This window comes from Quercus lobata, chromosome 1 (genome assembly GCF_001633185.2).
Source record: "Quercus lobata isolate SW786 chromosome 1, ValleyOak3.0 Primary Assembly, whole genome shotgun sequence".
NCBI classification, from domain to species: domain Eukaryota; kingdom Viridiplantae; phylum Streptophyta; class Magnoliopsida; order Fagales; family Fagaceae; genus Quercus; species Quercus lobata.
In genome coordinates, this window is record NC_044904.1 from 46271012 (window position 1) to 46341989 (window position 70978).

Consider the following 70978-nt stretch of genomic DNA (forward strand, 5'->3'; position numbering starts at 1 on the left):
ATTCAATTGTGGATTAGTGAAACTAAATAATATGATTCTTATTCTGTTAAGTGGACATTTTCATGTGGTGATCTTTGTTATTGTCAAGGAAGTTAATAAGTTATTTTCTTTTTCAAGGCATATAAGTTGCACTTTTGGGAGATCTAGTGTACCATGGAAAAGAAAGAACACTACCAGGGGCTTGAAAACAACATTATGTTGCTCTTTGGGACCATGATTTAACTTTGCCTTGAGGTTAAAAATGAGATTACATCATACAAAGATACAATTGTATACAATAATGGAGATTTCCAACCATGAGAAGTAGAAGCATATAAGCATAAACAAATTATTTTTGTATTTATTTGTATGTAAGTTTTTGATGTTATATTATTGCAATTTTAATGTGGAAATTGTTACTATAAACCTTGATTTATTTGTTCAAATAGACAGATTTTATTTATTAGTGCTTAATAATGAAAAAAAAAATATATAAAATATTAAAATAAATTTCCTGAACTTTCCCATGTATAGCACGAGTTAGCGACTAGTATTTAATACTATATATAATAGCAGAAGCCTTTAAGGAGGTGCTGCCACGTTAGGAAAAAAAGGCCCCTTAAATTGCTAACACATATAAGTAAATTCTTTAAAAAACCGTACGGTGTTTGAAAGACTCACTTTCAGACACCAACCCACTTATTCAAAAAAAAGAAAAGAAAAAGAAAAATGCAAACCCTTATAAAAACACCAAGCCGCTTATCCACCAAAAAAAAATCACAAACCCTAAAACCCAAACCATATTTCCCGATCAAAATTCAGACTCAAACTTGCAATTCTTCGCTGCACCTCCATATACACACAGATCGGACTAGCATGTTCCAACCCATCAAACAGATGAAAAAAAAAAAAAAAAAACCTCTGCAACAGTGAAAACCTCTCTTTATTCTTTGCAATAGTGAAAACTAAAAATCTTTGTTTGTCCTCTGCAACAACAATCGATTTAGAAGTTATCCCGTCTCTGCTCTTCAACAATAGACAATTCAAAAGGTAGGCAATTTTCTCCCTTTTTTGGTTTTTTATTCAATTACCGTTTCTAGGGTTTTCAAAAATATATGGGTTTAGTAGAAGGTAGCCATTTTTTTTTCCCATTCAATTAGCATTTCAAACAAATAGATAGATAACAAATATTTTGTTAAATACTGTTTATCGCATTACTCAATTAAGGTTTAAGGTTTGCCTACCTTTTTCCCTAATTTCCCATTTATTTTTTACAATTTCTTAGGTCCTGTTTTGTTCGATTGTAGTATTGATTAAATTTAGTTTTTGTTTGGCAGATTTTGGTTTAGTTTGTATTTTTTTTAAATCTGAATGCTTGGAGAATACAATCACCTTTGTTGTTTTCCTTTTTTGATATTTAATTTTATTATTATTTCTCTATTGATATATGTCTCTACTGATATTTATTTTCATTTTTTTTATTTAATAGAAAGTAGGAATTGCTTTAATTTTTTTTAACCCTATTTCCAGTAGCCTTATAGAAGGTTGGAAATCTCCTCAAATTTTTGTTCACTATGCTTTCTAATCAATTTCACCTATTTGTGTTTGTGTTGGTTTATTTTTGAGACATTTTACTTTGTAATTGTGAGGGTTGTATAATTGCTAATTACACTTTCAAGCCAGTTTTGTATATTTAGTTTGTGGTCCCTAGCATAATGTGTTTCATGTACAGTAGCTGTTGATTTTTATAATTCACAAAATTTATCATATGTGCGTGCACCCACCATTTGGTGTTAGTTTTCGAGTTTTTATTGAAAATTTAGCTTTGCAACTCAATGAATTGCTCAAATGTTTTTTTTTAATTGAGATCCATGGAGGAGTGTACCAACTGTAGGTTTCACAATAGTAACCTTTTGTAATACAATTTCTAGAATTTCGAAACCTACCTAAATTTTAATGGTTGGTTATCTTTTAAACTTAATAATTAAATTATAATTTTTGGGTTTTTTGTTTTCTCTCTTACTTGTTCTGTTATTTGTAAGGGGGAGCAAGATTGTGGAATTTTGAATATTTGCTCAAGGTTATTTTTTGTTTTCCATGAAGAGTTTGTTAATGACCATATTTATGAGACAGATTCTTTAAGTGGCATGCATGGTTTATGTGAAGGGAGTATTAACCTGCAATTGCATTCTTCATATCTATTTGGTTCTTTAATCTGTTTCTTCAACTATGTTTTTAAAATTATTATTATATTTAGGGATTCTAATCGTAGTATACTTTTGACAAAAGATTTTTGTTATAAATTTCATTTCTTAAAACCTTTTTGTATAATTGATACTTGCATTTGTAATTAGTGTTTTGCAAAAAACAGTCTTACACTTCTTTTGTAATAAAGGCATTCTCTTTGTTGGTGTAAAAGCGAAGCCTTTTTAATTTATGTGCTAATCTAAAAGTACGCATTTATAGGCTTTCAATTACTATTATAAGTGTGACTAAAAATTCCTTTGATTTGGTTATGAACTAAGAAATATGAGTTAACAGGATGATCAAATGAATAAAATACATACATTTTCCCCTTTTGTTCTTGTAAAGTTGTAATTTACAACTATATATTTTGTTGGCTTTAATTCCGTGTCAAATTTGATTGTAATTTTATTCAATCTTTTGTATCCTGTATTTATTGTGAAATTTATTTGTAAGGATTGTGTGATAGAGAGAGAAAGTGTGAAAACTCAAGCAATTGAAGATAGAAGAGTTTTTGCAGGTAGCTCGTGACTAAGCATCCCGCGAAATGATGCATGTGCCCTACACATGACTAGAATGCAAAGAGTCAGGACAGATAGAGACAGTTGTGTTTCACGAGTAGCTCGCGGGTAAGGCCTTTCCGCGAGACACTCGTGAAACATTCTGTTTTGCCAGACTGTGCTATCTGATGCATACTTTCTGTACCCACACTATATATACTCACATTACCCATAAATTTTGAAAAGTGCTTCTGAGAGAAAACCCTAGCCACAAACCTTGAGAGTTAGAAATTGTTATACCCACAATCCTCTACACAATTGCTTATGGATTTTTCTCAACTCCTACCTCTCCATTTTCATATCCTTGAGAGGTTGATAGCCCACACACTTACCATACCCTTTCAGAGTGTTCAGTGAGGTTTTGGTGCTGCTAGAAAGTATTGGAAGAAGCCAAGGATGGCAGATGCAACATGGAGCTTGTTGCGGGATCTAGAGAGCTAGACAAGACATGGTTTTGAGTAGCCTTGTTGGAGTAGGAGCTTGGAGGGCTTAGGTACATCAGGTAGATTAGGCTTGGAGGGTCTCTTGCTAACTCATGTATCCCAACTGATTGTCTAGTATATTGATTACCACTTAGAGGGTGGCAAAGAGGTTTTACACCTAGGACTTTGGTTTCCTCTTCGATAACACATCGCTGTGTTGTCTTTGTGTTTGCATCCTTCTTCCCTACTCTTTTACCTTTCATTTTACTGTCGTGTTATTATGAATATGGTTTAGAGTAGCTTATTTGTTTATACGCTCACATTTACTCTTTTCGCACTTAGTAAAAGTTAGAGTAAAATCTATCGAGCCGTAATTTTAATTGGGGGGTCTAAATAGCTCTTGTGTTTTCACACATTTTAGAGATTTCAATTGGTATCAAAGCAAGTGCACTAGCTGTGGTTTAAATTACCTTAGTGTGATCCTAGACCCCTTAGCTATGGATGAAGCTATGAAAAAGGCTATGTTGAATTATGGCTTAAATTTTTGTGATAATGACTCTATGAGTATGTTTGAAGGGTGTCCTAACAATGAACTTCTAGAGTTGTTAAAAACAAAGAAACATGCTAGGATGTTTGTTCACATGTTGAAATATTTTGAAAGTGAGAATCACATCTTATACAATAGTCTATGTGAGTCTAATTCTTTGATTAAGCAGTATAAAAGAAGAAATAGAATATTGTGTGATAAGGTTGAGAATTTGAAAAAGAAAATTCATTCTAACAAGAGCATGGAAAATGAAGAGAAGTTTCTGTTTGAGGGTCAAGAGTGCTTGTCTCATGCTTGCTTATTTGTGCACACTTCTTTGAAGGTTTTCAATTCATGTTTATGGTATCTTGATAGCGACTGTTCTCGTTACATGACAGGGGATAAATCACTGTTTAAGTCTCTCAAAGAGAAAGTTGGTGACTATGTGACATTTGGCAATGGAAGTCATGCTCAAGTTCTTGGCAAAGGGACTGTTGAGATACCGGGATGACTGTTGAGATACCGGGATTACCTCTGTTGAAAGATGTCTTATACATCAAAGGGATGAAGGCGAATCTCTTAAGCATTACTCAAATATGTGATGAGGACTTCCTTGTTCAATTTTCAAAGAAGGGGTGCATAATCATTGATGAAGAAGGGATTCAAGTCTTGGAAGGAAATAGGACTACAGACAATTGCTACGGAGTAGTTCCTACGACACCCATTTCATGTAGAAGTGCTCGTGTTGACATGTTGGAACTTTGGCATCACAGATTTGGGCATGCAAATTTCAAACAAATAGCTAAAGTATCTAAACTTGAAGCGATTGAGGAGCTTCCAAAGTTTGGAAAGGTGGAGAAGACTATTTGTGGTGCATGCCAAATGGGAAAGCAAACAAAGGCAAGTCATCACAAGGTGAATGTGATTGCTACCTCATGTTATTTAGAGCTTCTTCTCGTTGATCTGATAGGGCCTACAGGAACTGAAAGTCTAGGAGGAAAGAGGTACATTATGGTCATTGTTGATGATTTCTCACGATACACTTGGGTTGAATTTCTTAGAGAAAAATCAGAGGCATGTGAGAAATTGAAAATTCTTTGTAAGAGACTACAAAACGAGAAAGGGGTTCCTGTTGTCAAGATAAGGAGTGATCATGGCAAGGAGTTTGAGAATGCAAGATTTGAATCGTTTTGTGAGAAGAATGGAATCAAAAAGGAATTTTCAACCCCCAAAACTCCTCAACAAAATGGGGTGGTTGAGATGAAGAATCGAGTGATTTAAGAAATGGCAAGAGTTATGCTACTCAACAAGCAAATTCCTCAAAAGTTTTGCGGAAAAGTCGTGAACACCTCATGTCACATTGGTAATAGAATATTCTTCCAAGCAGGAACAAAGAAGATCGCTTATGAGATTTGGAATGGAAAGAAGCCTAGGGTGAAGGACTTCCGAGTGTTTGGAAGCAAATGTTACATTCTAAATGATCGGGAGAACCTTGGAAAATTTGATACAAAAAGTGATGAAGGCATTTTTCTTGGATATTCTACTACTAGCCGGGCATATAGAGTTTTCAACAAGAGAACAAAAACGGTAATGGAATCCATCAATGTGGAAATTGATAATGCCATAACAAAGGTAGAGATGGTTGATGATGGAAAAGGACCAAGCACCAAAGAACCCACAGTTGAGGTCGAAGCCCTTGATTTAGAAGTTGAAAGACCTACACCGGAAAAGGAATCCACTCCCGTAAACTCAAGAATGGAAACAAGATCCATGTCTAAAACAGCAAGTCCTCTCACTCCTCCAGAAGTTCATCCTCTTATCTCCCAGAATGATGAAGTGTCCACATCAAAGAAGCCATCATCAAGAGTGATTAAAAACCATCCGGACAGTAACATCATTAGGTCTTTAGATGAAGGTCTTCGACTTAGAAAAGGAAACATTCTTCTAGCCAATCATGTAACATACCATTGCTACCTTGCTCAATTTGAGCCGAAAATAGTAGATGAAGCTTTTCAAGATGAAAATTAGGTTGAGTCAATGCATGAAGAGCTGAATCAATTTGTGAGAAATGATGTATGGGAACTTGCTCCTAGGCCTGAAAATGTTCATGTCATCGGCACAAAATGAATCTTCAAAAACAAGACCGATGAAGATGGAGAGATTATCCGGAATAAATCTCGGCTAGTGGCTCAAGGATACACTTAAGTAGAAGAAGTAGATTTTGATGAATCCTTCGCTCTTGTGGCAAGACTTGAGTTTATTCAAATTCTTATGTCAATTGCATGTACTATGAACTTCAAACTCTACCAAATGGATATGAAATGTGCATTTCTAAATGGATACCTGAATGAAGCAGTGTTTATTAAACAACCCAAAGGCTTTGAAAATCCTCACTTCCCAGACCATGTGCTGAGATTGAAGAAAGCCCTTTATGGCTTGAAACAAGCTCCTAGAGTTTGGTATGATCAGCTTACCCATTACCTCCTGGATAGAGGATTCAAAAGGGGGTATGCCGACCGAACTTTATTTGTCAAGAATGATGAAGATTATCTTCTCGTGGCTCAAGTATATGTTGATGACATAGTATTTGGAGCTACCATTGATGCTCGGGCTATAGAGTTCTCTGAGGAGATGAAGAAAGAATTTGAGATGAATATGGTGAGGGAGCTTACATTTTTCTTGGGCCTTCAAGTTAATCAAAAGAAAGAAGGCATATTCATTTCACAAGAAAAATATGCTAGAGATATTGTCAAGAGTTCGTCTATAAAGCTGAATGTTGATTCTTACGGGGTAGAAGTGAGTCCAACCTTGTAAAAGAGTATCATTGGGAGTTTACTCTATCTTATAGCTAGTAGACTGGATATTTTATTTAGCGCGGGTGTTTGTGCTAGATATCAAGCTGCTCCAAAGGAATCCCACCTGACTGCAGTGAAGCGAATCATACGATATATCAATGGAACTCCAAATTATGGGTTGTGGTATTCAAAGGACTCAAATGCCTGCCTTGCCGGTTATTCAGATGCATACTGGGCTGGAAGTGTGGACGATCGAAAAAGTACTTCAGCTAGCTGCTTCTACCTTGGTAACAATCTTGTCTCTTGGATGAGCAAGAAACAAAACTTCGTGTCTCCCTCTACGGCAAAAGCTGAGTACATAGCCGCTGGAAGTTGCTGCACACAACTCCTTTGGAAGAAGAAGCTACTCCATGACTACGAGATTCCTCAAGATACAATGTGTGTTTTCTGTGATAACACCAGTGCTATAAATCTCTCTAAGAACCCAGTTTAGCATTCAAAGTCAAAACACATAGAGATACGTTACCACTTCATCCGGGATTTGGTGGAAGGTAAAGTTGTATGTCTTGAATTCATACACACAGACAATCAAAAGACAGACATCTTCACCAAGCCTCTAGATGGTCCACGGTTTGAATCACTCCGTAAGACCATTGGTGTTGGTACAATTCCTTGAATCTCATGTGTGATGTGTGATGTGTGCTCTACCTCTTTATCTTGCTTTAATTATCTTTTGTAGGCACACACTACCTTGTTGGCTATTTGTATAGTGTGTTCTGTTTGTTTGGTATTAGCTTCAAATGTTTTTACATTTTGTTGATCTTATTTTACTTGTTCTGTTTTTTAGTGTGTTCAAAAATTCAAAAACCCATAAAAATTGAAAAATCTTTAAAAAGTTTGATCGCTTGTGTTGTATTTATCACATGTGAGTTTGGCCTAGTACCTTCATACTAATGGTATAATGCATTTACGAGCTTAGCTTGTTATGTATGCACATTTATCTTTGTGGGAGAAATCTTAAAAACTATGTGTGATTGTTGTAAATAGATCTTCAAGCTTGTCATGAATGATTGGTCAATAGTCTTGATGGTCTTGATACTTGCATAGACTTGTGCCTATATATCTTCCCACCTTTATTTTTATGTTTTTGCAATAGAGCTCACCAAATGTAAATCTCAAAATGAAAAAGAGATTATGAACTGCAAAAGCTTATCGCACATACTAGTATTTGACTAGGAAAAAGGGAAAGCGACTTTTGTATTGATATATATGGTGCTCAAAAAGCCAAAGGCTAACTCTCAATGTTGAAATATCAAAAATTTCATGCACTAATCTCAAAAGGAGATGTATTATCCAAAAAAGATCAAATTTTATGATTTATGCAGAAACCAAATGAAAAACTTCTAAGTTTTATAATCATTCTCTTGTGGGAGGTCATATATGCTCATTTCTATAATTGAGATAGTCCACTAGACTAAGTACAAGTTGTAAATGACTTAATTGAATTGATCATTGAAGCTTCACTTTGGTTTAAGGACTTTTCCACATCCGATACTCACACACAACACACAAGACTTTGTTCAATTAATGCTTATCTCATTTGTGTGATTGTACATGTTCAAATGTGATGTGTATGCTTAATTACTTATCGATCAAACCCAAAAAGATTTTTGAGTGTTTTATATGTTTTTGAAAGTGATTTTATACTTTTGTGCTTTTACTTTTTGTTCAAAATGCATTTTTGTGTTTTTCTTCAAAAATTGGTTCATAGGCTGTTTTGCGAGAATCTCACGACTAAACCCTTCTCGCGAAATGGTTTTAGGCAAAAACTGGAAAATTTTCGATTTCATATAGAGGCTATCACGACTGTCTTGCGACTATTTTGCGACTAAAAGCTTCTCATGAAAGCTTTAGTGTGTCTCGCAACTAATCTCGCGACTGTATAACCTGCGAAAAATACGTGTTTCCAGTTTTTATGTAGCGAATGTGACATTTTTTTCAAAATCATTTCATTTCCCTCGTACTGCCTCTTTTGAACCCCTCTTAACCCAAAATCATTTTTCTCTCTAACCCCATCATTTTCAAGCAAAAATCTCTGCAAAATCACTTCAAGGTATGTTTTCCTAAACATTGTTTTCACTTTTTTCTTAAATTTTGCAGATTTTAGCTTAGGGTTTTAAAAGTTGGGGATTTTCAAAAACTGGGTTGGTTCTTATTTTTGTGAAATTTTTTTCAAAATTTTGATTGGGCTGAGTCTCATTTGCTGTGTTTGTATTTGTGTTGGCCCTATGAGGCATTCTAATCATGTATTGAGGCAGATTTCATCTTGTTCATGCATTATTCATAGGTGTTGCTCACTGTTGCATGTTAGGTGTTTAACAGAATGTCCTAGAGACATCCTTGTGTTGTATTAGACTCAAATGAGTTCCAATGTTTGGGTTTACCCTTGATTGAACATGCTTAACATGTTTTGATCATTGGGTGTGTGTTTTACACACTGTGCCCATTTTGTGCCTCACAATGCCGTGCCATGCATCACCTAAGCACACACTAGGCACCCTCTAGGCATACCCCATGCATCACCTGCTGCACACACATGCCTAGCACATGCACACACATGCACAGTTGCTATTTTCATTCATTCTGCTAATGTTTACACTGTTAAGTACTTTCAGCATGTTGTTTTACCTGTGTTTTTGTTCTGTTTTGAGTTTTTATACTTATGTTTGAACTAACTTGAATCTAATCAAGTTTTGTGTTTTGTTCTGTGTTTGTGCACCTGTTTCTTTTCTTGGTTGTTTGTGTACATTTGTAGATGTCTCCGTTTAAAAGCTTAACTGTGAAAGAAGGTAGCAGTAAAGGGAAAAAGTCGGTGATTGATGTTAATGACCCTTCACCGAGGTCAAAGAGGACTCGTTTTTCAACGGGAGTGTATGACCCTAACTTGTTCAGATCTTATGCTGCATTTCAAACCTATACGAACTACTTTCGAGATGCTCCATTGCTGGTTGAAAGGGCCATTGATCAGCCATCTCTCCTAGACACCAATATTCCCATATGGTTTGCCACCAAGGATTGGAACTTTCTTCTCTCAAATCTTGAGGATGCATACGAAAACTTGGTGAAAGAATTTTATGCCAATGCCATTGTTGAAGGAGAGGAAATCAAGTGCTGGGTGAAAGGAAAGCGGTTCTCAGTTACACCCGTCTACTTGGCCGATATTCTACACATCAACAGGCCAATATTACCTATCCCACCAGTATATGATGAACTGAATCCGGATAAGGAGATTCTTCAGGAAGCTTTAGGAGCTAATTTGGAATTCTCCTTCAATGGGAAGTCAATAAGTGTGGCCTCTCTTTTTCTCGAATTAAGGCTGCTCACAATGATCATGTTTAGCAACCTCTATCCTCTGTCTAGCACCAGTTACGTGAATCTCGGTAGAGCATTATTCTTGCATGATCTGATCACTGACATGGAGATTGATGTGTGTTCTCATATTTTCCACATTGTGGCAAAAATAGTTGAACGGACTGCTTCAAGGAATTGTATTCCTTTTTGTCACCTTGTCTCAAGGATTTTGAAGCTCAAAGGTGTACATCCCTCGGAAGATGAGTGCCAATATCCACGGCCAAGTCCAATTAATATCCGCACTCTCCATGCAAGCATGAGTCACATCTAGAAGAATACCAAGCAAGAAAGTTATGCTACTCAGGGAAGCTCAAGCTCTACCTCCCATGTTTATGATGAACAACTAGACAACATCATGGCTACTCTCCAAGAGATCACTACCAAAATATCCGAACTAGCTACCATCATGCACTCCCAACACATTCGTTTCAACACCAAGTTCACATCTCTCTAGACTCAAATGGACCAAATTCAGAGGAAGCTAGAGGAACATGAAGACTAGCTATTCCATGAGAAAAAGGGGGAGATGGTGTCGTTGATAGGGGGAGTGTAGTGAAAGGGGGAGGAGAAGCTAGTAGCTACTGTTTGGTTTATAGTTTTTATTGCTTTTGTTTAAAGCTTTAGTACATTGTTCTTAATTTCAGTCTTATATTCAGTAGTTGTGTTTATCTCAATGCTTTGTAGCATTTTTTTGTGCTTTTAAGATATTGCTAATATGTCTTAAGTACCTTACACTTGTACCCTAGTAGAATCTTGTATTCTAAATGCATATACTTCGTGTATTTTGCATTGGTTGTGTGTTGGATATGCAATTGATCATTGTGATTGGTCTTCATTGCATTGCATGTCCAGATGAGCATTTACTTGCTAAATGTTCATTGTAGTCATTCTTTAATGACTGAACTTGTTTGATCAAGATATGCTTACATGATATATATTGTTTACAAACTTGATCGCACTTTACTTGCTCATGTACATACCTTGTATTCAACTTGTCATAAGCTTAATGAAAGTTTTGTTTGTGTGCGAGTGTTTCAAGTTACAGGTATATACGTGCAAGTGCTTCACAGCTTCTAGATTAGGTGTGAGTGAGTTTTGCCATTGCTCCCAAACTCACGTTTAAGTCTAGAGTTTGTTTTAGGGGTTTTGTCATGGAATAGCCAACGGGGGAGATTGCAAAGTTATAATTTACAACTATATGTTTTGTTGGCTTTAATTCCGTGCCAAATTTGATTGTAATTTTATTCAATCTTTTGTACCTTGTATTTATTGTGGGATTTAATTGTAAGGGTTGTATGATAGAGAGAGAGTGTGAAGACTCAAGCAATTGAAGATAGAAGAGTTTTCGCGGGTAGCTCACGACTAAGCATCCTGCAAATGATGCATGTGCCCTACACATGATTGGAATACGAAGAGTCAGGACAGATGGAGACAGTTGTGTTTCGCGAGTAACTTGCGGGTAAGGCCTTCCCGCAAGACACTCGCGAAACATTCTATTTTGCTAGACTGTGCTATCTGATACACACTTTTTGTACCCACACTATATATACCCACATTACCCACAAATGTTGAGGAGTACTTCTGAGAAAAAACCCTAGCTACAAACCTTGAGAGTAGAGATTGTTATATCCACAATCCTCTACACAATTGCTTGTGGATTTTCCTCAACTCCTACCTCTCCATTTTCATATCCTTGAGAGGTTGATAGCCCATACACTTACCACATCTTTTCAAAGTGTTCAGTGAGGTTTTGGTGCTGCTGGGAAGCATTGGAAGAAGCCAAGGATGGCAGATGCAATATGGAGCTTGTTGCGGGATCCGGAGAGTTAGACAAGACATAGTTCCGAGTAGCCTTGTTGGAGTAGGAGCTTGGACGGCTAGGAACATTGGGTAGATTAGGCTTGGAGGGTCTTTTGCTAACTTATGTATCCCAACTGATTTTCTAGTGGATTGATTAGTGCTTGGAGGGCAGCGGAGAGGTTTTATGCCAAGGATTTCGGTTTCCTTTTCGATAACACATTGCTGTGTTGTCTTTGTGTTTACGTCCTTCTTCCCTACTCTTTTACCTTTCATTTTACTGCTGTGTTATTATGAATATGGTTTAGAGTTGCTTATTTGTTTATACGCTTGCATTTACTCTTTTCGCACTTAATAAAAGTTAGAGTAAAATCTATTGAGCCGTAATTTTAATTGGGGGGTCTAAATAGCTCTTGTGTTTTCACACATTTTAGAGCTTTCAGTTCTGTTGCTGAAAAGTGAGAAGTATGATGTGTTGAGGTTTGAGTACAAAGTAGATTTACCGTTCCTGCATTATTTGTTTTATTTTTTATTTATTTATATAAATATAAATATGCAATGTAGCCCCTCTCCAACTTATTTATATTTGTTTTCCTCTCACTGTCTATTTCAAAATTCTATAATCAAATATGTTTATTAAAATTTATTCATTGTTAAATGTTCTATGCTCTCATTCTTTTGTTCATTGTGGTTCATAGGAATGGTAGATGAGAATATCACATTTTTTAAGTAAGTTTTAGATTTGCTGTGATTCAAATTTATAATTTTTTTTTCCTGTGTACCAATTGCTAATTTGGAATTGTCAAGACTTGATTTATGCAAATTACTAAATTTTCCCTGTTGAGAGATTTCTTGAATATGAAAGTCCATAGACCCAAATTTAGAACAAGGCTGTCAATGATTGAATATAATATAGTATTCTCTTTTGCATTTTTAGTTGTTGATAGACCAGGTCAGGATCCATGGGCACAAATAGTATGTGTGTTCGGCTATCTGCATAAGCTCATTAGATTAGTGGATATGTAAATGATGCTGTATTGAGTCATTTTGGTGAATAAGTACAACTTTGGTTAAATTGAATGTTACAATTCTTTTTTTTTCCTTTGATTTGGTTATGAACTAAGAAATATGAGTTAGTTTTGAGTGTTTTGGTTGGGTTGGTTTTGATTTAAGTTTTTTAGTTGGGTTAGTTGTATAGTGAAAAGGCATGTTTGTTTATTTCAATGTAATTTGTCAGGATCCTTCGTAAATACCATCAAAGTTTGGGTTGTGATGACTAAGAGTCTTTAGAATGTATAGTAATAATAATTTCTTGGTAAATGGAATTATGGAATTTTTTGAGAGAAAATTTGTAGAAAGCAAGCAAAAGTTGACGTTGAGCTCTAGCTCAAATGGCATCTCCATGCCTTCTAGGAATGGGGTGGAGGGTGATATGTAGACATGGGAAAGAACGATTCAACATAAAGTAGAGAGCAAAACTCAGGAAGGCTTTTTACTGTAGATAGAATAACTCAATACATGATGAGTTTAAAATTTTCTAAATACATCAGATTTCTTTAGTCACAAAACATAAAGAACTACATTGACGTATGGAAATATGTCTCATCTGTCAAATAAGTGAAAGTCAAAGTTCAAAGACTCAACTTATATGTGAAGGAAAATAATCAAGAGTCTCTAATAAGTATATATAACATGATTAGGATCTTGACCAGATAAATTGACATCGTGAAATGAAAGCACTTTCCCCAATTTTTTAGGAGGTCAAACTACATTTGCAATACTCTAACGTTGAGGTTGGTTTATGAGCTCTAGCAATGTCAGAGGCTCGAATTTTCTTAACTTGGAACTTCAAAAACCAAATATTAGCAACCACAATGTTGGAGGTTTAAGAAAGTAGCCCCTCACCCCCACCCTTTAAAAATTATTATAGTTCAAGTACAATTAAATGTTTGTAAAAATTTCTTAAATTTGATTGTAAAAGGGGAGAGTTTTTGTTTTGTTTATAATATGATTTGTAGTGTAGTTTTTTGGCCTTTTAGAATCTGAAAGTTGCTGACTACTTAAAATGAGGGGTTTGTTTTTGTGATCAAATGATTATTACACTTCTTTTTTTTCTTTTGCATCCTATTGATCTTATTCTGAACTAAAATTTGTGGGATGTGTATGGTTGTGGTGTAGTGGGTAATCTTTGCTTAGAGATCCCTAGTACAACAAAGGACTTACCAATGCTTTGGTCATTCAGTTGACTCCTTGCTGCCAATCTGTACTTGCTTACTATTCAAAGGGGGGCGAAGCTCTAAGAAAGAGAAAGCGTTATCACTATTCGAAATGATGCAGCAGCTAGCACACTAAGATCAGAAGGGAAAATAGCAACTACAAAATTCAATTTAGTTTTCAGTTTCTATTTTCCATCCTACCTGATCTGGTGTTTTTGAAGAGTGATTGAAATTGTAGAACTTTGAAATCTGAAAGTGTAATGTTTTTTATACAAAGTTTATTATCCCTTAGATTTTAGTTAATATTCCACTCTATCTACATAATTATCAGTGTTAGCTAATTATGGTTAAAGAACTTTTTTAAAAACTGTCTGTCATTGATCATATGGAATTTTCAACTTACGCTCTGTTTGTTTCGACGTAAAATATTTGCAAAGGTAAAATATTTTACACGTAAAATATTTTACTGAAAATATTTTACTGAAAATATTTTCATTTTACTGCGTTTGGTTTGTATTCCTGAAAATGCAAAAAAAAAAATTGTATATTTTAAAAGAATTTTAACAATCTCACAAAACAATTTTAAGCAAGTCCAGGTCCACCCGAAGACAATCCTTGAGGGTGTCAGTGGTTTTTTTGAAGACGGTCCATGTAGTTTTTAGTTACTAGTTTTACATGTAATTTCTTCAATTAAATAAAGACTTCCTATCATTTTAGCTCAAAAACAAACAATCTCACAAAACCAAACCACCACCACCCAAATCACCACTAGATCAGCAAAACCCACCCACCACCACCCCGACACTCCACTGACCACTCAAATCCACAAATTGGAGAATGAAAAACAAAAAAAGAAAGGCCAAAGCAGGCCAACCACCCACCATAACCCACAAACCCAGTCCTCACCACGGCCTACAAACCATTCCAACCACCCAAAATCTCAACCACCCAAAAACGCAGCCACCCACTGCAATCGCCACCCACCACTGCCCATAAAACCAGCCAAAAGGCCCAAATCAATAAACCCATATAGTGGTAAAAAAAAAAAAAAAAAAAAAAAAAACTAGATCTAAGAACCGATGGGTGAGTTAATGAAGGTGGAGGTAGAGCCAGTGTGATGGTGGTAAGAGAATTGGTGGAGTAAGAGCTGGTTAATGGTCAGATCAAAAAAAGAATCGGTGGGTTTGAGTGGTTGAACCAAACTTGGTGGGTGAAGGTGTGGAGGCGAGTCAGGCGACGATGGTAGAGGTGGAGCCAGCGATGAGAGTTGCCGGAGATGGGTGGCGTCGACAAAGCTGAGAGTTGCTTGGTGGCTTTGGTTTGTGGGAGGGGGAACTTGAGAGTGGAGAGGGAGAACTTGAGAGTGAGAAGGGAGAGAGTGTGAGAAGGACTGAGGAGTGAGGTCTGATGGAGTATCGGGGTGAGAGCTTGAAAGAAAATGTAAAATGTTTTACCAAAATTTTAAGTGTAAAATATTTTACATAAATTTGTTCAGTTGATTTGGTTGATTGAAAATATTTTACTTTTGACTAAATATTTTACTGCAAAAAAAATACTGTAAAATAGGAAAATATTTTACATCAAAACAAACAGAGCGTTAGTGCTATTTTCATCATGTTTTTAACATGTGAAAGCAATCAGCTGAATACAGTTCAAAAGATTAAAATAATAGTGGGTTGAATGGATGGTCCAAATTGATAACTAACGTATCTTACTCTGAGAACTGTGCGGGTTATACGCACATTTTGCAGGTTATACGCTAGTATATATAAAACTGAAGCCTTTGAAACTCTCACAATTTTTCACTTTAGCACAATATTTTAAAAATAAAATATAAATCATTATAATTTTTTTAAATAAAATTATTTTTGTTTAGTCCAAATTTAATAAGGAGTGAAACTCTATCTCTTTAACAAATCCAACATAAACTCAAACTCTCTCCACCCTTTGACTTTTGGTTGACCTCTCCACAATTTTACACATCAGCAATTTTTATTTATAATTTCTAAATCTAATTTATTTTTTTCAATTAAAAAAAGACGCGGTACTAAAACTACACGCTATTATACTACTACTAAAACATAAAAACCCTAGAACTCTTCCCTTCCCTTAAGAACCTACGAAGGGATTCTTTGATTTCGTATACCCATCTGCAAATTTGTCCAACGTTTGTACTATATCCATAAAGAAGAAGACAATTGCTTAAACTAACTCTTGCATAAACTAACTCTTGCATGATACTTGTGTGTACACTAATGTTATTAATGCCTTAATGGACTTTCACGTATGTTTGAAGAACTCACCAACCATTCTAGCCATTAAACCTCATATAATCTAATCTAAAGAATAAAAAATCGATTGTTTGATTGCTTTTCATGTTTTTCTTTTTTATTTTCCTTTTGATTTTACAGGTTTCCTAAGAACACAGCCTAGCAAGTAAGAGAATTAGTAGTTGTTTTACAACTACAAACTTTTTTTTTTTTTTTTTAATAACATACAACTACAAACCTTGATCTTGGAATGTGATTTTTTTTTTTTCATATGAGCTTTTCTAATTCTTTGTAGTAATTGTTTTCATCTAATTGTTTTATGTAAGTATTGAATTTTAAATTTAAAAAAAAAAAATCTTTTAAACTAAAATTTTTACTTATCAATTTATGTTAGAATATATTCATGAACTTTATTGTTGAAGTTGGTGAAAGTATTTGGTTATGATTTTTTTATTATGCATCTCTGTAGATTTTAATTTTGATTCAAATTATGAAATATGTTATTAATAACTCCTCTTTTCATTTTTTTGACGGTTCTTCATGTTTTTCTTTTTTTGTTTTCCTTTTGATTTTGCAGGTTTCCTAGGAACACAACCTAGCAAGTAAGAGAATTAGTAACTGTTTTTATCTAATTTTTCTTTTAGGTACAACGATGTTTTACAATATTCCTCACTTATTGTCACATATAATATGGTATATAGATAGTAGATAATTGAAGGTGTTCTACAACCATCAAAATTTAAACCTTCCAAAGGTGGTGTTTTACAATTATTAGAATCTAAATCTATAGCTACAAAGAACTTGGTATGTGTGTGTGTGTGTATGTTTTCATATGAGTTTGTCTAATTCTATGTTTTCTAATTCTTTAGTTTGATTTCAAAAACATGTGCATGTTTATGATTCCTTTTTGTGGTAATAAGTTTCTATAGTTTAAAGGGTAGGTTTTTGTTTATGTCAGAACATCCTCCTTCCTCTGTTGTAAGTACTGAATTTAAAACAAAAAAAATCTTTTAAACTAAAATTTTTACTTATCAATTTTTATGTTAGAATATATTCATGAACTTTGAGATTTGTAAGATTTATTGTTGGAGTTTGTGCAAGTATTTGGTCAAGAATATAATTGTGTGCTCTTTACTGTGTGGGCTAATGATAAGTTTTGTAAGGGCGGTTTTTGGGGCCCAGGCCCAGCAAGCATGCAATTCTGGCCCAAAAGACCCTTAACAATGAATTTGTAGAGAGTGGGTCACAGAACTAGGTCTTGACAGAGTAAACGTAACTATTAATAAGCCATGCAACCACTAGAACGTGGGGATATTTCATTAAGTTTCCTGGGATAACAGTCCATAAGGATGTATCTTATGCTATGTTTACAGAACTCCTTTCTCTCTCTCTCTTTCCCTTACTCTTTTTTCTCTCCAGTTTCCGATCCCCTGGTAATGGGGATTTTTTTCTCTTATATAGCGTCCTTCAATTGGTAATGGCCCTACATTTGTTAACCATCTAGGCCTCTACTTGAGTGCCTGTCTCATAGGACATGCCCCTTCTTTTCTGTGAGTTGCACTGGCCAAGATAATACTATTCTCCTGTCTTTTCTTCATTAATGTGGCTGGAAAAGTAGCTTCCTTGCATTTAATGCGGCAGTTGTGGTTGCCCCCTAAACGTCTAGCATTTCCCTTCGATTTGGGACGATTTCTCACCATGTAAAGGGTGTGCGTTGGACTCCCATTTGGTGCGTCCGAGGAGACACTCCTCCTCGGACGCCCCTTAAACAAGCCCGGCCCAACAGGATTGGGCTGGAAGTCCTCTGGCCATGTCTTCACTTCCTATTATGGTTGGGCTCCGCACGGCTACTAAGGCCCACTGTTGACTGATGAATTTTACCCCCACAATAGCCCCTCAAAATTCCGACTCTTTCTTCTTAGTCCGAGGAGGAATCCCTGAACAGTTCGCTGTGGATCCCTACTTCACACGTGCAGGGGTGTGCCCTCACATGCCTCATTAATGCTGAAGGCATTTAATGACCCGGGGGGGAATTAATTGCAGCTTTTTGGAGTTTTACGCTCTTTCAATCCAACGGCTGGAGATCAGATCAACAGTGGACACTATTTTATTTGCTCTAGGCGGGAGCATGTCTGTCCAACTCCCTCTGAGTATATAAGGTTTTAAAGGCGTCCATTCCTCACTTTTGACGAACGCTCCAGTATTTAGAACGTCTCAGTGCCTTCTCCTTTAGCACGCTCTTACCTTCGCCGTCATTCTCTTGAAGATTCCGTCGAGTTTCTTACCCGTAAGTGCGCGCTTCTTCTTTGTTACTCTTCTTTAGGCAAACTCCCTTCGCGTTGTCTAGGATTAGGGGGAATGGGTAGGCTTGAAAAAATAGTAGACTCTTCGTCCGGTATGGCGAGCTTCAGGGCGAAGTATCGTATTCCACCGGAGGTAGGTTTAGAGTATTGCCACCAGGAGGAAATTTTGTTCAAGAGAAGGACAGGAGAGGTCGCAATTCCAATGATAGCCTTCGTGGAAGGAGGAATGAAGATTCCAATGGGGAGAATAACTAGGGATTACCTACGTGGTCATAAATTGGCCCCCCATCAGTGCACTGCGAACCTGTTCCGGATCCTGGGGTGCACCGACGCCTTAAACGACCAGATGAACCTCGGCCTTTCATGGCACAACGTGGTTCATCTCTATGAATGCCATAAGCTCAGTGACTCATACTACTTAAAGTTCAGGACCGACGAAGTGAGGTTGATATCCTGCCTTCCCAAGTCCAGTAAAGGCTTGATGGACGACCATTTGATCGTCTCCGGACCATGGCATGACGGCATTCACTATCCGACTAGGGCAGGAACGCCAGGTGGGGTGTCATAGAACTAGATTCCGTGGGGAGGACCTTAGTTTTGAGCTCTCCCCCCCTTTTCTTTCTTCTTTTTTTTTTTTTTTTTAAATTATTGGTTTGGTTGCATGCCTCCTCGGACTAACGTACCCCTTTTAACGGCCTTTGCAGACAAGGAGCGAACATCCCCTCGGCTGAGCTTGGTCAACGTCCTGGCTCTAAATTACCTCCTGAGATCTGAGATTTTCGTAAGCGAGGACGGACAATTACGGTCGGCTCCTTTGATTTTGGACTACGTTCCCTTCACTCGATCCTTGGTAGACGCTGGTCAAGCTATAAGGGCTGGCAGTCTAAGATTGGCACGTATTGACGTATCCATACCAGGGTTTCTAGCTTCAACAGACTTACCTCCTGTTCAGCTGCCTGCCCAACGCGCCTTTCCCGCAGTGATTATCCCGAAGGAGGAGGTTGGTTCTTCGCATTCATCCTTAGAGAAACAAATAGACCAGTTCCAATTTACCGAGGAGGGAGAGGTGTCAGCCAGGGTAGTAGAGCTCTCGGACTCCGACACCGATTTAGACCGTGCCTCAGCAGCTCCTGATCCTGGTTTAGTCATCGCACAAGTTGATACCAGCGAAGAGACTGAGGAAGAAGGAATGGATTTGAAGCCCAGGTCTGGCCTCAGGGACCTTCTATCTAACAGGAACAAGGGGAAATCCTCTAAGGACGTCTCGAAGGAACAAACTGCCCCTAAGGATCCTGCTCCTCCTCTCCCTCCCACGTCGGACGCGGCGCTACAGCCTATGCCCAAGTTAAGGCGAAAAAGGCCTGTAGAAGAGCCGGAGGAGGGAGAGATTGGCTGCGAAAAGGCCCGGCCTCAGAAGAAGGGCAAGGAGACGAAAGAGCCCCGAGAGAAGAGGACTAGGTCCGTTGATAGCCGAGATGAGGCGGCCATTCGTAGGGAACAACGAACATGGTCGCCGTGGATCGAATTAGACGGCGCCCCGATCCCCTGGGATGCGACCCTATGGGAATCCCAATAAGGGCAGGCATCATTCTTGGCTGAGGCCTTGCAGCAGCCTCTTCTCTTACCTCGTGATATGGAGGGTCTCAGAAAGACTTGGCAGCCAGACCTTTTTATGTCATTGAAGAGGGACATGACCATGGTAAGTGGAACCTTCTATCTCGTTCCCATATTATGTACCCTCTTATCGTCATGTTTTAATAGGGTCTTTATTTCCTTTCGAACGCAGGTCACTCAACAAATTTTTGTTGCTGAAGAATGGGCCAAGAAGGCTCGTGAGGACTTGCATAGGGAGGCCTAGTCCCACTCTGCCGCCGAGAAGACCGCTGGCGATCTCAAACAGGATTTTGATCGCCTGAATAATGAAATAAAGGAGGTGAAGAAGGCTCATGCAAGCGCGAAAGCCAGCCTGAAGAATGCCACAAAGCAAGCTGACGATCTGCGCATACAGCTCCGCCAATCTGAGGAGAAACTTACGACGGAGCAGCAGGCGGTTTCAACGCTCAAGGCTGAGCTTGCAAGAACCAAGGAAGAGGGCCGCTTGGCCAGAGAGGCTGCCGAGAAGGCTGTGGCGGCCTCATATGAACGTGGAGTCCATGATACTGAGGTCAGGCTGGCCGAGGAAGTGGCCACCGTTTGCAGGGAATACATCACCATGTCTTGGGGTGTAGCCCTGGATCGGGCAGCCGTCCTAGCAGACTCTGATCTTAGGAAGGCTGAGAACATCTTTTTCCCAGAGGACATACGTGAGATTCTTGACGAAGTTGCCTCCGAAGAGCCTCTTCCAACAGACTCCTCTATTCCCGAGGCTGGGGGTACGGAGCAGGCCGCGCAGGGCAAGTTACCCGAGGACAGCCTTCGTATTAGTGAGATCATTGCACAAGCCAAGGAGATTGCCCCGAGGACCCAAGCAGCAGATGATCAGCCCACTCCGACTCAGGGCTCTTAGGAAAGTAGTGTAGGATTTTATTTGTTTTACCTTTTGTGTTTTGTTCTGTTTTGCCTTGTTAATGCTTGTAAACAGAACCGCTTTTGGGTTTGAATGATAAAGGCTATTTCCTTTCAGATATCGTTGTTTTATTCTCTTCTGTTTTCATCATGAATGGATGTCTATTCTGTCATTTACTGTTGAAAGTTAAGTATAAATGAATGAATACATGAAAATAATAATAGTTCATAATTAGACAAAAATGGCTGCGAAGTTAATTTTCCCTAAGTCTGTGGCCGAGGAGCTATGCAGGACTTGGGTTCTGTTTAACACTTAGTGATAATCGCATCGCGGTTAATTTCCCCCAAGTCTGTGGCCGAGGAGCCATGCAGGACTTGGGTTCTGTTAAACACTTAGTGATAATCGTGTCGCGGTTAATTTCCCCCAAGTCTGTGGCCGAGGAGCCATGCAGGACTTGGGTTCTGTTTAACACTTAGTGAGAATCGTCTCGCGGTTAATTTCCCCCAAGTCTGTGGCCGAGGAGCCATGCAGGACTTGGGTTCTGTTTAACACTTAGTGATAATCGCATCACGGTTAATTTCCCCAAAGTCTGTGGTCGAGGAGCCATGCAGGACTTGGGTTCTGTTTAACACTTAGTGAGAATCATATCGCAGTTAATTTCCCCAAAGTCTGTGGCCGAGGAGCCATGCAGGACTTGGGTTCTGTTTAACACTTAGTGAGAATCGTATCGTGGTTAATTTCCCCCAAGTCTGTGGTCGAGGAGCCATGCAGGACTTGGGTTCTGTTTAACACTTAGTGAGAATCGTATCGCGGTTAATTTCCCCCAAGTTTGTGGCCGAGGAGCCATGTAGGACTTGGGTTTTGTTTAACACTTAGTGATAATTGTATCGCAGTTAATTTCCCCCAAGTCTGTGGTTGAGGAGCCATGCAGGACTTGGGTTCTGTTTAACACTTAGTGAGAATCGTATCGTGGTTAATTTCCCCCAAGTCTGTGGCCAAGGAGCCATGCAGGACTTGGGTTCTGTTTAACACTTAGTGATAATCGCATCGCGGTTAATTTCTCCCAAGTCTGTGGTCGAGGAGCCATGCAGGACTTGGGTTCTGTTTAACACTTAAATCAAGTAACTGCACAGTAATACGGCATCAAGGATTATATCTTTCATTAATAACAGTACCTTTTCAGGTTGTTTACATTCCAAGGGTGTGGCACTGCACGTTCATCCAAGTCTTCCAAAAAGTAGGCTCCTTTGCCGGCTACGGAAGTGATACGATATGGTCCCTCCCAGTTTGGTCCGAGCTTTCCCCATGCGGGGTTCCTCGCAGTGCCCAGGACCTTCCTTAGAACTAGATCCCTTGGCGCCAATGGTCTGAACTTCACCTTGGCGTCGTAGCCTTACTTGAGCTTCTGCTAATAGTTAGCTAGATGGACCATCGCGCCTTCCCTTCTTTCGTCAATAAGGTCCAAGCTTTTTTCCAGAAGTTTTTCATTGGTAGTGGGGCAGAAGGTGGTAGTCCTCTGCGTTGGGAAGTTCACTTCCAGTGGAATGACAGCCTCGGCTCCATAAGTCATTGAAAAAGGGGTTTCCCCTGTGGATCTTCGAGGCGTGGTACGGTATGTCCACAAGACATGGGCTAGCTCCTCAACCCATCTTCCTTTCGCGTTATCTAGTCTCTTTTTCAATCCATTCACTATGGTTTTATTGACCGCTTCAGCTTGTCCATTACCCTATGGGTAAGCTGGTGTGGAGTACCGGTTAACAATTCCCAACTCACTGCAGTATCTTCTGAAAGCTTTGCTGTCAAACTGTACCCCGTTGTCCGACACCAGGGTGTGTGGGGTGTCGAACCTGGTGACAAAATTTTTCCAAAGAAACTTCTTAACGTCGACGTCCCTAATGTTTGCCAGCGCCTCAGCTTCCACCCATTTGGTGAAGTAGTCGGTGCTGACAAGAAGAAATTTTCTGTTCCCTGTTGCCTTGGGGAATGGACCAAGTATATCTAGGCCCCATTGCGCAAATGGCCAGGGACTGGACAATGGGTTCAGCTCTCCACCAGGCCGGTGTATGTTCGGGGCGAATCTCTGGCATTGGTCGCACTTCTTCACATACTCCAGGGCTTCTTTATGCATGCTCGACCACCAATAACCCAGCGTTAAGGCCCTGTGAGACAAAGACCTACCTCCCGTGTGACTTCCGCAAATTCCTTCGTGTAACTCTTCTAGGATGAGTTCAGTAGCCTCTAGGTGCACACACAGCAAATACGGCCCTGAGAACGAGCGTCTGTAAAGCTTGGAGTCCTCCGACAACCAGAATCAAGTAGCCTTTCTCCTGATCTTGTCAGCCTCAACCTTATCATCTGGCAAGGTGTCGTGCCTTAAGTACAGCACTATAGGGTCCATCCAGCTCGGTCCTGCCTTGATGTTATGTACCCCAATCCCGTTGGCCTTCTCCGTTAACGGACGGACGAGCTCTTCTACCGGAATGACTCGAGGGAGGGGCTGAGCCGAGGAGGTAGCCAACGTCGCGAGAGAATCAGCATGAGTGTTCCCACTTCTGGGTACGTGAGTTAAGTGAAAGTGATGAAAATGGGTTTGTAAGTGCTTAACCTGAACCAGATACTCTTGCATTCTTTCGTCCTTTGCCTCCATGTCTCCATTTACCTGCCCCACGATGAGTCTCGAATCCGAGAACATGTCCGCGGATTCCCCCCCCATTTTCCAGATCATCCACATTCCTTCCAATAGCGCCTCATATTCAGCTTCATTATTCGTGGCTGAAAATCCTAGTCTCAATGACTTCTCTATGGTTATCCCTTCAGGTGAGAGCAGGACAAGTCCTACCCCTGAGCCCCTTTGATTCGCTGCGCCATCAATGTATGCTTTCCACCAATTGTGTCCATGAGGAGAAACTGTGCTGATCACCTTCTCATCAGCCCCCAGTAATACCGACACTTCTTTTCCTTCTAGTGTGGGCTCAGCGAATTCTGCCACTAGGTCGGCGAGGACCTAGCCTTTTACAGCGATGCGAGGCATGTATCTAATGTCAAAGGCGCCCAGAATCGTTCCCCACTTTGCAATCCTGCTTGTGTAATCGGCGCTGCGCAGGATGGACTTTAAGGGGAGTTGAGTTAGCACTACTACAGTGTGTGCTTGAAAGTAGTGGGGAAGCTTTCGTGTGGCCTGTACGATGGCCAAGATTGCCTTTTCGAGGGGAAGATAACGGGTTTCTGCCTCCTGCAGTGATTTGCTAACGTAATAGACTGGCCGCTGTATGCCGTTGTCTTCTCGGATTAGCACCAAGCTTACTGCATGTGGGGCTACTGCGATGTAGGCAAACAAAACCTCGTCGGCATCGGGACTGGACATGATTGGTGGTTGGGCGAGGTATTCCTTTAGCTGTTGGAAAGCTATAGCGCACTTTTCATTCCACTCAAATTCTTTCCACTTATGTAATAGGAGAAAAAATGGCCTGCATCTGTCTGCAGAGCGCGAGATGAAACAGTTTAAGGTAGCTATCATATCGGTAAGCTTCTAGACCTCTTTAGGGTTCCGAGGAGGCTGCAAGCTATCGATAGCTCTTATTTGGTCAGGGTTAACCTCTATGCCTCTGTGAGTCACCATATAACCCAAGAATTTCCCTGATCCCACTCCAAATGAACATTTGGTTGCGTTCAGTCGTAGCTTGTAATTTCTCAGTATTTGAAAAATGTTGCCGAGGTCTTCAATATGGTCAGGAACTAACTTGCTTTTAACCACCATGTCGTCTATGTACACTTCAACACTTTTACCCATCTGCTGTTCAAACATCCTGGTCATCATCCTTTGATAGGTTGACCTGGCATTTTTCAGGCCGAAAGGCATCACCTTATAATGATAATTCCCAACTAGGGTGACGAAAGCAGTCTTCTCCTGGTCTTCGGCAGCCAAGGGTATCTGGTGGTAACCCTGAAAGGCATCTAGAAAACTCATTCTAGGGTGTCCGACAGTTGAATCTACCAACCGGTCTATCCGGGGCATAGGGAATGGATCCTTTGGGCAAGCCTTGTTTAGGTCTGTGAAGTCTACGCAGACCCGCCATTTCCCGCTCTTCTTCCTTACCACCACCGTGTTGGCTAACCACTTGGGATAGAAGACCTCTTTGATAGCCCCTGCTTTCTTCAATCTTGCGACCTCTTCCCTCACGACGTCGGTATGTTCTTTCGACGGTTGTCGAGGAGCCTGCCTCTTAGGTGTTATAGCCGGGTTTACATTAAGGTGGTGACAGATGAAATGTGGGTCGACCCCGGGGGCCTCATAGGGGTCCCAAGCAAACACATCTACATTCTGTCGGAGAAAAGCAATCAGTGCTGACTTCTCCTGGGGCGGTAATTCCGAACCAATTTGAAAAAACCTCTCAGGGTCAGATCCGACAAGTACTTTCTCCAACTCCTCACAGTTCACCTCCATGGCCGATCCTCCACTGCCCGCAGTTGGGACCGTAGTCATTAATTGCTATAAGCCGTTCTCGGCTGAAGTGGAAGGTTCGCTATTCGGCCGTCGTGAGATTGCCGACACCATGCATTGCCTAGCTATTCCCTGGTTCCCTATTATCTCTTTGATTTGACCTCCTGACGGATACTTCACTTTTTGGTGCAAGGTTGACGACACAGCCCCTAATGCATGAAGCCATGGCAACCTAATCATGCCTCTCGGGATGACGATTTTTCCTTCAAAGCTGACCAGGGGGGAATCGTATGGCGATAAGTCTTCCTGCTTCAAGTTCAGCCCCTTATACAAATCAGGGTACATTACCTCCACGGCGCTGCCTTGATCAACTAACACCCTCTTCATATCATAACCTCCTATTCTGAGCGTGACGACTAGGGCATCGTCATGGGGTTGAATAGTTCCTTGTTTGTCTTCCTCCGTGAACCCGATTAATGGCGTGACACTCATTCTAGCTCTCTTGGATTCCCTGTCGTCTGGCTTAGTCGGGAAACTGCTCACTGACATTACCCTGAAGGGGATAGAGCCTGTTCTTCTAGGTGCGGCGAGAATGACATTAATTGTGCCAATGGGTGGCCTCAACGTACTTTTTCTGGTTTCATTGTTTGATGGTTCCTGCCATCCTTCAGGGCGATGCAGCAGATGTCTCAGCTTCCCTTCTCGGACGAGTCGGTCTAAATGGTTCTTCAGGTTCCTGCAATCATCAGTGGTGTGACCTGGCTCCTGATGGTACGCGCAATACAGGTTCTGATTGTGCTTCAAAGGATCACCAGCCATCTTGTTCGGCCACTGAAAGAAAGGTTTATACTTCACCTTCTCTAGGATTTTGTGAAGAGGTTCTCGGAACACAGCATGGACTGCCTGAGCCCCAGTAGACCCGGGCTGCTCTATATAGTCCCTTCTCAGCCTGTTACTGTTGTTAAATCGTTCCGACCTGAAGTCCCTCCTCTCCTGAGGGACGACCTTCGCTTTACCCTTCCCCATCTGCTGATCCTCCTCGACCCTTTTGTACTTGTCAATTCTGTCCATGAGTTGGCGCACGCTGGTGACTGGCTTTCCAGTGAGGGACTTTCTTAAGCCATGTTCTGTCGGCAAGCCCCTTTTGAACATACTGATGGCGACGTCATCATAATTACCTTCTATCTCGTTATACGTTTCCTAGTACCTGTCTGAGTAGGCCTTCAGCGTCTCTCCTTCCCGCATGGACAAGGACAGGAGGGAGTCGAGGGGCCGAGGGACTCTAGTGCTGGTGATGAAACGGGAACCAAAAGCCTGCGTCAGCTGCCTAAAGGAATCTATGGAATCCGGCTGGAGGGCATCAAACCATCTCATCGCCATAGGTCATATTTTAGGGAAACACCTTACATATTAACGCCTCATCCCTAGAGTGGACGGCCATCCTCTGATTGAATTGGCTCACATGCTCTACTGGGTCGGTCCGACCATTGTATATGGTAAACGTTGGTTGATGGAACCGCCGAGGAAGCACTGCCCTCTCTATTCTACGCGTGAACGGCGACTGGGAAATGCGATCCAGGGCCTTGCTCATGGCATCGTTGGCCAGGCCTTGGTAAGATGGGTTTTTGTGGCTGCGTTTGCGAGGCCTCTCTTCCTCATAGGAAAAGGTCTCGCTCGGAGGGGTTCTTGATCTTCGTCGGTATTCGTTATCCTCGTCACTGCTAGTGCCCGAGCCGGGTGAAGGACGTTGCTGCTGTGCTCGGCGTAGCTTTCTTTTCAAATCATCAATCTCTTGTTGTAAAGCCTTTCGATCGTTTTGCTTATGGGATGCATGATCCTTCCTTTTTGAGCGGCTTTTACTCGTGTGAGAGGTGTTCACGCTGCCCTCTCGCTGATTATCTTGGTCTTTCCCTCGTTCAATATTTAAAAAATTGTCCTGCCGTTGAGAATCTGCACGTCCGGTTTGGCGCGGGCCTGATCCTTCCATTTCTTACTGTTTCACTTGTCGAGACACAAATTCTTCCCACAGACGGCGCCAATTGTAAGGGCGGTTTTTGGGGCCCAGGCCCAGCAAGCAGGCAATTCTGGCCCAAAAGACCCTCAACAATGAATTTGTAGAGAGTGGGTCACAGAACTAGGTCTTGACAAAGTAAACGTAACTATTAATAAGCCATGCAACCACTAGAACGTGGGGATATTTCATTAAGTTTCCTGGGATAACAGTCCATAAGGATGTATCTTATGCTATGTTTACAGAACTCCTTTCTCTCTCTCTCTCTTTCCCTTACTCTTTTTTCTCTCCAGTTTCCGATCCCCTGGTCATGAGGATTTTTTCTCTTATATAGCGTCCTTCAATTGGTAATGGCCCTACACTTGTTAACCATCTGGGCCTCTACTTGAGTGCCTGTCTTATAGGACATCCCCCTTTTTTTCTGTGAGTTGCACTGGCTAAGATAATACTATTCTCCTATCTTTTCTTCATTAATGCGGCTGGAAAAGTAGCTTCCTTGCATTTAATGCGGCAGTTGTGGTTGCCCGCTGAACGTCTAGCATTTCCCTTTGATTTGGGACGATTTCTCACCATGTAAAGGGTGTGCGTTGGACTCCCATTTGGTGCGTCCGAGGAGACACTCCTCCTCGGACGCCCCTTAAACAAGCCCGGCCCAACAGGATTAGGCTGGAAGTCCTCTGGCCATGTCTTCACTTCCTGTTATGGCTGGGCTCTGCACGGGTACTAAGGCCCACTGTTGACTGATGAATTTTACCCCCATAAGTTTGTTAGAGAAGCTTAAAATGTAATATGAACTTTCTCATTATTTTTATTTTATTTATTTTTATGAGAGTAGACCACAAACAGAGAAGTTCTATTCTATTCAAAATTTACTATCAACTTTCATCTTCTTTTCTTTCAATCTATAAACGTCTCACATGACTTTCATCTGCCAACTTCGTATTAGCTAAAATCATATTACATGTTTAATGTCCATTTCAGTGCATAGATTTGTATGTAATTTTTCTTATTGGCAGATTTATGGACACTAAGAACATACTTTATTAGCTTGAACTCACATGTGTATAACAAAAACTACTCAAAGAAGAGATAAACCCATGCATTGCACGGGTTAGCAACTAGTATATATATATATATATATATTCAAATATAATATAATATATAATATAATGAAACTCATAAGTCATGTAAGATGAGGGGGTACCATTCTGGGAGATATGGATTAATAATTTGACAATATTTCCTAATAAACTTGTAGAGCCAAAATTCATTCACAATAAAAATGATGCCTTCACAACAAAATGATTGCCAATTTCTTTATTTGGCATTGTTGGAAGAGGGTAATTTGAATCTTATATCTTATTGATACCATATTTTGTTTGACCCTAATTCAAGTGTCAAAACAAATGCCAAAATTTGAAAAATTTTGAAAAAAAGTACAAATCGCAAGTTTCAAAGCCAAAAAGGGTAACAAATAAATGCAACATGATCAGTGATGGATCAAAGGGTTGCAACATTCAAAACCCCTCTGATAGCAATTAAGACCAAAAACCCTAATTAGGTATGGTTAAAAAGTTGACTTTTTGATCCAATCGTTTGATTGAGTTGAACTTTGGACTGTCTCACAGGTCATATTTTTTTTCCTTTGAAATGATATTATAGGTTAAAATTGGAGTTAAAATGGATGAGATATCAATAAAAACCCAAAATGTTAATTAAAGTTTCACTTTTTTTTTTTTTTCAAGTCAAACATGTTGATTTTAGACTGACTTCACCAAAAAATTGTACCAATTGGGCAATAATTGGAGCGATCAGTCTAAACCAACTTAGAGTATGAGGTCTCGACCACCTCTGACAAAAAGCGCTTGATGATATCTGTTATGGATTGGAAGGAATAATTTTTTTTTAAGGAAAAATGTTACAGAATTTCCTACACTGCATCACCTCCCTTCCGGAGGTGATATCTTGATGACCATAGCTCTGAATCTCACAAAGCTAGAACCTATGGAAACTAGACATCCATATTTTTTCAGGGATATAAATTTTGAAGAAAACGGAGCTCGGAAAGGCCTCAAAACAGCCGTGTGAAAATCGGACCAGAAACTGGGAAAAAGACAAAATCGCCAAACTTGGTGTACAAGTGGGAGGCTATGTGATGGAATTCTACAACACCATCACATAGCCTCCAATATTTTTGGCCTCCCTATAAATACTGCTCCATTTTTTTTTTATAAAAAAATATATAGAGTTTTTAGAGGTGAAAAATAGAAAAATTATAGAGAAAAATACTAGAAAAATCATTAAAAAACCCTAGAAAATTCTGAAAATATTTCTCTCTCCCCTCTTTAGGAAATCCATCACAAAAGTTCATCCCCTCTCATCTTTATTGTAATCTTTGTGGATAACATGTAGGGATGGGATAGTTTCTTAATAACTACACCCATCCCAGCCTCTCTATTTCTTCCTATGTAAACACCATTCATCTTATATATGAAATTCCATTTATTTGCTTGTTGTATCTTTACTTTATTGCTTTAAATTCCTAGAATTTTGTTTTTGTGTTTGTGTATATCTATCTTTCTTTTCCTTTGTGCTTATATTATTTGTTTTCGATTGTGATATTGTTGTTAAGTTCCTAGATTGGTATTGAACCATAACCTATACCTAATATGACAAGCACCCTTAGGAGGAAGAAATCTCATTTCTTCTAGGCATCTAGGAACCTTTTATATTCTTGTTCATATATATTTATCTTGTTATATTGTTACCCATTTATTTAATGATCTTCCCCTTCCCCCTTTACTTTATTATCCCATTTATTTTATGTTCTCCTCCCTTCCCCTTTACTTTATTGTCATCCCATTTATTTTAAGAGAAATGATGTGTCTACAACATTTTTACAATATTTTTATAACAAATCCTAAGTCGCAAGTTGTTACTGGTTGTTATTGTTGGGGCAAAAAAGCAATCTTAATGTTAGTTTCAAATTTAAACCAATAACAACTAACTACCTATGATTTGTTGTAAAAATGTTGTAGATATAACATCTCTCTTATTTTAATGTTCTGCCCCTTCTCTCTTTACGTTATTGTCATCCTATTTAATTTTTTCTTATCTCCACTCCCCTTTTATTAATTGCACCTTTTAATTCCTATTGTTTCATATATATATATATATATATATATATATTATATTACTATCTCATCACCTAATATAAAAAAGATTTTCTATTTATTCCTTTTAAATGGGCTTTAAACCCTAAATAAAGCACAATATGGGCATGTTGTCTTAATGATGGTTGATGGCTTAGAACTCCCATCTTTTTTTGAGAAAGAACCCATAAGGCTGGAAAGAGATTAAAGCTTATTTAAGAAGAATCCCTTAAAAAAACATTTTTAATCAATGTTTACTTTTATTGTGATTTAAATTCAAGCTCTTTACTTTTATTGTCATTTAAATTCAAGCATTTTACTTTTATTGTCATTTAAATTCAAGTACTTTACATTTCCTTGTCATTTAATTTCTAACAAATTTATTTATTTACCTTTTTATTTTATTGCATTTATTTTCTCATCTTTAAATTCATAGCACTTATTTACTATTGTTGCTCTTTAGTATGATTTTCCAAAAGAAAATGATCTTTCAGAAAGCTTTGTCCCCTTTTCAAAAGTTGTTTTCACGTCTTTCTTAAAAATTCCCTTTTTAAAACCTTTTCTTTTCCTTTAAATGTTCTTTCTTTGAAAACAATATACATATTTTTTCCTTCCCCTTTCTTTTTTAAAATCCGAAAATGAGAACCCTTTTTCTAAAAAAAAAAAATTCTTCTTCTTCTTCTTCTTCTTCAAAAAAAAAAAAAAAAAAAAAAAAAAAGTTTTCTTTTACCATGTTGGAATTTTTTTTCAAAAAAATATGATAAAAAGAAATCTATTGAATGAGCAAAAGTTTCTACACGGAGCATTTATTTTCTTAAAAATCATGGGATTTTTGGAACCCAATCTTTCTCTTTTGAAAATAAAACCCATGAATATTTTCTTTAACTAAAAAAATTTCTTTTGTCCAAAACCAATTTTCCTACAAAAATGCTTTACAAATTCTCCTTCCATCACAAAAATCATGGGATTTTTGGTTCAAACCCATTTTTCCCAAAGAAACCCATGAGTCTTTTGAACCCCACTTTTCTTTTGTTTTCTTTAAAAGTGTTTTCTACAAAATAATTTCAAAATGGGGAAAACTTAGAACACCTTAGTATTTTTGGGTTCCTCTAAACAATGGCTTCCTTCTTCTTCTTCTTCTTCTTCTTCAAAAAAAAAAAAAAAATCTCTTTTCAAAAACTTCTTTCTTAAAAAAAAAATGAAAATTTGTTTCCCATTGCAAACTTTACTTGTTCAAAAGAATTCTTTTCTTTAAAAATAAATGACAGAAGTAGTTTTCTAAAACTTTTCATTTTTGAAATGACAAACTTTTTCTTCATAAAAAAGAAAATGTTTTTTTTTTCCCCCAAAACTTCCCTTTTCCGAGAATAATAGAATTAATGTTTTTAAAGAAAAATTATTTCCAAAATAATTAATGCATTGTTGTTTAAAACTTTTTCTTAGGATTGCATCTTTAAGCATTTGAGCATATGGTTCAATTCCATTTAACTCATAGGTACCAATCAAGCTTACATAGTCCCTCTCTTTTCTTTGGCACTAACATATTTTCATTGTCATCTTTTTTGCATGGTAAAAATGAGAAAAATTGTGGATGACAACATGGTGCTATCCTTTCAACCTTCTCTTTTTATTATTACATTGTAATCTATTTGTATATAGTAATTAGTATCCACATGCTAATCATGTAGTAAATAAGTTCTCAAATGCTATAGTATGTATTATTTCTAGCTATGTGGTAAATATCCCTCACATGCTATTTATGTATTTATCTCACATGCTTTGATTGTAAGTATTCATTGACGTGAATATTCACATGATATATTATAAGTAAATAAGTACCCACATGTGTGTGTGTGTATATATATAGTTTGTGTAATACCTTTTTCCAAAAATCAAAATGCCAAGTATTTTAAGATGAGGTACTATCCTTTGAATAGGCAGTGTGGGGTGTCTGACACCTTTCCCACACGTAATTGAACTTCCAAGTCCAAGATCTTTAGTTTGAGACTTTTAATTTAACTTAATTAACAAACCCTTAAAATTGGTTTAGCTAATTAGGTAACTTAAAAAGAGTTAGACAAATAAGTGACCAATCGCACCTAAAACAAAACCAATGGTTGGTGGCAACTCTTAAAATAAAAATAAGAAAAAGGAACTTACACACACACTTCACTCTAAAAGTACATACACACTAAGAGTCATGTCGCTAAGGACTCAATGTGTGATAAACCAAAAGAAATAGGGCAAAAGTCCAAACCTAGCTTTCTTTCTCTTTTTGGGGTGTCCACATATCTCTCCGTTAAAAATATTAGAAAGTATTAACTAGTTGAGTTACAAAACTCTTGAAGGCACATATATATATACTTATATAGAGCGAGTGAGTCACTGTAAATCATTTTGCATACATATTCCATGGTTTATGGTACCAACTTATCAACGGTAAGTTGGTTGTGTTTTAAATAATTAAGAAAAAAAATTATCTTTTGCATATAATAATAATAATAATAATTCATTCATTCACCATAAAAATTATTCATCATTGTATCTAATATGCCCATCAAAAGCTATGAAAATACATTATAATACATCACTTGAACTTAATTGAAAAATAGTGAGAAACATGAAATAAGTATATAAAAAGTTTTTATATACAAATGTATTATTATATAATTTGTCATATTTGCATAGACGGAGGTCACGGAGCTCCTTACCACAAAGTTTTTGTTTAGTATAACTACCTAACCAGGGCAGCAATATCTGATTGAAGCTCCATAGTGGACATTTCATTGACCTCAGTTGCCATTGTTTGGCTACTTCCATGAGCCATCTCCAGCACCAAACATTCCTTTAGTTCTACCAATACTTGACTCATATCTGGCCTTTGGATTGCAATTGATGGTATGCATGACATGGCTATCTCCACAGCTTTCCAGACAGAATTGGTGTAGAATTCTCCATGTAACCTTGAATCAACTATGCTTCCAATATCCCCACTTTCAATCACAGGATAAACCCAATCAAGTATGTGAGTGTTTTTTTCAAGTTTTCTCATTATTGCTGGACGACCGGTGATTAGCTCAAATAGAGCAATACCAAAACTATAAACATCATTTTTTTTATTTAATTTTCCAGAAGCTTCAGACCTGTATGTAAAACACAAGTGATTTTTGTTGTGGTTAAAGATAGAACAATCAAATACAGAAAATGGTTCCTATGCAAAGATGTTGATAAGCTGCGAAATCAAATAACTAGTTGAATTAAAATAGTGGTTAAAGGAGTACTTGGAGAATCTTAATGATGCTAAGGAGACTTGGTGGTGGAATGAGGAAGTTCAAATAATATATATATATATATAGAGAGAGAGAGAGAGAGAGAAAGAGAGAGAGAGAGAGGCCTACGTAGATGTAAAGACACCACTTATTTAAATTATGAAGAGGCAAAGAAGGGAGGAAAAAAGTAGCCCAAGATGCTATATTTAAGGCTTACAATGAATTATGTAGTAGTTGGTGACAAAGGATGGATAAAAGAGTATCTTTAAACTAGCAAAGACAAGTAGAAAGGAAAACAAGAGACTTGAATTGTTCTAAGTGTATTTAAGATAAAGATCAACGAGTGTTAATAAATGAAGAGGAGAACAAAAAGTTATTTCGAAACATTTTATTAATGGTAGCCATTTAAGAAATTGAATTGATTAAATCAGTTGAGGATAAAAATGTAGGTTTGTTTAAGAATTAGGTGGTCAGGGTAAATGATGCATTGAGGATCGGGTGGAAATAGGAAAGACAAGAGATATAGTTTTAGTAGATGAAATTAGATGTGTAATCAATACTAAGTTATAAATTTGGAGGGTTGATTTAGAGTCTAAAAACTTTAGATTAAGAAGGAATAAAACACAATACATGGAGTGTAAGTTTTGCAAAAGTAGAGACATTAATCATAAAGATGTTGTAAAATTTTATAATCAAAAGATACCAAAGAATGAATATTTTTGATATATTTGGTCAATAATTCGTAAGGATTGAGAGTTTGAAGAATCTATGAATCATAAGATAAGAGTAAGGTAGATAAAGTGAAAAAGTATATAAGATGTATTTTGTGTTTGTAGAATACCTATTAAGTTAACTAAAAAATTAGAACTGTTATTGAACCAACTATTCTATGGTATTGAATGTCCGGCCTTAAAAAGTAACATGTTCATAAAATGAGTATAGTTGAAATGAAAATGTTAAGGTAAATAAGTGAAAATCCAAGAAGAAATATAATACAAAATAAAGAAATATTTTTAAAGATAGGTGTGACTCTTATTGATTAAAAGACAAGAGTGAGAGTTGTTTGAGTTGCACTACAAAACGCGGGGGCCTTGGGCCGCGTTTTTTAAGCCGTGGCTATAAAAAACGCGGCCCAAGATAGACTGAAGCCGCGTTTTATAAAAACGGGGCCATAGACAGGTTCTTAGGCCGCGTTTTTTAAGTGAGGCCATAGACGGGTTCTTAGGCCGCGTTTTTTTGAGCTAAAAACGCGGCCTAAGGACCTCCGTATTTTATTTTTTGGCAAAATTTTTTTTTTTATTATTTTTTTTCTTTTCCTTAACTGTAGCCGCATTTTAAAAACGTGGCCCAAGATAGACTGAAGCCGCGTTTCATAAAAACGGGGCCATAAACGGGTTCTTAGGCCACGTTTTTTAAGCGGGGCCATAGATGGGTTCTTAGGCCGCGTTTTTTTGAGCTATAAACGTGGCTTCAGACTAAATACTGTGGCCGCGTTTAAAAAACGCGGCCATAGGACCTATGCGTATTTCTCTCTTTTTTTTTTATTCTTAATTGTGGCCGCGTTTTTTAGACGCGGCCACAGTATTTAGTCTGAAGCCGCGTTCTAAAATGCGGCTTTAAATTTAGTCTGAAGCCGCGCGTTTAAAACGCGGCTTTAGTCTGGGATGGGGCTGCGTTTTATAAACGGGGCCTAAAATTTTTCCTATAGCCGCAGGTTAAAAACGCGGCTTTAGGCTTGGTATAAAATGTCACACGAAAATCATTCAGCCCTTTTGTTCACCAAACGCTCGCTGAGCCTCTACCTCCCATTAGATCAGGTCTGAGCTGATCTAGATCTTCCATCGCTGACCTATAGCCGCCGAGCTCCTTCCCTGACCACTTCACCATCTCTGCCGCCTCCATCTCCGGCGTCTACATCGCCATCAAGAACAGCCTCGATGTCGAACCCACAAGCCCTCCATCTCCGCCTCCATTGCGCTGACCCTCTTCCTTCAAAACAAAAACATAAATCCATCGCTGCCACAACCACCATCAAAGCTGAACCCACAAGCCCAAACCTCTTCCTCTTCCTCTTCTCCAGATGGGTTTGTGATCGAAGAGATAAATGGGTCATTGAACCAACCGACAGTGGTGGTTGAAGAAAAGAAGCTGAATCGGACGGCTGAGCTCGCTGCTTCGACTGGTGGAGCTTTGGCACTCACTGTGCTTTGTAACAAAGCTCACTCACTCTAAACTCTCTCTCTCTCTCTAAAACCCTCCCCAAACCCTAGCCTCCTCCTCTCTCTCTCTCTTGCTTCCATGGAGTTTTGGGGTAAGCTTTTCATCTCCACTATCATCATCTTCCTTGTATTAGGGTTAGGGTTTCATATTCCTCTTTGTATACCATACTCACACACTTCTGTCTCTCTCCTTTCATTTTCGTTCTTGTCCTTAATATTTGTATATTTGTTTCCCTGTTGTTCATATGATTGTTTGTGTTTTTGTTGCCATGGTTGTGTTGTTATGAAGCTTGAAGGTACCCGTTGTTCTACCTACCCTGTTGTTGAAACTGTAAGTTGTTTTTGTAAAAAATGTTTTGGTTTTGGAAAAAGTCATTTCTAGTTTTTCTACTGACTCTGTTTTTGTTACTGTATGTGTAAGAATCATGGTTCATGGTTCATTGTTTATATTTTTTTTTTGCTGTTCTGTTGTTTTTGTGTTGGGAAAGTACTTTCTAGTTTTTCTGCTGAATTTGGTTCTGTTTCTTTTTGTAAAAGCTGTGTTTTATATTTCTCATATTTTAGTTTTTTTTGTTTAGAGCTACTTAGTTTTTAGTTGAGCAACTTGGTATAATTCAAAATGATTTTTGCATTCTTTGTTTGAATGTTGCATTATAATTGGTGGGATATCTTGTAAATTCTTTAGTAGTTTGCTTGGATCTTGTAAATCTTAGATTGTAATTCTTTTGGAAACCATTTCAGAGTTCTTTTAATGAAATTTGTTATTACTTATAAAAAATATATATAAAAAGAAAAAACTCTCCTCGATGAATCAGATATGCCTTATATCACTGGGCTTTATTCTTAGGGAACATATATCTACATAGAGAGCATATTTTTCATTTTGATTGGCTGAAAAATCATTCTTGGTGTAGGAGAGCAGGTTTATCCATATGCATCTGCATCATATTGCTTCTATCAGCGGTCACATTACCCATTTGAATAAAAATTTTAAGACCCAAACTTTTACAAAAGAGTCCTCTCTGCTACCAAATCAATTTCCAGAGTTGGGGGACCATGGCCCAACTTCTCTTTATATTTTTTTTCTTAAATTTGATTAATTTCTGATAATCAATGTGCTTTTGTTTCAGGTTTTTGGGTAGCCATTGCAGGCGAGCCAGCCTGTGGTGTCTACTTCTAGAGTTTCCTCCATTGTAGAGAAAGAGGTACTGATCTTTGTTTTCCTTTTTATTTGTTTATAGTTCTACTGTGGTTCACTTTACTGAAAAAGAAAATTGGGTTTGCTTGCATATATGAAGAAAGTCAAATTTATGCTGAAATGTGCTTGGAATTTGTTGGTTTGGTGTGGCCAATGAGCACCTGTTTTAAATGTTACCTTTACCCCTTTTATTAGCGTAAGATTGAGGGTGAAGTCACTTTTACAAAACTCTGTGGGTGCGTGTGTAACTTAAAAAAATGTATGATGTTTTGGTGTGAACAATTTTGTTGAGTTTTGCATGCCAAGAATTTTGATACTTGCCCATTTACTTTTGTAATTGAAACTTGGAAGAAAATTTTTTTTTTTCCTTGGAGTTTTGTTAATTATAGACCATGTAGAATGATCATTGTGATTAGATAGAACTGGACCTGTCATTTCTTTGCCATTTCTCTAAATTGATGTTTTTCTTAGAATAAATTTTTTGAATAATTTGTACAGTTACCAATGGAGCAAGAGCAATGTCACATTTGTAGAGTTACAAGAAACATGGGAGACATAAGCTGAATTGAGAGAACCATCCAAACCAAGCGACTGGTCTCACTAGTACTAAGTCTCAGTAAGCTTTAGTCATGGACAGGACAATCCTCACCTCTGATAAATCATCCAACTCATCCCCATTGAACCCTCCTTCCCGGATAATTTGTCATGTGTATGTTCCTTCCCAAACTGTCTCTTCCTTTCTTTCTTTATAGCTTATTTTTTTATTCAAATGCAATTAGCATATCGGTATTAGTTTTGATGCATAGTGAAGTATATGCTAAAGTTAAACAAATCCTATTTTTATATGCATATGCTCTATAAACTATCTGTTACCACTGCTTATGCATGACATAAGTTTGTATGGCTTACTTTTATTGAATTATATTATGCTCTTATTATATTTGTAAAGTTTTAAGTTTTATATTTAATTTGAGGTTATTTGAGTAGTTCATTATATCTATTCATCATTCTCTCTCCTGGTAGGTGCCAGAAGCAATTAACATAATATACATGCCCTCGTTGCAATTCACGATACTGCTTCCTCCAGTGCTACAGGGTAAGTGGAATTTGCCACGTTTTAAAAACGCGGCCAGAGGACCTTTTTTTTGTAGTGTTGGTTTGTTCATGTGTATGGGAGAGCAATTAATGAACCAATAAGTAATGATTTGATTCAAGAGAGGGAATTAATAAAAAGAACTAGAAGAAGACTTTAAATAACATTGGTAGAGATATTAAAAAAATGACAGTTTGGATGCAAACTAGTTTGGAGGAATTCCTCCAATTGGGTAGGTGGTACCATAAGAAGGAGACAAGTGTTCTGGTCATGACTAGATTAAGTGAACTAACAACCCCTAAAATGTTAACAATGTTAAACTTTCCCCCTTCCCCTTATTATTTTATTATTTGTGTGTCTTGGTAACTAAAATAAAGAAAAGTGGGTGTTTTAAAAAAAAAATGAGAGAAATAATAAAATTAATAATGAAATAATATTTTAATGAAATGAAATAGAGCATAGAATAGGGAATCTAATGTGGATGTTTTGAAAAGTGATTAACTAAAATGCGAAAAGTGGGATCTTATCCTAAAATAGAGAGAATTTTAGGAAAACTAATATGAATTCTTATCCTGAGCCTTACTTAATAGCTGAGGGTATTCATAGACCCTTAGAAAATTTTGATTGGTTACACCTTATTGTAAAATCACATAATATCATGAACTTTGCATCCTAAATTAAGAATTAAAAACTTAATATAGCTTTTAAGTGGAGTTTGTGGTATGCCTTTATGTTAGAACTCATTTCTCTCTCCTTTGTGTGTGTGTTTGTTTCTAAGAAAAAGAAAAAAAGAAAAAGAAATTAACATTCTTTTCAAACACTCCTTTTGAAAAGTTTTGACTCTTCCCTTAAATTTGACAGAAAATCCTATTAGACAAAGGGTAAGGTGCTTATTACTAATAGCCAAGAGTTAGGTTCTCCACACACACACACACACACAAAAGGGAGGGGAAGTACTTTTCGCCCAAAAATAAAAATTGGCATTACTCAATTTTGAAGTTTAAGGAGAGTACAACATCACCATAATTAAGTGGTGAAAGTATTGTTAACCCTATTTCTTTGCCAGTTTGTGCATTAAGGATAAAAGATATAAGTAGTGGAACATTTCAACATAATAAGGTTTATTGTGTTGCTAAACCTATTAGAAATTACATATACTCCACTTGAAGCTAAATATATTCTAATTTTTTTAATGAATAAAAAAATGGCTTGTAAGTGTGGTCTTTGCCCCCTCACCAATAAAACCCCCACATTGCATTATGGTGTGAGATCACCCGAATACTAATGGGTCTTGCCTAAATATATTCTAACTATGGCTAAAAAGTATATAAAATGCATAAAGTCATCACACTTACTCAGGATTGAGATACCCTAGAGTACCAGCTAGACCAGTGGACACATGAGAGTCATTTTCAGTTGCAAAAGCCCTAGACAACCCAAAATCAACTATCTTTGCTTGCATGTTTTCATTTAATAAGATGTTGGACGTCTTCAAATCTCTATGGATTATAGGTGGCTTGCAACCATTATGTAGATACTCCAACCCTGCAACTTCACCAATAAGCAATTAGTATGCAAACAAAGAAATAGATGCTATAGAGAGATAATGATGTGATTAATCTATTTCTAACTGTGTGCTGCATCCATTGCAATTTGAAGTCTCTGATTCCAATTCAAGACATTTGTATTGGTCACTGCAGCCAAAATGTATTAACTTGTCTTCAGTTGCAGTTGTTATGGAAGATAATATGGTTTTGCAATCACACTAGAATAGAAATAATAATTCTGAAATGATCAAATATTTAGTTGAGACTTAGTTTTCCTAGTGTATTCCTTGCAACCTTTCACTTTTAGTAATGTTAAGAAGATAACATTTTCTTATAATTTTATTTTTCCACAATTGTTAATATGGCTTGTTATGATTGGACTAATATTAATTTTAACTGGGACAACTACTGATATCACTTTTAATATGCATCAATATTAGTAGTTTTTTTAAATAAAAAAAGAAAAGAAAAGAAAAAGAAACTTGTATTCAGACTTATTGTTGCTTTGATTTCATTCCCCGTTCTTCATCCCATCCCTCCCCCCCCCCCCCCCCCCCCCCCCCCACCTTTTTGGCCTTTTTGTAACTAGTCTTACGTCTCAAATTAGTGTATCATGGAAAGATCTTCTAGTTCCTTGATGAATTTTCAATCTTTTCAAACTCCTTCCCCACAAAAAAGGGGGGAAATTGCACTTCTCCCTTAACAATGATAGTGTAGTTATAATGACTTATAAACTTTAAATCTGAATAATGTCCTTATTTAACAATTGGTAATAAGCATTTTGCCTCCTTCAATTGGGATTTTTTTCTTCAATTTCAATGCAAAATTCCCCCATTGTTGGATTTTTTGTCAAATTTGAAATTTGTCAATCCCAATTTTTTTAGAAAATTTGACCTTTGTATTGAATTGGATGAAAATCCTAATTGCATGGAACAAAGTGCTTATAAATACTAATAGTTAAAGGTAGACATGTGAGCTAACAGTTTAAATTAAAGACATTCTAGACTGATTCTTTTTACTTCTCACATAGGGTGAGTCTTTCTTCTCACATAGGGTGAGTCTTACTTCCCTTTCTTTTGGAAAGGGTCTCTTGTAGTCAAGTGAGGGTCTCAACATGGATGGAGAATTCATTGAACAGTTACAACGGATCAATTTGATGGAGGAGGAGGAGGAAGTGTGTCAGGTGAGAATAACATGGAGAAAGGAAATTCTAGAAGAATGCTCACTAAGTCTTCTAGGCCGTTTCCTTACAACTCAACCGTACAACCAAAGAGTGGCAAAGAGCATGCTTAGAGCAGTGTGGAAGATGGGGTCGGATTTGAGGATTATGGATATCGGTGATGGATTATTTCAGTTCAAATTCACCCTTGAAAGTTAGTTAAAATGGGTGTTGAATAATGGTCCGCGGAGTTTTGATAATCACCCACTGGTACTCAGACGGTGGGAGAGAGGTATGACAGCTGCATCAGTGACATTTCACACACTCCCAATGTGGATTCAGATTTGGGGGTTACCTTTTGGTCTCCTAACGGAGGAAACCGGAAGAGATATCGAGAATGGAATTGGAAAGGTGGTGGAGATTGATGCAACGGCGTTTATGACAGACCAAGCCAAGTTCATCAGAATAAGAGTGGAGGTTCCTTTAGACAAGCCTATCCGCAGAAGGGGTGTTGTGTTAAGCCCGGAAGGAGACAAGCTATGAATTGGGTTCAAATACGAATGTTTGGTTGGTCTTTGTTTTAACTGTGGGATCTTTGGACATGAGGTGAAGGACTGCTCTACACCGAGGGTCTTGGGACAGGTTGAACCGCCATATGGAGAGTGGCTAAAGGCAGGTCATTGGTGGAAAGAAGATAATGGCACAAGGAAAGGGGCTGATACACGACAACCACCAAAGACTGCTGGCTTGTCGGTGAACATCCGTAGCGGTTAACATCCGTTTCAGACAAGCGAATCTCCATTACCCCAAAATCATGGCGCATTAAATGCATTAAATGCGAATCAAGGTAACGGGATTAATGGAGATACAACGGGTCAAATTGAATCATCAAGCCGTGTGTTAATTGGGGAAAATATCTCGGAAGTAAAGAGCCCGTTTATTGAGGAAACAAGTAACGTAGCCGCAATTACTGAGGAAACAAGAAACGTACCTAAAGTAAAGAACCTAGTTTCATCCCATGAGCTGTTCAGCGTCCCTGTTGATTACGTGCGTGATAATAACCCACACAATAACCCACCCATGCCAATTAAAAACTCACGTGAGAAGTCACGTGACCTGGGGAAAAAAAAATTAGCACGTGAAGCACCAAAAGGAACTTGGAAGAAAATAGAGAAACAACCTAAAGCCACGATACCAAACCCTTCCCAACCCACCATCAACAGCTTGAAGAAGAGAACAGTGAGGGAAGACGTAGAAATCTCAAAGAGCAGTGTATCAAGTTCAAAACGGATCAAGATTTTGGAGGTTACCCACAATGACCTGTGTTCAATGGCGGCGGCTGCGGATCAGCCCCGTCGAGTGCAATGATTCTCATAAGTTGGAACTGCCGAGGGCTTGGGAACCAACGTGCAGTCAACGTCCTCTCTCACTTGGTGAGGGAAAAAGCTCCCAAGGTTTTGTTTTCAATGAAAACAAAAAGAATTGTGGAAGAGATGCGATGGATACAAGAAGACTTACCCTACCGATGTATGCTAGCAGTACCTTGTATGCAATGTAGAGGTGGTTTGGCACTTCTGTGGAAGGAGGAGGTTAATTTACACATCCAAACCTACTCACCCCATCACATAGATGCTTTCATTCTCAATAATGAACAACACCCGTGGAGGTTGACGGGTTTCTACGGTTGGCCGGAGGATAGTAGGAAAAAGGAATCATGGCAACTCCTACGACATCTCCACCCTATATTTTCAGTCCCATGGCTATGTTGTGGTGATTTTAATGAGATCTTGACCTCCTCTAAGAAGCAAGGCAAATTACCGAAACAGCAACAACCAATGACACAGTTTCGGTCTACACTACTCCATTGCGGGGTTGGTGGATATGGGTTTTCAAGGAAATATATTCACATGGAACAATGGTCGCCCTGGGGAAGAGTTTGTACAAGAGCGTTGGATAGAGCATGTGCAACCTTGGAATGGAGAGCTATGTTCCCTCACGCTAAGGTAACTTATCTCCAATCTACCTATTCGGATCATATTCCCATTCTCATAAATCTGTCCAGGCTGGATCGAATGTGCAGGAAGAGGAAAATCCCAAGGAGGTTTGAAGAAAAATGGGTGCGCCAACCTGGTTGTGAAGAGGTGATCTGTGCATCATGGGAATCTGAAATTGGAGGAGGCAGCCCTATGTATTGCTTGTTTGAGAAGATCAAAAAATATAGGCAAGCATTAGTCACATGGAGTAGTACCACATATGGGAACTTTAAAACAAAAATACAGGAAAAGCAAGAGGCTTTAGAAGAGCTATCTCTTAAAAATGATTCGGATAATCAGCCATTAATCAAAACCCTAAGAAATGACATCAACACACTCCTCCATCAGGATGAGATTTTCTGGCGCCAAAGATCAAGATCCATTTGGCTACCAGCAGGTGACAAAAACACAAAATTTTTCCATCAAAGAGCTAGCCAACGGAGTCGAAAAAACCACATTTCGGGGATCACATCTCATAGTGGGGAATGGTGCACTTCTAAAGACCAAATTGCAAAAACAGCCATCCATTATTTCCAGGACTTATTTACATCATCGAACCCAACTGATTTTGATGGGGTTTTGAACTCGATGGATCACTTGGTTACTCCAGAAATGAATGGTACTTTACTCCAATGGTATAACCCGGAGGAGGTCAAGCAAGCCTTGTTTCAGATGCACCCATCAAAAGCACCAAGACCCGATGGTATGTCCCCTTTTTTCTTTCAAAAATTTTGGCATATAGTGGGTCAAGATGTAACAAAAGCAGTCCTTTCAGTTTTAAATTCTGGTCATATGTTGCACAAGATGAATTATACCCATATTGTATTGATCCCAAAAAATAATGATCTCAAACACATGTCTGATTATAGGCCAATAAGTTTGGGCAATGTAATTTCTAGAATTATTTCTAAGGTCTTAGCTAATCGCTTGAAACTTGTACTCCCTATGGTTATCTCTGATGCCCAAAGTGCGTTTGTTCCTAACCGCCTTATTACTGATAACACTACTGTAGCCTATGAGTTGTTACACAGGATGCAAAACCGAAGAAAAGGGAGGATGGGACAAATGGCAGTCAAGCTGGATATCAGCAAGGCTTATGATAGGGTGGAGTGGGGATTCTTGCTCTAGATAATGCTAAAATTGGGCTTTGATCCGAGATGGGTGCACTTGGCTATGGAGACAATCACCACGGCCTCTTATTTCATTCTAATCAATGGGGAATCACGAGGTTTCATCACCCCATCAAGAGGTATAAAGCAAGGAGACCCACTCTAACCATACCTGTTTTTGCTTTGTGTTGAAGGCCTATCTACCATGCTAAGGAAAGCTGAAGGAAGCCACCAGTTAAGGGGCATAAAATCTTGCAAACAAGGGTTGTGCATCTCTCATCTTTTGTTTGCAGATGATAGCCTCCTATTTTGTTGAGCCACCATGGAGGAGTGCAAGAGGTTACTTGACCTTTTGGAGACCTATGAGGCTGCATCGGGGCAAGCGATTAATAGACAAAAAACTTCATTGTTTTTTAGCACCAATACCAAGCCGGAGGTGAGAAGAGCAATTCAACAAATGTTGGGGGCAAGGATTATGTCCAACACCAAGAAATACCTGGGTCTACCTATGGTAAGTGGAAAATCAAAGGTCAATACCTTTAAAGAGCTCCAAGAAAAAATAACCAAGAGGGTGATGGGGTGGAAGGAGAAGTTTATATCCAAAGCTGGCCGTGAGATCCTAATTAAGACGGTGGCACAAGCCATACCAACATATTCCATGAGTTTGTTCAAAATCCCCAAAGCTATTTGTGACAACATCAATTCAGTTTTGGCAAAATATTGGTGGGGACAAACCAAGGATGAGAGGAAGATTCATTGGATTAATTGGCAAAAATTGTGCACACATAAAAAGAAGGGAGGAATGGGTTTTAGAGATGTATCGGCATTCAATTTGGCAATGTTGGCCAAGCAAGCATGGAGGCTCATTCATAATAACCAATCACTCTTCTACAAGGTCTACAAGGCAAGGTACTTTCTTAACTGTAGCTTTATGATGGCAGAATTGGGGTCAAATCCATCTTTTGTTTGGAGATCTCTCTTGGTTGCAAGAGATGTGATAAGAGAGGGGTCTACATGGAAGATTGGAGATGGCCGAGCCATTGGGGTCTTATCACACAAATGGCTGCATAATGGACCGGTTTTCCTTCATGAACCTGATGAGCAGATGCGAGTGAGTGACTTGATCAACCATCATACAAGAAAATGGGATAGGGGCAAGCTGGTGGCTACATTCACCCAGAGCACATGTGCACAAATTTTAGCTCTCCCACTTAACCACCTCAACTCACAAGATACTCTGACATGGACAAAGAACAAGACACAAAAATTCTCGGTTAAGTCAGCATACCAAGTTGCTCTCAAACTGAAATCTGCTGGTTGGGCAGAGCACTCTTCAGCCCGAGAACATGGCACCACTTGGGGAAGAATTTAGAAGCTGAATGTCCCCCCAAAAGTGCGGACCATCGTATGGAGGGCATGCTGCAACTGCCTACCAACGCGGAGCAACCTATGTCAAAGGAGAGTCCGAATTGAGGCAATATGCGAATTCTGTCGACAGGTACCAGAAACAACGTCCCATGTGCTATGGTCTTGCCCTTTTGCAATGAATGTGTGGGCTTTGATAAGAGGCCATGTTCAGAAATGCAGCAATGAGGTGGATGATTTCTTCCTGCTCTTCAAAAAAATGCAGACAGTGTTGGAACAAGAAGAGATGGACAGGTGGGCAGTCATGGCCTGGAGCATTTGGAACGCAAGGAACAAGTATTATTTTGATCATGTTCAGCTTCAGCCAAGGATCATCATGGAGAGAGCATATAGCGTGTTAACAGATTACCAATCTTGTATGGCAGCGTAACAAATTGAGAGCTGATGTAGAATTACGCTACTGTATTTTTTCCCTCGGGGTCATGACAGAGGGTGTGGTCATTACACCCCCCCCCCCCCCCCCCCCCCCCCCCCCCAAGTCAAGCTAGTGTAGCTTTGACCTTACTTGTATTATCGTGAGTTTGATTCAATAAATTTTCTACCTTTCGTTCCAAAAAAAAAAGTTAAAGGTAGACATTAAAATTGAAAATGCTTATAAGTTATAAATACTGATAGTTGAAGGTAAACATTAAAATTGTATTATTATTAAGGGAAAATGCAATAAACCCCCCAAAAAATAGAAATAGGATTTGACATTTGGTGCATCACTAATTTGCATATAATTTGCCTACCACAGGGTCATTATAACTTAGGTTCTCCATCAAGGAAGAACCGAGTGAACATTGTCATCGAACGTAACACATGCACTTGACCACCAAAAACTACTTAAATACATTTTCATAGGTGGAACCGTGGAAGTCCCTTTTGATATTGACTAGGCAATATGGAATGTGGACACTAGTTACAGGAATTGGTTAGATATGCTTTCTTGGTGGACACTACCAATTACAAATTGTAGTTCTGAAACAACCTTGCCATAGACTAATCTGCTTTTAGTTTAATAAGTTCACACATGTTGAGTCATAAATGAATCACCTTGAATACAGTATTTTATTTATACCTGATAAATGTTGTTGTAGGTTGCCATTAGCCATGTACTCATAAATGAGTGCTTTGTTTTCATCCTCATCACAATACCCAACAAGAGAGACTAAAAAGTTGTGCCTGCATTTAAAAAGTTGTCATAAAAAAAAAAAAGTTGTGTTTTTCTTTTCCCATAAAATTTTTTTAAAACTATTTCACAAATCAATAAATTTTGTTAACTTTTCCATGCAGTTTCATTTTTCATGCTATCATATTTCTAATACAATTTTGAAATTTTCATTATTTTCAAATAATGAAAGAGAATACAGCACTCTTAATCATGATCTAACCTCTGCTCGAAATTCCTTATACCCTTGCTTTGATGATGGAGAAATCAACTTAACAGCAACTTGAGTTTCATCATTCAAGATGCCCAAATATACTTTTCCAAAACCTCCTTCTCCAATAAGGATCTTAAAGTTATTAGTTATTCTCACAACCTCAGAGTAGTTATATTGTGGATTCTTCAATTTGAAGTTGGATTTTTGTAGTCATATCTACAATAAACGAAATGATCACATGTAATACATGTAAAGTTGTGATTTTCAACTATGTTTTATGTTAGTTTTATTCCATGACAAAAAATGTTGTAATTGCCCTAATTTTGTTCCTTGTATTTTGTGGGATTTTATTGTATTGGGTTTAGTATTTAGTTGGTGAAGACTCAAGCTTAAATGAAGAATCAGTGGATTTCGTGAGAAGCTCGCGAGAAGCTAAGCCGCGAAAGAGCATGTGAGGAGCACATGACTGGAAGCTGAAGAGTCGTGCCAGACTGTCGTTTTCGCGAGTGTCTCGCGGGTAAGGCCTTCCCATGAGACAGTCGCGAAACATTCTGCCTGGAGGATTTTTATGTGTGAATTCCTTACCCTTCACCCATACTATATATACCCTCATTACCCACAAATGTAAGTGAGGTCATTCAGAGAGAAAAACCCTAGATAGGTTTTCTACAACACACACACCCATCTTTTTGAAAGAGAGCTACTCATCCTTAGTGAGAATTAATTATAGCCTATTCTCCTTCCCTCTCCCATTATCATACCTTGAGAGGAGATTTGTATCCAAACACAATCCACACATTTTCAGAGTGTAGTGAGTGTTTTTGGTGTTGCTGGGAAGCATTAGAAGATGCCAAGGTTGGCGGATGCAACATGGAGCTTGTTGCGGGATCCGGAGAGCTAGACAAGACACGGTTCCGAGAAGTCTTGTTGGAGTAGGAGCTTGGAGGGCTTAGGTACAGAGGGTAGATTAGGCTTAGAGGGTCTCTTACTTACCCATGTATCCAACTGATTGTCTAGTGGATCGATTACTGCTTGGAGGGCGGCAGAGAGGTTTTTCGGCGAGTTCTTCGGTTTCCTCTTCGATAACACGTCTCGGTGTTATCTGTGTTTGCATCTTTCTTCCCTACTCTTGTTCATTTCATTTTACTGCTGTGTTGCTTTAAATATGAATTAGAGTAGCTCTCTTACTTGTTTGCTTGCATTTACACTATTCCGCACTTAGTATTAAGTTAGTGTAAAATCAATCAAGCCGTAATTTGAATTGGGGGTCTAAACAAGCTCTTGTGTTTTCACACATTTCGAGCTTTCAATACACATAAAAAAGGAAAGAAATTTTTGTTCCCTTAATCTTGAATTACTTAAACCTATATAAATAAATATCAAAACCCGCAAATTTCTAGTGACTGCCTCCCACAAATATCATAGTCTAACCATCATAAGCAACACTGTCGCCATAGATTTCTACTACAAATTTAAATGGGGAATTATTGCTAGAACAACTATTGAGTGACCAAAATGAACTAAACCAAACCTCTTTGAAAAAAATCTAAGCATACTTTCTCTATACTCAACAAAGCTTCCACTACTAGAAAATATGTTTATACAACGAAAAAAAAATCATTGCAACAACATCAAAGTAATTGCAATAGTTGATACAAGATATTGCAATAAAATTTGAGACAATAGGTTTGTGCAACAAAAAAAATACCATTGCAATAAACTCTAAATATTTTAATGACAACTTTCATACAATAATATATATGTTATGCAATAGATAATTATTTCATATTTGTTATAGTAATAGATAGTAAATTTTATATTAAGTTATTGCAATGATAATTTTGTTGTAATAAACTATCATTTTGATTTTTTTTTTTTACAATAAAATACAAAAATAATTGATATCAAGTTATTACAATGATTTCTTCATTTTAAATTATTGCAACAAATTTTCCTAATGTAGTATGGTATTAAAGCTTCTATTGAAATTGAAAATTATAATTTATTATTACAACTACTTTTTTTTATACAATAATTTATACTATTGCAACTTTTAACTTCTATGAATTGTAAATTGTAAATTTGTAATAACAATTATAAAAAAGAAAGACATACCTTGTCTTTTCCATTTATAGATACTCAGGGCACAAAAAATGAACAGGAGAACTAAAACTATTGCAGATGTTGCAACAATTGCCACGACAATAAGCTCCTTTTTCTGTTTCTTCTCCTCCTTCGTACATGGAACCTAGAGACAAAGATCCGACATTTCCTCAAGACTTGCATATTCGAAACATGTCATGAAAATTCAGTTTTTAAGAGATAGATGATATTAACTATATATATATATATATATGTGAAATTCTATTTACAAAACAAATGAACATAGAACCTCTGTATTGGTTTTGCATGTTTAGAAAGCAGTAGCTGGGGGGGGACTTGAAATTAGAACAACTAAAAAGTAAAGAAAAATGAAATAAATAGCATGAAAAACTAACCTCAAGATCAATGATCCATCTCTAGACTTCTGTATAAGAGCCTCTAGAACTGAACCATCAAGCTTGTTTCCACTTAAATTACTGCCTGCAAATATAGTGTAAAATAAAATGTCATTTCCTACACGCAAGTAGTTCAATAACTTACAGAGTCTTCAAATTTGGCAATTGTGCTAAAAATTGTGGTATGTTTCCAGTCAATTCATTGTACGATAGATCCCTAAAATTGACCAAAGAAAAAAATAAATGTAAACATTTAACAATAACTTTGGGTAAAGAGTAAAGATATCCATGGATTTGAAGTTAAACTATTTGCTTTTGACACTGATGAGTGATGACAACCTCACATTGAATACTATAGTGCTTGCATATAAAGCTTAAAACATTTCTCCACAACAACAATACTTTTAATTGCATGACCTACATATAAATTTAAAAGTTTGTCCTCCACAACATCAACCACATTTACTTTGGATTTTTAGAGAGAATCCACTAAGACTTTATTCATGTACATGTCAAGATATCACTTGAACCCAAAAACGTAAGAATGCAAAACATATATCTGACTTTTTGTGTTTCACACTTTATATTCCACCAATCATGATATATTATATGATTGATTCTTTTTTTCTATTTTAAACATAAGCGGTTTATAAGAAAAGACAAATAAATACATAGCTAGTTGTAATTGGTAGAGTATAAGGAAAGTTAAACTTTTGCACACTCACATCAAACTCAAATGCTAAAATAATATACCATTCCATTTTTTTACTTACAAGTAAAGTAGTGCTATGAGGTTGGAGAGTGAAATCGGTATCTCCCCTATCAATTGGCTTGAGCTCAAGTTCCTGCTTGTAATTTATCAAAGAAGAAAGAGTTGATGTCATTGTTGCAAAATCAAACAAACACACACACACACACAAAAAACAAATGAATAATGAATGTTTTTGAGTATTACAGCAGAACCTATTTCGTCTAAAAATTTTCCTTAAGAGCTTTTTCTCAGTTAAATTTCAAATCCAAGCATTGTAATTTATAAAAAAACCTAAATTGTTAATTAGTAATTACGCCTTACAGGTTTGAGATCATTATGATTTTGCCTCCTAATGTTAATACTTTAATCCTCCCGTTAATGACTATTGCTGAGGTGGCCACCTCAACTCAAAACGACTAGCATTAGGTTATATAACACGTCGTTTTGGTTACATTATTAAAATAATCTCTCTTTTGTGTCTTTTAAGTTATTTATCAGTAAAAAAATAGTGTTTTTGTTTTTGTTTTTTTAAGTTTTTTTTCTTCTTCTCTAGTTGCCTTTATTCAGTCTTTTTTTTTTTTTTTTTTGCAGATTCAAACACCATGATCAACACTGAAAGGCTCAACTGTAACCCCCTCTCATTCACAGCCACGGTACCCTATATAGCCACGACACCTCGGTTGGTTTTATCTCAAAATTAAAGCCACATGACAACCACCATGAAACACTACAAGACACACCACTGATCACTACCCCATCTCAACCCCATTTTTAATACCAAAGCAAACGTCCCAACATAAAACCGCTGCCCCAATCAAGAGTCTTCGATATCAATCTAAGATTTCCATTTTCTTTTTTCCAATATATTTTTCTGACTGCAACTAAACGAGGCCTTAAAAACAAAAACTCATGCCAAACAACAAACAAATACATGGGCCTTACAAAATTAGTAATCAAATTAAGATATGATCGGTAGGGTTGAAACAACTAGCGATCAGAACCCTACCGATCACAAACGATCACTGAGGTTGAAAAAACTAGTGGTTGGAGATGGCCACTAGCTAGGGTGAAAAGATCAATGATCTGAGGTTTTAAAAAAGGGAAGTGAGAGAGAAAGATAACCCAATACATGAATCATAGATCTTGAACGACAAGATCCTGACCCCAAATAAAGAAAGTGAGGCCGATTTCAAAGAATCGAGATAGGTTGCAATTGATTTGAAGATCAATTTCAGCTCTGGCCAGTGGCCTCCCCAATCAATTTTAAGATCAATTGATTTGAAGATCCATGCTAGAGAGAGAGATTTTTTTAATTGTTTTATTAACCTAAAATGTAAGTAATTTTATTATTATTTAATGAACTGTATTTTTAGATGATGCAACATGTTTTAATTGGACCAGTTATATAAAAAACATCATGTAAAGTTAACGTTTAGAATTCAAATTTTTAAATTTTGCAGTGAAAATGAATGATCACAAACTTTAATGGTGTAATTTCAATTGAGTAACATGCGTAAACATTTGGATTCATCCAATTCCATTAGATATTTAGATTGAAGCCAATCCTTCATAATTTACAAATCATTTGAAATGTGATCAACTCCATCTTGTTTTCTTGAGTGGCGCATCTTTAAAACTACTAGCAGTTTTTGTGATGTTCCAGCTATTCTAACGGATTAGCACGCGATATTTTTTCATTAAAAAATAAATATATTATGAAATATAGAAAATAAATATATCAATTGAACTTCCACTGGTTCACATGTGTTGAAAATGCACTCACAGTGAAATGATCCTTGGAGTATCGTCTGAACTGCATGTCAAACCACTCCATGAATATTTAATTGGGGAACACGAGTCTCCTTGCCAGTCGTCTCTTGAGATCCTTGAAGTTTGTTTAATGTCCATGATAGCAATCACTGTTGTTTACAAAAAAAATAATATTACTTAAGATTATAATCATTCAAAAGTGTTAGGTTCTAAGACTTTAGAATCTAAATGTATTAGAACTTTAATGTGTAATATTGACAAATCATAATCAAAACTTAGAGTCTAGATTTAGGCTGCTCAAAATGTGTTTATGTGTAAAGTTGGAATTGAGTGATTGCAGAATTTACTGGACTAAATCTGCAAGGCTCAATTAATCGAAAATTACACTCGATCGATTGAACCTCGTGCTAATTTTTTTTTCTGCAGAATTTCCAACTCAGCCCAAGCCTATATGACGTGTAGGGTTTTATGTTTTGCTTCAAATATAAAAGGAAAAACCTTAGCCACGTTTTAGAGGTTGTTGATATGCTGTGTGTGTGAATCTCTTGTGAGATCTAGAGGTGTTTACCTTCATACACACTTAGGGTTATCAAGATCAAGATTGATGTCGAGAACTTGGTGATCTCTTCAGTTGCTGTTTCAAGAGCTTAAAGAAAAACACAAGTGGAAGTACTTGTGGTTGCTATGGATCAAGGAAAGAAGTAATCCATGGACTCGGAGCTGTCACGCAGTCGTGGTAGTAAGTTTTCTACTCGAGGTAGCAATAGGATATTAGTGGTCTAAGTCTTATTGTAAAACTTCAATTCTTTCATAGTGGATCTGTTTTACCTTGAGGATAGTTAGGTTAAATCCTCCCCAGGTTTTTTATAAATTTAGTTTTCTTGGGTTATCATATCGTCGTATTTTTTATATTTCCACATTATTTACATGATATGATTTACTTGTGTTAACCTAGATCTGAATAATTTATCTAAGTAATCATTTGGCTAAACAACTAGGTTAAACAACTTGTGTTTTAAGGGATCTAAAAACGTACAAAAAGAAAGTGAAAGTAGGAATTATAAATGTAGAATACTTGTAATACGATATGATACCAACAAAGGAATAAAAAAAAAAATCCAAAAATGTCAAAAGCATCTTTTCTTCTGAAAGTCGATGCAGTGCAACTATATATATAGTTGCTTGGAGGGGTACCATTTGCTTTTTAAATAGGGTAAAGATTGGGTTTAGTGCTTCAATATATGCACTGAATCTATTGAGATAATTAATGTGTTCACTTTTAGTCATGTGTTACCATCACAATATGGGAGGAAAATGGGCTTTTGCCCTTATTTTTTAAAATATCTAGCACAATATTTCTGTTTTGAAACTATTTAGCAGAATGCCTTTGTTTTTTTAACTCGATTTTAACAAAATCGAGTTCTGTATAAAACTCGGTATCCTCAAAATTGAGTTATATGTATATTTTCAAGTGGAACTCGACTAATATCGAATTTCACTTAAATTTTCAAAACAAAAAAAATAATAATAATTAAGTGGCAAAATATGCATAAAACTCGACATTGCTAATGTCAAATTCCACTTGTAACTTGATTTTTTTTAAATCAAGTTTCAAAATAGGGACACATTACTTAATAGTTTCAAAACAAGGACATTATACTAGATATTTTAAAAAAATAAGGGCAAAAGTCCATTTTCCCCCACAATGGGTCCAGTGAACTTGAGGCAATAGACTGAAACTAAGTCATTTTAAATAACATGTATGCACATTACTTACTTTCATACTAAAAATAGGCTTTTCAGATAAAGCTTTACTCAATTGCCCCTTAAGATTTTTTTTTTCCTTAAAAAAAAGCCACACTATCACTTATTTATAAGAGCAAGATCTCTTAGTATTTTTAACAAAAATGTTCAAAGTTCAAATCTCTCTTCTTTAACAATCAAATTATTTTAAAAAATAAAAGAAAGAGCAAGATCTCATTTCTTGTTTTTCAAAACTTTTTGAACAATGCTAAATATACAATATTTTTCACAACTGTTTTATCACATTGTTATTGATTCTCATTTGGGCTCATCGTCACATACACCACTTTATTGTCTACCAAAGCCAGACAAATCAAAGCATCATATATAGTTAATTGTTATAACCAAAAATTTTAAATTTTAGAGGGTAAAATCAAAATGATTCCAAACTCTAAAAATGGTATAGAAGATTTGTATTTGTCAATTCCAATAGAAGTCATTGATAACTTGACAACTTAAAAGCTATGAAATGTGTTGTGAAAAATATTGTCTATGTAACATTGCTCAACGTCTACAAAAAACGCGCTTCGGAGCTGCGTTTACAAAAAACGCAGCTTCAAAATGATGTTTGAGCTACGCTTTACACAAACGTAGCTCCACCACTGGACGTATAGTCATGTTTCTAAAAACGCGGCTATAGACTAGCTCTGAAGCCGCGTTTTGTGATGTTGAGGCTGGGTTTAGCTGGGTAGGGCTTAAGCCACGTTTTTAATATAGACCCATTTGGGTTTTTTTTTTTTTTTTCAAAATATCTTAATCAAAGCTGCATTTATTAAATACGGCTTAAACGACTGAACTGAGCTGTGTTTTGTGAAACGCGGCCTAAACATGAATTTAAGCTGCGTTTATTAAACGCAGCTTCAACTTTTACAGAGCTGCGTTTAATAAAATGCAGCTTTGGGTTTGTTATAAATAAATAAATAAATTAATAATAATAATAATAATAAACAAAAAACCCTCAATAGGACACAACAACGAAAAAAAGTTAAAAAACCCTAAATTGAAAAAACTCTCAGCTCACTCTCACCACCAAACTCAGATCGATCACTCTCAACACCAAACTCTCAAACAAACCCTCACTCTCTATCACTCTAAACACCACGCCTCATCGACGCCACCGCCACCTCCGAGAACCGATTGCCACCACCGCCACCTCGAACCTCTCTGTTAGCCATCATAGGTCAGAACCTCCTTCTCTCTCTCTCTCTCTCTCTCTCTCTTCCTCTTGCGATCTCTCTCTCGGTTGTGTCATGTGTGTGCATTTGGCCGTGTGTTTGGGTATTGTTATTCCTGTGGGTATGTGGCCATGTATGTATGCAGATTTGAATGAGTGTAATGTGTGCTCTGTCTGTATGTTTTTGATTTGGGATTTTGGGTTTACTATTTTGTATTGTGGAGGCTGTGAAAATGGGTTTGCAAGAACTAAGGCCTGCCTTAATCTTGTTTGGCATCACAGAACCGCTCTTGGCTTGACCCTAAGAAGCTTCGAGCTCTTCGCAAGGGCAAAAGTAATCTCCTTCACTTCTTCTCTCTCTTTTTTGGCTTCCCTTTAATTATTTTGGGTTAATTTGATTTGGTGAGTATCTGAATTTTTGTTTGTATTTCAGAAAATTTGTGAAATTGGACACTGCCTCTTTGAGTTTTGAGAATTACTATGTACTTTTCATTTTAAGTATATTTGTTTTCTTAAACCCTGAACCCTGGTGTCAATTTGTGAAATATAGACTCTTTGCCTTTGTGGGTTTTGAGAATTGCTGTCTAATTTGCATTTATTTTTGGGTTTTTTTTTTTTTTTAAGTTGCCATGATAAAAAAAATGCATGCTTGCAAAAGCAATATTATTGGGACAAGTTCGTTTGTGAAACATTAGGAAAAGTTCGAAAATATTTGGACTTAGTGACATGCCTAATGCCTAAAGTTGCTTTATACTCTTTGAACTTGTAATGGGTATTATCTTTTATTTAATTTTTTTTTTAACTTTAAATTAGTGAAAGTTTTATTGTAAAAGAAAGAAGGGTGTAGGTTTTAAATTTTTGAGGACGATGATATTTAAAAAGAAACCAAATATGACTTCACATTGTGAATAACTGATCACATATGGGGCAACGTAGTGTTCATTTTAATCATTTTTGTGAGTATTTATTTATTTATGATTTACTTTGTATCTTGATCATGGAAAGTTATCGCCCCATTATTTAGTACAATCAAAATGATTGTTGATGGTGTTGATGTTTTCTTTCTTTATCATTTATTTGTTAGATTACTCGCAAAGGGTGGACTTGATTCAGGATCTGAGGTTTGAAACTGCAACCACCAAGATTAAGGCAACTCCTGATGGGGAGTTTCTTATAGCGTCAGGTGCTTCAAAGCTCATTTTTATACTTATAATCTTTTGTGATCGAAAATGAGTTATAGTTTTTTTTTTTTTTTTTTTTAGTGTTCTATCTCCTTTTGTCTCATAAATCTTGGGTTTGTGGACTTATTTGTGCTATTTGATTTCTGTGCTTTTGGATTGTGGTTTGTGTTTTGGTTTTTGATTTCTCTATGCATTCTTTGGTTTGATTTCTATTGGGTATGAGTTGGTTTTGATTTCTCTGTGTGTTCTTTGGGTTAATTTCTCATGGGTATGGGTTGTTTTGATTTCTCTGTTCTTTGGTTGATTTCTCATGGGTCTGGGTTGGTTTTGATTTCTCTGATCTTTAGCAGAAACTTGTGCCACATACAGTTGAGCGGTAATCATGAACCTTCTAGATGATACAATTATATTATTTATGACTTTGGAATTTTTAATGTTTTGACTAAGATAGTGAGATCTTTATTTGATGTTTGCATTGAAAAGAATCTAGTTTTAGCTGTGTGCACGTGTGTGCTTTTTTTTCTTTTCTTTTCTTTTTGTTTTATGGTAGATAACAAATTGGAATACACAAGGTAGATGTGAACGATGCCTAGGTATGGTTGTCATGTACCTTCAACATTAACTATTGGATCATCGGATTTTGATAGCTAGTTAACTAGTAAGACGTGAATCTAATAGGTTTGAACATGAAGCCAGTTCTTAGAGCAAATGGAACTCCATACTTCGATCCCCTGCTGGTTTTTTATGTAAGGGACGTGATGCACACCAAGGAGCTGGACATGCCGATTATACAAGTGGAAATGGAGCTGAACTTGCACAAGACCCTTTGTCATTTTCTAGTGGCCCAATTACAAGACTTAGAGCCAAACGTTTCAAGGAAGCACTAAATGGGATAGTCCAAGAGAATTGGGCTGATTCTAAAAAGACCAAGATGGGCTCAAATAATAATCAAGGCTTAGTTCATGTCATCAAAGCAATTGAAGAGGCTAATGCATGCAAATTCGCAACCAGCATGGTCTGACCATAAAAGGGTGCGAATTTGTTAAGTTCCGAGGATATTAAATGGGAAGATGTCTTGGTAGCATGGTTTGACCATAAAAGGGTGTGAATTTGTTAAGTTCTAAGGATATTAAATGGGAAGATGCCTTGGTATTGGCTGGGCATGTTAATTCTAGTCATTTAGCTATTTTTTACTGCCTTTAGAAGTCCTAGAAAACTAAAAAAATGTGGGAACTTGATTATATTAATTTTTGTGTTGTTTTTGAAGTTGTAATTATGATTTTTACCTATTCTTGGAGGGTTGTTCCAAGTATATATCTAGTAGTATGAATTTTAAAGAGGACAGATTGGTATTCAGAAAATTATTCTCCTTATGAGTCTTGTGATCCTCTTGGTTCTTAAAAGAACTCTTGAACTTATCAAGTTAATCTTGTGGCGTTTCAATTCTATCGTAGTCTTGGTTTTCATCTGGTTAGGTGACGGGTCAAGGCTCAACAAATCTTGTCTACACGATCTTGGGATTCCAAACCATCATTGTTATTGGGTTTCATCACAATTGTTGGTGAAGTTTATATCATTTTGGTATCAGAGCTTTGGTTCTAACATAAGTTTGACTATCTTTTATTTTCATTCTATTTCCTGTTCCTTGCTCAAAAAAAAAAAAAAAGAAAAAAAAAAAAGAAAAGAAAAGAAGATTTCTTAGTACATGAAGAGGAAAATTTCTCAGTCATATCATTTCTAGTAAAAAAATTTCTTCATTTCAATATTGTTTCTCACCATATTCAAGTTCTTGACCTTGTTGATGAGTTTTGGTTGTTTCTCATTTTGAATTACTGCTAGTTTATTTTGAATTAGTTTCTTGAAGTTCGATTAAGAACTAAAGAAGGCACAAAAGAGTGGAAAAAGGCAAGAGTGTGTGAGACCATAAGAGGAAAAAAAGTTGTTTAGAGTGAAAACACGAGTGCGAGTGTATCAATTCTTGAGTGAAACACGTAAGGGAGAGCTTGTGAGGATTCTAACTCTATTTTGCAGATTTTAAATATGTCCAATAATCAAGAAGAAGACATAACCGAAGGACTTCGACCACCAATGGATCAGACCTTCCAAATGCAAGCGATGCTAGGGGAGATGAGGCGTATGTTGAGGGCTGAATTAAAACCTATTCATGAGAGGTTGGATAGGGTAGAAGCGGGAACTCCTAGGAACCAGCAACATGACAACCCCAATAGGCAGCAAGGTGGGCGTGTTCCATGGCGGAATGTTGAGGAAGAGGTGGAGTCGGAGGAGGTTGATGGACCATATGTGAACCGAGGCAGTTTTGAGCGTGGGTATGGGAATAGAGAAGCAAGGATGGGTAGGCCTAGGAGGGATAATGATTTAGGAAACATAAAGATTAAGATCCCATCTTTTCAAGGTAAAAATGATCCTAAAGTTTATTTGGAGTGGGAAACTAAAATGGAGATGGTGTTTAATTGTCACAACTATTCGGAGATAAAGAAGGTTAAGTTGGCTGCAATTGAATTTACTAATTATGCCATTGTTTGGTGGGATCAATTATTGATTAATAGGATGAGGAATAGAGAACCATCCATGGACACTTGGGAGGAGATGAAAATGCTTATGAGGCGGCGTTTTGTACCCAATCACTATTATAGGGGATTGTATCAAAAGTTGCAGAGCTTAACTCAAGGTTCCAAGAGTGTGGATGAGTATTACAAGGAGATGGAGGTAGCTCTGATCCGGGCTAATGTAGAAGAGGATCGGGAAGCCACCATGGCTACGTTCTTGCATGGTTTAAATCGTGAGATTGCAGATATAGTTGAGATGCAGCACTGTGTTGAATTGACGGATATGGTGCATCAAGCCATAAAGGTGGAGGAACAATTCAAACGAAAGGGATTGGCTAGGAGGGGACAACCTATGGCTACCACCAGTCCATGGAAGATAGCTCCAAAAAGGGACAAGCAGCTACAAAATAAGCCAAAATTTGAACCATTTAAGAGTGCCAACTCAAAGACCACTTTAGGTAACACCGAGGCTTCGAGTTCTAAAACACGTGATATTAAGTGTTTTAAATGTCAAGGGCGGGGACACATAGCCAGCCAGTGTGTAAACAAAAGGGTGATGGTGATAAATGGTCAAGGAGAGCTTGAGTCGGAGAATGAGGAAGAAGTAGATGATGATGACGTGCCATCTTTGGAGAATGTCGATGATGAGCAAAATGCTGTGGTTGGAGATTTATTGGTAGCAAGGCGAGTTCTTAATGTGCGGGTTAAGGAGGAAGAAAGTAATCAAAGGGAGAACTTGTTTCATATTCGGTGCTTTGTAAATAACAAAGTTTGCAGTGTCATTATCGATGGAGGGAGTTGCACAAACATAGCCAGCACTTATTTGGTGGAAAAATTGGCCTTAACTACCTTGAAACATCCTCAACCTTACCGGCTTCAGTGGCTGAATGAATGTGGCGAAATCAAGGTGACAAGACAAGTGTTGGTGGCATTATCCATTGGCAAATATGAGGATGAGATGCTATGTGATGTGGTTCCCATGCATGTGTGCCATGTATTGTTAGGAAGACCATGGCAATATGATCAGAAGGTTACACATGATGGATTCACAAATAAGTATTCTTTCATTCTTAAAGGGCAACCTATTACTCTTGTGCCATTAACTCCTAAACAGGTCAAGGAGGACCAATTGAAGTTACAAAAATCAAATGAAAAAAAAAGGAAAAAGAAAGGAAGGTCGAAATTGAAAAAAAAGAGTTTAAAAAAAAAAGGAGAGAAAAACAGTGATCAGAGTGAAAAAGAAAGAGAGAGGGATTCGGCCATAATAAGAGCAAGAGAGGAAAAATTCAATTACATTGCAAAAAAAAGTGAGATCAAGAGAGCATTATTTTCACACCAGTCCCTTATTGTATTCATGTACAAGGAGGCTCTTTTATGTACTAATGATCTCGCTGGTGCATTATCGAGCAATATTGTTTCTCTTTTGCAGGAGTTTGAAAATGTCTTTCTCGAAGAGGTACCTCATGGTTTACCTCCAATTCGAGGGATTGAACATCAAATTGATTTCATACCTAGTGCATCAATTCCAAACCGACCTGCTTATAGGAGTAATCCCGAGGAGACCAAGGAACTTTAGAGGCAAGTAGGTGAATTATTGGAAAAGGGTATGTGCGAGAAAGCATGAGTCCTTGTGCGGTTCCAGTGTTATTAGTTCCTAAGAAGGATCGAACATGGAGGATGTGTGTCTAATGAGAATCACAAAGCATTCAAGGATCCATTGCATGTTCCAGTTGGGCCTATTACTAAAGCAAGATCCAAGAAGATCAAAGAAGCACTTAATGGGCTGATTCAAGAGATTTGGGTTGATTCTAATGCAGGACATTCCAAGCTTGGCCCAAAGGAAGATGAAGGTGTAATAAATTTAATCCAAGCTATTGAGGGCTGATCTGCTTTGATTGGGCATGATTTATGGCGTGGATTAATGGTTGATTGACTTTCCAGCCCCATATTAGTTAATAGCCATTTTTCCTATTCTGGAACTTATTATTTTAGACCAAATCTACCTTAATTTTAGGTTTTTATTATTTAGAACGTTTTTTAGCCATTTTCCTATTTTGGATATGCTAATTTCATACCAAATCAACTTTTATTTAGGGTTTTATTATTTACTACGTTTTTCATATTTTCTATTTTTCAGTCATGCCTTATAAGTAGCATGCACTCATTGTAATAGAAGATTTTTGAATAAAAATCAGAAAATGTGAGGCTTTGCTCTTCTTTTGGTTCTTCAAGAACTGTAAACTTATCAGGGATTCTTCCTTGTGGCGTCCAAACTTTATACCTTTGGTTCGTGATTCAATTATAATCATTGGGTCAAGGTGTTACTTATACCTTTGGTTCGCGTTTCACTTATAAACGTTGGGTCAGGGCTTTCTATCAAAATCTGAATTTTAGCTTTCTTAGGCAAGTATTCCAATATTTTTGTTGGGTCTCAAAGCATGTCGATTGAGGTTCGCAACATATTCCAATATTTTTGTTGGGTCTCAAAGCGTGTCTATTGAGGTTCGCATCATTTGGTATCAGAGCATAGGTTCTAAAATCAGTTTTCTATCCCTTTTATCTTTTGTTTCCTATTATCATCCTATCTTGTTCCTTTTGTGTTCTTTATTCTTTTTTCTTATTTTGTGACGTGCACTAGGTCAAAATCGTGCATCAAGCTCCAAAAAAAAAAAAAAAGTGAAAAAAAAAAGACTTCAGAAAAGAAATAGAAAACAGAAAAAAAATATTGTTCGTAGTTTCAATTCTCTCAAATCAAAATATTATTTTCTTTTGTCCTCTTCCTTTGATTTAGTATTTCTGTCATATTTTCTTGCCATTGGTATTAGTTTAAATACTACAAGTTGAATTTCTTGATCAAGTTTATTAGTTTAAGCAGAACTGAAAAGAGGAAGCTACAAGTGGAAAAAGGAAAGAGAGTGTGAGACTAATATCGAGAAAAAGCCAATTTAAGAGTGAAACACAAGTGTGAGTGACATAATTTGAGTGCAAACACGTGAGGGAGTGTTGTGAGGAATTATTTCTAACATTTCTTTGTAGTTTCAAAATATGTCTTCTAGGGGCGAAACACCAAATAGGGAAGGAGGGGAGGAGTCATCCCTCATGTTGCAAGCCATGCAACAACAGTTTGAGCGCATGAACGTGGTGTCTAATGATATTCAGGATTGGATGGATAGGCAAGACGCTGTTATTGCTTCTTTGCGTGAGGAGCATCCCTGAAGAGCCCCTAATGCTAGAAGGCAAGGAAGGCGTGCGTGCGTTGATGATTCTGATGACTACCATGAGGATGAGTTTGAAGATGAAGATGATTAAGCTTCATTGAACAATGAGGGCAGGTTTGCGCCAATGGGAGAAAGGCGTGGTAGAGGTTTCCGAAGATATCCAAGATGGCTAGATGGGACTAACAGAAACCTAGGAAACATAAAAATGAAGATACCATCGTTCCAAGGGAAAAATGATCCAGAAGTGTACTTGGAGTAGGAGAAGAAGGTGGAGTTCATCTTTGAGTGCCACAACTACTCTGAGGAGAAAAAGGTAAAACTAGATGTGATTGAGTTTACTGACTATGCTATTATATGGTGGGATCAACTTGTGATGAACAGAAGAAGAAACTATGAGAGGCCTATTGAGACGTGGGCGGAAATGAAGGCCACCATGAGGAAGCGGTTTGTCCCTAGTCACTACTATAGGGACCTATATCAAAAATTACAGAGTCTTACTCAAGGTTATAGAAGTGTGGATGACTATCACAAGGAGATGGAGATTGCCATGATTCGGGCTAATGTAGAGGAGGATAGAGAAGCTACTATGGCAAGGTTTCTGAATGGGCTGAATCAGGACATTGCCAACGTGATGGAGTTACAACACTATGTGGAGTTGGAGGACATGGTGCACATGGCAATAAATGTGGAATGACAGCTTAAAAGGAAAGGAACTCGGTCTTTTCAAAATACGGGCTCCTCTGCTTCATGGAGGTCAAATGGGAGGAAAGACGAAGGGGTTGTTTTCAAATCCAAAACCGAACCACCAAAAAGGAGAGATGAAGCTCCTATTGTCAACAAAGGTAAAAATGAATCCCAAACTTGTAATTGTGATATTAAGTTTTTTCGTTGTTTAGGAGTAGGTCATATAGCTTCACAATGCCCAAATAAGAGGACCATGATTGCACATATTGATGGAGAGGTGGAAACTGAAAGCAAGGGAGATGATGACCAAATTCCATCACTTGAGGATGCTTGTGACGACAATGTGGAGTATCTAGTGGAGGGTGAGTCACTTGTGGCAAGGCGTGCTTTAAGTGCCCAAGTCAAAGAGGATGATATGGAACAACAAAGGGAGAATATTTTTCATACTAGATGCCACATCAACAATAAGGTATGTAGTATGATCATTGATGGGGGGAGTTGTACTAATGTGGCTAGCACTACTTTAGTGGAAAAATTGAATTTACCTACCTTGAAACACCCTAGACCATATAAGTTGCAGTGGTTGAATGATTGTGGAGAGGTTAAGGTAAATAGGCATGCATTGGAACAACATCACAAAGTACTTCATCCTTGTACCTCCCAATTGAAAAAGAAACCAATACTTGCCTATTTACCTTAAGCTCTCCACAATCATTCAACCACTGCAACTTATATGGTCTAGGGTGTTTCAAGATAGGTAAATTCAATTTTTCCACTAAAGTAGTGTTAGCCACATTAGTACAACTCCCCCCATCAATGATCATACTACATACCTTATTGTTGATGTGGCATCTAGTATGAAAAATATTCTCCCTTTGTTGTTCCATATCATCCTCTTTGACTTAGGCACTTAAAGCACGCCTTGCCACAAGTGACTCACCCTCCACTGGATACTCCACATTGTCATCACAAGCATCCTCAAGTGATGGAATTTGGTCATCATCTCCCTCGCTTTCAGTTTCCACCTCCCCATCAATACGTGCAATCATGGTCCTCTTATTTGGGCATTGTGAAGCTATATGACCTACTCCCAAACAACGAAAACACTTAATATCACGATTACGAGTTTGGGATTCATTTTTACCTTTGTTGACAATAGGAGCTTCATCTCTCCTTTTTGGTGGTTCGGTTTTGGATTTGAAAACAGCCCCTTCGTCTTTCCTCCCATTTGACCTCCATGAAGTAGAGGAGCCCGTATTTTGAAAAGACCGAGTTCCTTTCCTTTTAAGCTGTCGTTCCACCTTCATTGCTATGTGCACCATGTCCTCCAACTCCACATAGTGTTGTAACTCCACCACGTTGGCAATGTCCTGATTCAGCCCATTCAGAAACCTTGCCATAGTAGCTTCTCTATCCTCCTCTACATTAGCCCGAATCATGGCAATCTTCATCTCCTTGTGATAGTCATCCACGCTCCTATAGCCTTGAGTAAGACTCTGTAATTTCTGATACAAGTCCTTATAGTAGTGACTAGGGACAAACCGCCTCCTCATGGTGGCCTTCATTTCCGCCCACGTCTTAATAGGCCTCTCATAGTTTCTTCTTCTGTTCATCACAAGTTGATCCCACCATATAATAGCATAGTTAGTAAACTCAATCACAGCTAGTTTTACCTTTTTCTCCTCAGAGTAGTTGTGGCACTCAAAGATGAACTCCACCTTCTTCTCCCACTCCAAGTACACTTCTGGATCATTTTTCCCTTGGAACGATGGTATCTTCATTTTTATGTTTCCTAGGTTTCTATCAGTCCCATCTAGCCATCTTGGATCTCTTCGGAAACCTCTACCACGCCTTTCTCCCCTTGGCGCAAACTTGCCCTCATTGTTCAATGAAGCTTGATCATCTTCATCTTCAAACTCATCCTCATGGTAGTCATCAGAATCATCAACGCGTGCACGCCTTCCTTGCCTTCTAGCATTAGGGGCTCTTCGAGGATGCTCCTCACGCAAAGAAGCAATAACAGCGTCTTGCCTATCCATCCAATCCTGAATATCATTAAACACCATGTTCATGCGCTCAAACTGTTGTTGCATGGCCTGCAACATGAGCGATGACTCCTCCCCTCCTTCCCTATTTGGTGTTTCGCCCCTGGAAGACATATTTTGAAACTACAAATATATGTTAGAAATAATTCCTCATAACACTCTCTCACGTGTTTGCACTCAAATTATGTCACTCACACTCGTGTTTCACTCTTAAATTGGCTTTTTCCCGATATTAGTCTCACACTCTCTTGCCTTTTTCCACTCGTAGCTTCCTCTTTTCAGTTCTGCTTAAACTAATAAACTTGATCAAGAAATTCAACTTGTAGTAATTAAACTAATACCAATGGCAAGAAAATATGACAGAAATACTAAATCAAAGGAAGAGGAAAAAAGAAAATAATATTTTGATTTGAGAGAATTGAAACTACGAACAATATTTTTTTTCTGCTTTCTATTTCTTTTCTGAAGTCTTTTTTTTTTCACTTTTTTTTTTTTTGGGAGCTTGATGCACGATTTTGACCTAGTGCACATCACAAAATAAGAACAAAGAATAAAGAACACAAAAGGAACAAGATAGGATGATAACAGGAAACAAAAGATAAAAGGGATAGAAAACTAATTTTAGAACCTAGCTCTGATACCAAATAATGCGAACCTCAATAGACACGCTTTGAGACCCAACAAAAATATTGGAATACTTGCCCAAGAAAGCTAAAATTCAGATTTTGATAGAAAACCCTGACCCAACGTTTATAAGTGAAACGCGAACCAAAGGTATAAGTAACACCTTGACCCAATGATTATAATTGAATCACGAACCAAAGGTATAGAGTTTGAACGCCACAAGGAAGAATCCCTGATAAGTTCACAGTTCTTGAAGAACCAAAAGAAGAGCAAAGCCTCACCTTTTCTGATTTTTTATTCAATAATTCTCTATTACAATGAGTGCATGCTACTTATAAGGCATGACTGAAAAATAGAAAATATGAAAAACGTAGTAAATAATAAAACCCTAAATAAAAGTTGATTTGGTCTGAAATTAGCATATCCAAAATAGGAAAATAGCTAAAAAACGTTCTAAATAATAAAAGCCTAAAATTAAGGTAGATTTGGTCTAAAATAATAAGTTCCAGAATAGGAAAAATGGCTATTAACTAATATGGGGTTGGAAAGTCAATCAACCATTAATCCACGCTATAAATCACGCCCAATCAAAGCAGATCAGCCCTCAATAGTTTGGATTAAATTTATTATACTTTCATCTTCCTTTGGGCCAAGCTTGGAATGTCCTGCATTAAAATCAGCCCAAATCTCTTGAATCAGCCCATTAAGTGCTTCTTTGATCTTCTTGGATCTTGCTTTAGTAATAGACCTAACTGGAACATGCAATGGATCCTTGAATGCTTTGTGATTCTCATTAGACACAACATCTCCATGTTTGATCCTTCTTAGGAATAATACACGGAACGCACAAGGACTCATGCTTTCTCGGACATACTTTTCCAATAATCACTACTTGCCTCTAAAAGTTCCTTGTTCCTGCCGATTGACTCCTATAAGCAGGTCGGTTTGGAATTGATGCACTAGGTATGAAATCAATTTGATGTTCTCCCTGATTGGAGGTAACACATGAGGTCCTCTTGAGAAGACATTTCAAACTCTCAAAGAGAACAATATTGCCCGACACTTTACACATCAGCAACACACACACCACAGCAGATCATTAGTACATAAAAGAGCCTCCTTGTACATGAGTACAATAAGGGGCTGGTGTGAAAATAATGCTCTCTTGATCCCACTTTTTTTTGCAATGTAATTGAATTTTTCCTCTCTTGCTCTTATTATGGCCGAATCCCTCTCTCTTTCTTTTTCACTCTGATCACTGTTTTTCTCTCTTTTTTCTTAAACTCTTTTTTTTCAATTTCGGCCTTCCTTTCTTTTTCCTATTTTTCTTTTCATTTGATTTTGTAACTTCAATTGGTCCTCCCTGACCTGTTTAGGAGTTAATGGCACAAGAGTAATAGGTTGCCCTTTAAGAATGAAAGAATACTTATTTGTGAATCCATCATGCGTAACCTTCCGATCATACTGCCATGGTCTTCCCAACAATACATGGCACGCATGCATGGGAATCACATCACATAGCACCTCATCCTCATATTTGCCAATGGATAATGCCACCAACACTTGTCTTCTCACCTTGATTTCGCCACATTCATTCAGCCACTGAAGCCGGTAAGGTTGAGGATGTTTCAAGGTAGTTAAGGCCAATTTTTCCACCAAATAAGTGCTGGCTACGTTTGTGCAACTCCCTCCATCGATAATAACACTGCAAACTTTGTTATTTACAAAGCACCGAGTATGAAACAAGTTCTCCCTTTGATTACTTTCTTCCTCCTTAATCTGCACATTGAGAACTCACCTTGCTACTAATAAATCTCCAACCACAACATTTTTCTCATCATCGGCATCCTCCAAAGATGGCATGTCATCATCATCTACTTCTTCCTCATTCTCCGACTCAAGCTCTCCTTGAGCATTTATCACCATCACCCTTTTGTTTACACACTGGCTGGTGCCCTTGACATTTAAAACACTTAATATCACGTGTTTTAGAACTCGAAGCCTCGGTGTTACCTAAAGTGGTCTTTGAGTCAGCACTCTTAGATGGTTCAAATTTTGGCTTATTTTGTAGCTGCTCGTCCCTTTTTGGAGCTATCTTCCATGGACTGGTGGTAGCCATAGGTTGTCCCCACCTAGCCAATCCCTTTCGTTTGAATTGTTCCTCCACCTTTATGGCTTGGTGCACCATATCCATCAACTCAACATAGTGCTGCATCTCAACTATATCCGCAATCTCACGATTTAAACAGTGCAAGAACCTAGCCATGGTGGCTTCCCGGTCCTCTTCTACATTAGCTCGGATCATAGCTACCTCCATCTCCTCGTAATACTCATCCACACTCTTGGAACCTTGAGTTAACCTCTGCAACTTTTGATACAATCCCCTATAATAGTGATTGGGTACAAAACACCTCCTCATAAGCATTTTCATCTCCTCCCAAGTGTCCAATGGTGGTTCTCTATTCCTTCTCTTATTAATCAATAATTGATCCCACCAAACAATGGCATAATCAGTAAATTCAATTGCAGCCAACTTAACCTTCTTTATCTCCGAATAGTTGTGACAATCAAACACCATCTCCATTTTAGTTTCCCACTCCAAATAAACTTCAGGATCATTTTTACCTTGAAAAGATGGGATTTTAATCTTTATGTTTCCTAAATCATTATCCCTCCTAGGCCTACCCATCCTTGCTTCTCTATTCCCATACCCACGCTCAAACTTGCCTCAATTCACATATGGCCCATCAACCTCCTCCGACTCCGCCTCTTCCTCAACATTCCGCCATGGAACACGCCCATCTTGCTGCCTATTGGGGTTGTCATGTTGCTGGCCCCTAGGAGTTCCCGCTTCTACCCTATCCAACCTCTCATGAATAGGTTCTAATTCAGCCCTCAACATACGCCTCATCTCCCCGAGCATCGCTATCATTTGGAGGGTCTGATCCGTTGGTGGTCGAAGTCCTTCGGTTATGTCTTCTTCCTGATTATTGGACATATTTAAAATCTGCAAAACAAAGTTAGAATCCTCACAAGCCCTCCCTTACGTGTTTCACTCAAGAATTGATATACTCGCACTCGTGTTTTCACTCTAAACGGCTTTTATCCTCTTATGGTCTCACACACTCTTGCCTTTTTCCACTCTTTTGTGTCTTCTTTAGTTCTTAATCGAACTTCAAGAAACTAATTCAAAATAAACTAGCAGCAATTCAAAATGAGAAACAACCAAAACTCATCAACATGGTCAAGAACTTGAATAAGGTGAGAAACAAGATTGAAATGAAGAAATTTTCTTACTAGAAATGATATGACTGAGAAATTTTCCTCTTCGTGTAATGAGAAATCTTCTTTTTTATTTATTTATTTTTTTATGAGCAAGGAACAGGAAATAGAATGAAAATAAAAGATAGTCAAACTTATCTTAGAACCAAAGCTCTGATACCAAAATGATATGAACTTCACCAACAATTGCGATGAAACCCAATTAACAATGATTTGGAACCCCAAGATCGTGTAGACAAGATTTGTTGAGCCTTGACCCATCACATAACTAGATGAAAACCAAGACTACCATAGAATTGAAACGCCACACCAAGAATTCCTAAGAATCTCTCAAGAATCAAAGGTGATAACTTTGGTTGTTTGAACGCCACAAGATTAACTTGATAAGTTCAAGAGTTCTTTTAAGAACCAAGAGGATAACAAGACTCACAAGGAGAATAATTTTTTGAATACCAAGTTGTCCTCTTTAAAATTCGTACTACCAGATATATACTTGTAACAACCCTCCAAGAATAGGTAAAAATCATAATTACAACTTCAAAAACAACACAAAAATTAATATAATCAAGTTCCCACGTTTTTTAGTTTTCTAGGACTTCTAAAGGCAGTCAAAAATAGCTAAATGACTAGAATTAACATGCCCAGCCAATACCAAGACATCTTCCCATTTAATATCCTTGGAACTTACAAATTCACACCCTTTTATGGTCAGACCAGCAATACCAAGACATCTTCCCATTTAATATCCTAGGAACTTAACAAATTCACACCCATTTATGGTCAAACCATGCTGGTTGCTAATTTGCATGCATTAGCCTCTTCAATTGCTTTGATGACATGGACTAAGCCTTGATTATTATTTGAGCCCATCTTGGTCTTTTTAGAATCAACCCAATTCTCTTGGACTAGCCCATTTAGTGCTTCCTTGAAACGTTTGGCTCTAAGTATTGTAATTGGGCCATTAGAAAATAACAAAGGGTCTTGTGCAAATTCAGCTTCATTTCCACTTGTATGATCAACATGTCCAGCTCCTTGGTGTGCATCACTGTCCTTACATAAAAAGAGCGCAGGGGATCAAAGTATTGGCGTTCCATTTGCTCTAGAGCAACTTGGCTTCATGTCAAACCTATTAATTCAGTCTTCACTAGTTAACTAGATCTCAAAATCCGATGATCCAATAGTTTAAGTTGAATGGTACTGACAACAATGACCTAGCATCGTTACACACTACCTTGGGTAAGTCCAATTTGTTATCTACCATAAAACAAAAAGAAAAGAAAGAAAAAAAAGCACAACGTGCACCACAGCTAAAATTAGATTCTTTTCATGCAAACCATCAATAAGATTCACTATCTTAGTCAAAACATTAAAAAATTCCAAAGTCATAAATAATATAATTGTATCATCTAGAGGTTCATCGATTACCGCTCAATCTGTATGTGGGCACAAGTTTCTGCTAAAGATCAGAGAAATCATAAACGCAACCAACCCATGAGAAATCACCAAAGAACAGGAAATCAAAACAAGCCCATAACCCATGAGAATTAACCAAAGACACCAGAGTAAATCAAAACAAACTCATACCCAATAGAATCAAACCAAAAGAATGCATAGAGGAATCAAAAACCTAAAACACAAACACAAATCCAAAAGCACAGAAATCAAATAGCACAAATGTCCACAAACCCAAGATTTATGAGAAAAAAGGAGATAGAACACTAAAAAAAAAAAAAAAAAAAACTATAACTCATTTTCGATCACAAAAGATTATAAGTATAAAAATGAGCTTTGAAGCACCTGACGCTATAAGAAACTCCCCATCAGGAGTTGCCTTAATCTTGGTGGTTGCAGTTTCAAACCTCAGATCCTGAATCAAGTCCACCCTTTGCGAGTAATCTAACAAATAAATGATAAAGAAAGAAAACATCAACACCATCAACAATCATTTTGATTGTACTAAATAATGGGGCGATAACTTTCCATGATCAAGATACAAAGTAAATCATAAATAAATAAATACTCACAAAAATGATTAAAATGAACACTACGTTGCCCCATATGTGATCAGTTATTCACAATGTGAAGTCATATTTGGTTTCTTTTTAAATATCATCGTCCTCAAAAATTTAAAACCTACACCCTTCTTTCTTTTACAATAAAACTTTCACTACTTTAAAGTTAAAAAAAAAATTAAATAAAAGATAATACCCATTACAAGTTCAAAGAGTATAAAGCAACTTTAGGCATTAGGCATGTCACTAAGTCCAAATATTTTCGAACTTTTCCTAATGTTTCACAAACGAACTTGTCCCAATAATATTGCTTTTGCAAG

General features: G+C 37.6%; 2 protein-coding genes, 2 long non-coding RNA genes and 1 pseudogene across 6 annotated transcripts; 3 read left to right on the plus strand and 2 right to left on the minus strand.

The window, feature by feature from the left end:
• Positions 1–23340: 23340 nt before the first annotated feature.
• On the minus strand, positions 23341–26496 carry LOC115954818. The gene is made up of 5 exons (XM_031072770.1): positions 25646–26496; positions 25276–25486; positions 24565–24972; positions 24229–24423; positions 23341–24033 (listed from the first exon to the last, which is right to left on the minus strand). The coding sequence occupies exons 1-5, from the start codon at positions 26494–26496 to the stop codon at positions 23341–23343; spliced, it is 2358 nt and encodes a 785-aa protein (XP_030928630.1).
• A 6871-nt stretch (positions 26497–33367) lies between these two features.
• On the minus strand, positions 33368–50431 carry LOC115954826 (annotated as a pseudogene).
• Positions 35675–38788, plus strand: LOC115991072. 3 transcript variants are annotated; one of them, XR_004092168.1, is made up of 5 exons: positions 35675–36213; positions 36411–36452; positions 37252–37326; positions 37818–38028; positions 38343–38788. It is a non-coding gene; the product is annotated as an uncharacterized LOC115991072 (long non-coding RNA). The 3 variants fall into 3 exon arrangements; XR_004092167.1 differs by lacking the exon at positions 36411–36452 and having other exon boundaries at positions 38343–38785; XR_004092169.1 differs by lacking the exons at positions 35675–36213; positions 36411–36452 and adding an exon at positions 36218–36256 and having other exon boundaries at positions 38343–38787.
• A 4411-nt stretch (positions 50432–54842) lies between the features above and the next one.
• On the plus strand, positions 54843–57599 carry LOC115991084. The gene is made up of 3 exons (XR_004092170.1): positions 54843–55051; positions 56130–56228; positions 56905–57599. It is a non-coding gene; the product is annotated as an uncharacterized LOC115991084 (long non-coding RNA).
• Positions 57600–58266: 667 nt separating this feature from the next.
• Positions 58267–60369, plus strand: LOC115954831. Its single transcript, XM_031072792.1, has 2 exons — positions 58267–59907; positions 60223–60369. Exons 1-2 carry the CDS (start codon positions 58267–58269, stop codon positions 60367–60369), a joined length of 1788 nt encoding a protein of 595 aa, XP_030928652.1.
• Positions 60370–70978: the final 10609 nt, after the last annotated feature.

Bases quoted from the DNA above. Each gene is read 5' to 3' on its own strand.
- LOC115954818 (XM_031072770.1), bottom strand. From the start codon at position 26,496: ATGGGGAAGGGTAAAGCGAAGGTCGTCCCTCAGGAGAGGAGGGACTTC. The intron at 24,973-25,275 runs GTAAACCCGGCT...GATGCCTTTCAG, and splicing joins TCATCTGTCACCACCTTAAT to GGTTACCACCAGATACCCTT. The intron at 24,034-24,228 runs GCAATCTTGGCC...GTAAAAGGCTAG, and splicing joins GTTATCTTCCCCTCGAAAAG to GTCCTCGCCGACCTAGTGGC.
- LOC115954831 (XM_031072792.1), top strand. From the start codon at position 58,267: ATGTCCAATAATCAAGAAGAAGACATAACCGAAGGACTTCGACCACCA. The intron at 59,908-60,222 runs GTCAAGGAGGAC...TCTCTTTTGCAG, and splicing joins TGCCATTAACTCCTAAACAG to GAGTTTGAAAATGTCTTTCT.